Source organism: Periplaneta americana, chromosome 10 (genome assembly GCF_040183065.1).
Source record: "Periplaneta americana isolate PAMFEO1 chromosome 10, P.americana_PAMFEO1_priV1, whole genome shotgun sequence".
Lineage (NCBI taxonomy): Eukaryota > Metazoa > Arthropoda > Insecta > Blattodea > Blattidae > Periplaneta > Periplaneta americana.
The window spans coordinates 76278689-76349112 of NC_091126.1; the positions used below are offsets into that span (position 1 = coordinate 76278689).

The window sequence follows — 70424 nt, forward strand, 5'->3', positions numbered from 1 at the left end:
ATGTTTGTAGAGAACTTCAAACTTTTACTAATAAAGAACGGTACCGGTAAATAAGCAAATTTCTACAGAGCTGATAGATAGAAAATACTGGATTTTCTTGTGAAATTTTTATGTCCGTGTCTAATCTATCTAATCTGTCGAACAATTCTATAGAGACAATTCAAAATGTGTCAGATATTGGTTGGAGTAAGACTGAACCAATGCAAAAGTTTCCACATACTAATTTACTCCGATATCTTTTGCTATGAAAATGTTCTTTTTTCCTTTACTACTTAATAGAAAATTTTCAAATTCAGATATTAAGAAAAGATGAGAGAGAAGTGATATTCACAATTAATGAGAGCTATAAAACTGTTTATTATAACGATATATTCAGCATTGTCTTGTTCATTAAGTTTTATCTGAGTACAGTACTTTAAATCATTTAATATGCTATGTCTTTTGAAAAATGTAATGTGTATTTTTAAATATTGTAGAATAAAGTGCTTGCAAGCATTGTGCAGCATGGTATATGTTGCTTTTACTTTAGTATATGACTCCCACTGGTGAAAAGAGTTTGTAGAACCTTTCACTACAATATCGTCGGCTTAGAGTGTAAACCTGCTAACTAACAGAAAGGTAATTTTACAGGGGAAACAAAAAACTGATTAAAAACGAACTCTGAAACTTTAGGACCAAATTCAAAATACAGGTGGTACATCTTTTGATTCTGTTCATTAGTAGATAAAAAAAAAAAAAATGTTGCAATATAATGTATTTTTATTTACATTCGTTTTTGTAATTTAGCAGGTTTTTGCAGCTAGGAATTTTTTTTAAGTATGGAGTTAGCAGGTTTTTCAAGAAAATTATGCAAATTAATGAAAACTGTTGTTTTATTTACCAAAGTCTTTCTATTATTTCAAACGAATGTTTAACATATAATCAGATGTAAAAATAAATAATTTACATACATCTAACTTATCTTTGACATTCTTTCAATCTTCCTTTAAAAAAAGCTTCTATTCCAGACATAGGTAACAAAAAATCGAAAGGAAAATAAAACAGTAAGTAAACATTCTCTTTTATTCTTATGAATAAGGCTCGGATTTTGAGGACCTAAAAGTTAAAAAATGACAGTGAATATATATAATTAGTTGTGTGTTAGAATATGTAAGATAAGCGTTTGTTTACACTTCTTTGGAATTCAAAGAGTCTTTGCTCAACACATGGTATTTCAAATGAAAATAATTGTTTCTTGTGTAAACCGTGACACAGATTCCTTTTGTTTACGTTTATTGTCGATAAATTGTGAATGGATTTCGGAGTCAATGTTCACCAGGCATAATGAAGTACCTAGTGATAACAAGGATTCTACCTGAGATAGAGGGAATGTTTGCTTAGCTTGAACTATACTATGTTGCAATACTAACTGTTAAGTCTTCAAAATGCAAGCCCTACTTATGAAACACACTTTCTCAAGAATTAATTGAACATTTTTCTTCTTTCCTATTCTAATTCTTAAAATCTTCACAATGAAAAATATTAATTACCGGTACATAAAAATAAGAAAGTCAAACTCAAAAACATTTTCTATTGAATAATAGGTAAATTATCTAATTCGTTAACTCTAAATTCTTTTCAGTCTCCATTTAGTTAAATCATGAGGTAACTGGTCATAATACGGTACTGGCAGTAATCTTCTGGTAAAGTATTCTTTAAATATTGCAAGTCTTCAAACTTTCTCGCAGTGATCTTCTTTCTGCTTTGGTGCAGATTTTGTAAGTCTGTAAAGAGCAAGGTAACCACTGATGTCGATTTTCTTTGTGGTATTACTTTCCATTCATCTGGGAAACTCAATTTGAATAATATGTCACCATTTGGAGTGTAGTGAAGAGCTATTATGTCAGTAACATTAGGATTGCCTCTACCATGACCAGAGCAAATGCTCTTATAAAATTTAACCTCATCGAATTTTTTAAAGAATTCATGATTTCAACAGCCTATGTCACGTCATATGGACGGGGCTTTTTCTTGGCTGATCTGCAGATTTCTATGTAATCTGCTGATATGCTATTGTTTTTGTTTTTAAGAGCCCATACAACTGTGGAACGGATGCAGTCTGCTTCCATTTGGGTATGTTCAACCTAAAAGAACTTTTGTTCTATAACAATGTTGCCTTGGCAAATATGGTTACAATTGTTTTAAGATTTCTAAAACAATAGAAACCCCATTTTCGAGTCGCAGAAAACGTAAATATAATAAACTAATAACATTACTAATGAAATATGTAGCTGCAAACATCGTGCAAAATACTTGCTAAGTAGTGAAATGCACTGAAAAAATTATTAATCTCAGTACCTAGAACAGTGGTCATCAGCACTCGCTGAAATGTGCAATGGGTACGCGGTGCCGTCCCATGTGCACCGTCGTGCAACAGGGAGAGATAGAAAGCATACCCACTAGCAGCTACGAGAGCACTATAGTGCACTGCGTTTTCCACGGGTAAGAGACGCTAGCCCCAGCGTGCTCTGTGCTGACGACCCCTGACCTAGAAGATTAAAAATTTGAAATCGAAAACTAACTGAATTTCTAATTACTATGACACTAAAGAGTAATTGAACAATCATAATTATACACCCCTCTGCAATATTTCAGTCATTTAAAGCTTGAATAACAGCAATAAACACACAAAACTTGTTTGACTACACGAGAATACGAGAAAAGGTGGAACACACTATCCACACGGACAGTCGCTATGGAGTTAGCAGCAAGCTTTGAACGAAGTGGATTTGGCTGTTTTATTCATCACGTGTTTATCTATGCTTACGAGTTGAAATGTGCATAGCTATTTTACCTACGAGATTCGTCGTCTCTTCCCCTTTCGAATGGTACTAAAATCTAATTTTAGACAAAAAATGGATTTAGCAGGTTTACACCCTAAGCCGACGATATGTTCAAAAGTTTCAGTTCTGAAAACAATTTATCCATTAACATCATCTCCTTTTCTACACCACCTACCAGAATGGTTCGTGATTTTTTTTCTTTATAAGATTTATCTCAATCCTTCTCCTCAAACTGATTTTATATCCTTAACTGGTGACCAATTCACATCCCCGTGTCATTAGATTATGTAAACACCTTAGTCCAATTTATCAGGTTTATATGTTGCCAATGACCATTAAACAGGTATACAATGTATAAACATCTTCCCATGTCCAAAGCCATGTCACTTTAATGAAGGATCGGTGAAGTGGAAAAAAATTCTCTCTAGCACCGGGATTCGAACTCTAGTTTTCAGCTCTACGTGCTGATGCTCTATCCACTAAGCCACACCGGATTTCAATTCCGATAACAGATTGAATCCTCTCAGTTTAAGCTCCACCTCTTAGCAATTAAATAATTTCTTTAAAAAACATAATATCAATATAGCTTCAAGAACCGATAATAAACTACATAACAAGATTCCCAACAGAACAAACAGTAGTGAACCTTTCTTAAACAGTGGCATTTATCAATTAAATTGTAAGAATTGCCCCAAATTGTATATTGGCCAAACTCGCTGGAATTTTAAAATCAGATACAGAGAACATACAACAGATTTCAAACACAATAGAAACAAATCAAAATTTGCCAAACATCTCATCGAAGAAGGACACGAATTAACTAATATAACAGAAGCACTAAAAGTCATAAAGGTCATTAATAATAGCTCTTTAATTGATACAGCCGAGCAATATTACATTTCGAAAAGCTATAATAAGGGGAACTCTCTCATAAATGAACAAATAACTAACACTATCAATCCTTCATTTAATTTATTTAAATTAATCCCACACAAACAAACAAGGCCATCTTCTATACAGGTTCCCACACCCCTTACCCCACTTCCGGTACCGCCAGATGTCCATTAGTCTAAGATCAATGTGAGCACTTCCCGACTTTCAGTCTGAGCCAAACCATCGTCGAGAGCATATCATAACCAGCTGCTGTAGGTAAGTTACTTTCACATTTACCCATATTTAACAATCAAAAATAACAACTTACAACGTTCTAATATTTGTGTGTTCACAGTATGCCAGGCTAGTCTGAAAATCGGAAAGTGACAACGTGATATTGTAAGAAATTGCAAAAACTTAATACTGTAAGACGGCAGAAGAAAACAACATTATTGTATTTAAACACCTAACAACTGGAATCCATATTATGCAAGCATCTTACACGCTATGATGAACTTTTTAAGTGTTTTATTAAGTGTGTTTTATTAGATGACAGTGAATGACATCAAGCAATTTGTGAACACCACCCATTAACAAATTTATGGCTCACATTCTATTTCTTACTCTGATCAGATCTATCAAAACCTGGTATAAATTTGCAATTAGGTGATTAATATCTGAAGTCATTCAACATTATCTGACATTGCTAAAACTGTCAGCATTTATAACATTTATCAATCATGTAAACTATAATTCTTTATGAAGGGATGGTTTTAATTAACTGTTTTTAATTGTTTTACTTAATATTGTATGCTAAAATCATTTTAAGGGGACAATGGGTAATCAACAATTGATAAGAATATTGCAATAAGGTCACTTATGTAAACATATAACGGTAATGTCGATAGCATGTGTAACCATTATGGCATTGTCAAATATGTACTAAATCTCTTTAACATCTGAAGATGGCACACACATGTGCCGACAACGTTTATGTGATTAATAAATTGTAACATCATTACAAATAACAGATAAGCATTGACGGCCCATTCAACTTTATCCTACTGTATCTTGCTTATCGGACAAACTCTTAACAAAATGAAATCCACCTCTTAGTTTCCCTTTAGTGGCCAACCCTCATGCACTGTGTCACAGATGTGTGACAGTGGTACAATGTCCAACACAATAATGTGCAGAGGTGCACTCATTACGAGTGACTAAGTGGCCAGGACCCGACGGAATGAGCGCCGTCTTAAATCACTAAGTGATTATATATGCATATCATATTATAGCGATGTACCGAAGTACATATGATATTTCCATGCAGGAATCCTGCGTTATATGATGAAGAATCAGTGGAGTGGAGAAAAATTCTCTCCAGCACTGGGATTCGAACTCAGGTTTTTCAGCTCTACGTGCTGATGCTCTATCCACTAAGCCACACCGGATTCCAATTCCGATGCCGGATTGAATCCTCTCAGTTTAAGCTCCACCTCTTAGTTTCCCTTTAGTGGCCAACCCTCATCCACTGTGTCACAGATGTGTGACAGTGGCACAATGTTCAACACACTAAATGTGCAGAGGTGCACTCACTACAAGTGACTAAGTGGCCGGGATTCGACGGAATGAGTGCCGTCTTACATCACTAAGTGATTATACAGTATATGCATATCATATTATAGTGACGTACCGAAGTACATATAATATTTCCATGCAGGAATTATGCATTATCATAATGATGAAGGATCGGTGGAGCAGAGAAAATTCTCTCCAGCACCAGGATTCGAACCCAGGTTTTCAGCTCTACGTGCTATGGATTTTCAGGTGCAGTGATTGAAGCTCGGAATATGTGCTAACACTTAAAAATCAACCTTGAGTTCAAAGTGAAATGACATGCCGGACATAAACACTTTTTTTGACAAACTTAGAAGTGATGATGATTATTCAATCAGACAATCAGTCCTAGCTGAAGTAGGAACTGCCCTGGAAGTCCTCCATTTTCTGCAGCCTATCTGTGATTCCTATCCCAATCTAACAATCTCCTATTGAATTCTCCTAACTATTTCTGTTACTGTCGCCTCAGGGGAATGCAAAAATCATTAAAAACTATCTAAGACCACGACGAAACGGGAACAGTTAAATGGATTGGCAATGATTTCCACTGAAAGTGAAACGACCAAGAAACTATGAAAGGAGGATTTTGCTGCAAAAAAAGCAAAGAAAATTGTCTTTCTCTAAGGTATACTAGCTATAATATTTAATAGTAGGCCTAAATAAGACAGTGTAGCCTGGGTTTATTCCATATACCTGAAATTTAAGATTTACCATTGTTATAACTGGGGCCTGGATAGTTATGTACTAAAAATCAGTAAAATATGTACCCTACATACTGTTCTCCAACCAGGAGATTAACCGTGAAAGGAATGTGCTTACTATTGCGTCATCTATTGGAGCGAAGTAGATAGATAATATTACCGTTATGTCAGTTTAAAAAACATGCGCTGTCCTGCATATGTTATTTCCTGTATAGGGGGATTAAAAGACCAGGAAATTAAACCGTGATCTAATTTTGTAACTAGGGTAGTATAAATATGTGTATCAGTGTTATCGTTTGTGCTTTGAGAGTTAGCCAATGGAGATGCGTGTACCCACGTGTGTGACCTTATGACATCTTATGACATCAACATTCATTCATAGCATTACCCTGCTGCATCTCATTCCCCTGAGACTTTCTCGTGGTTGGAGAACAGTATATATGTATTTAAAAATCTTGAAATATGTAATAAAACCATTAAAATACCAAGAAATATGTAACATCATAATATCATAATTTCCCTACATTGTCTTGAAATATGTTGCTGATAGGCTACCTACAGAATCACGTCATGTCTTAACACATACCATATTATGGATCCAAAATTACAACTAGATACAATAATCTGGAGATGTATGTAAATAACTTAAACATTGAAAATTACATATTGCTGTTAATTTTCCACATTACGAACCCCATAACAATAAGGAACAAATATGTGTTTCAAATTGTCAAATAGAAGACTTCTCCTGTTATCGTGTAACATGGCTTTGTACTGTCTAAATGATCGTTCAAATTCACATTATGTAATGGGTGCATATTTAAACTTGCACAAAACTTCTGGTGTGTACCGTACTCAATTTCAAAGGCTTCAGTACTACTTTCATTTAGCACTCTGTTAATAGCACTGATAGCCTTGAATCCTGGGTTTTACTTCAAACTGGAAGAAAGCGTATCCTTCACTGCAGCTACAACCGGCCCTTGTAGACTTTCCAGAGACATGACTGCAGAATGAACAACATCAAGCCTGTCTGAGAGTATGGAAGAAGATGTCTCCAAAGATTTAATGGCAATGCATAAATGCGAAAAATTGCACTGGATGTAGGCAATATCATTTTTAAGCTTTGCATCACTAAATGATTGCTTTGCTGTTTCTACAGAAACTGCATCTTGGGAATAAAAATGCTGGAGAACTCGTTTCACAGAATCAAAATTCTTTGGGTAGTAGCCTACAGCAACAATCAGCTTCCCCACCTCGTTAAGATTGAATGAAGAAGGAGTGGAAGCTCAGAAAACAGTTCTTCGAATTTATCAACTCTGTTATAAGCCTATATTGTACGAAATGGAAATATAAAAATTGGAAATTTATCTTTTGAAGAGGTGGAGAAGTTCAAATATCTGGGAGCAACAGTAACAAATATAAATGATACTCAGGAGGAAATTAAACACAGAATAAATATGGGAAATGCCTGTTATTATTCGGTTGAGAAACTTTTATCATCCAGTCTGCTGCCGAAAAATCTGAAAGTTAGAATTTATAAAACAGTTATATTACCGGTTGTTCTGTATGGTTTTGAAACTTGGACTCTCACTTTGAGAGAGGAACAGAGACTACGGGTGTTTGAGAATAAGATTCTTAGGAAAATATTTGGGGCTAAGAGGGATGAAGTTACAGGAGAATGGAGAATGTTACACAACACAGAACTGCACGCATTGTATTCTTCACCTGACATAATTAGGAACATTAAATCCAGACGTTTGAGATGGGCAGGGCATGTAGCACATATGGGCGAATCCAGAAATGCATATAGAGTGTTAGTTGGGAGGGCGGAGGGAAAAAGACCTTTAGGGAGGCCGAGACATAGATGGGAAGATAATATTAAAATGTATTTGAGGGAGGTGAAATATGATGATAGAGAATGGATTCATTTTGCTCAGAATAGGTACCAATGGCGGGCTTATGTGAGGGCGGCAATGAACCTCCAGGTTCCTTAAAAGCCAGTAAGTAAGTAAGTATGTTGTAAGCCTTTAAAAATACTTTATTTGTATTCGAAATTAGTGTGTTATCTTTAGAAAATTTAGATGGAACCAGTTCTGTTATGCGATGGAATGCATGCACAAGACATGTGAGATGTAACATTTTAGGATATAAAACTTTCAAAGCTGTGGCAGCTTTGCACATATATGGTGCTGCATCCGTCACAAAAAGGAAGACATTACTGTGTTTCACCCCATCGGGCCACAGAAGTCCCATTGCATCCTTAAATAATTTAGCAATATTTTGATGTAATTTAACAATATTTTCTTTAAGTCCGTGATAAAATTATCTTATGACGGACTTAAAGAAAATATTGTTTAATTAACGAAGCTTATCGGAACAAAAATGGGTATAAAAATATTTTGATGATTGCATTTTGGTAACACCTCACAAGTTGTTAACACAAGCTTACTTGCTTCATTATCTTTCAACATGTCCACTATAACATTTCCAATATATCATTCCTATAGCCTACATCACTTGCCTCGTCAATTGAAATCCAAATGAAATCATCAGCACCAATTTCCAAATGAATAGAGTTGATTGTTTCCATATATAAGTCAGGTGCATAGTTCTTTCTGATTGTAGATTAATCTGGCGCAGTTTCACGTGTGTATTTCTAAGAAACTAGCACAGCACTGGATTTTTTAACTTCCAAATAGTGATATCAGCACAAACCATAGCACAGCACAGATCACTAGCAAACTGAGATTTCTGAGATTCTGGGCATTTCTGAGTTGAGCTTCAGTGAGTAACAACTGGTTTTGAGATATGGTTTCAAAGCACGGGCCCGATGATGTGACATGGATAAGTGTTCCAGGACTTGAAAACGTTCAGAACAGGGCACAGTCTTCTCACAAACAAGGCAAAAAAGTACCTTTCCATCTATGGATAAATTGTCAAATTCCTCTGTGTAATGCTTTAACTTTACACAGAGTGAGATTTTTCCTTCGGCATCTTTTAGTACAACATTTAACTTGAAATTAAAAAAGAATTAAATGCTGAGGTCACACAACACAAAGTTATTATTCAATCTACACACACCAGCTAACTGCGACTAATTGACGCTTCAATCGGTGACAAGGCATGGCTTGGACAAGCAGTGGCAAGGTGCGCATCACGTGACCGACGGACAGGCAGAGAGATTCAAGACAGAAAACCTTTTTGACCTTTTCGCAGAAGGTTATACACTTGTAGGATATACAGGCATTTTTAACGAATAAAATTGCAATTAGGCATGGAAATATTAATAAATATGTAAAAATATGTACTTAAGAACAAAATATGTAAGAATATGTACTTAAGAGTAAAATATGTAAAAATATGTACTTTCAAGTTTACGTTTTTAGGCTCTAATTGGCATGAAACTCCAACGTATCACAAATCTCGTATCTTAATGTTAATAGAAAAAAACATGTAATTACATAATTATCCGGGCCCTAGTTATAACATTAATGGGTGCTAAGGGGTCATGACACCGGAGTATCCAGCTGCATGGCCCTAAGTCGATTGTTACCCTTGATTCTATTGTTGTTGTTGTTGTTATTATTATTATTATTATTATTATTATTATTATTATTCTATCTGTTGGAACTCACATTTCTGCCTTATTTAGAGAGCCCTGTGCTTCGTTTCTGTCCCAGGCCTCGCAAATCATCGGGACGGCCCTGCCAAGAAGGCACCACTTATGAAGAAACTAGGCCAGGAGATAATGGGATAGGGTAGCCAGTTCCTTTCTCCCTCCATTACATACGTCGCCAACTAGCTATATATTGCTAGGGACCGGATTTTTATGTAATTACATATTATATTCCTTTCAACCTAACCATATATAAATAACAAATCTTTGCGAATCTTGTAAGTACCATTAATATATTAAAATTTAATACTACATATTTTTACATATTTGCCCCACATTACATATTATGGCTTATTACATAAATCTACATATTTAGGGGTTTTATTCATTTTTACTTCTCTAAAAGAGAAAAAAAAACTTCTGCTGGGGAAGTTTACAATTTGAAATACACAGATTTAAAAAGCCTTTTTACCTATGCAAGAAAGGACATATTTCGGGAAGAAACATAACATTCTTAGTTCCAGGAAGTAAAAGTGGCACTCACTACATACCGCCCACTATAAATATGAGTGAACAAAAGGCAACCTTTCTCATACAATTACCTTGTATTGTAAAAATCACTCAGAAAGTAGAGTTGCATTCATGGGGTGGAGTCGGACGAGAACGACATGATTTGTCTCGAACTATAATTGTTCCACACACGTCTTAACAAGTCGTTCCCATGAAATTTGCAACCTTAGCCACCCTCTTCCTAATCCTTCAAGGGAAAACCCATGTCAAGTCTGACATGAGCTGCAATAAAGTAGCCAACTTTTGAAAAGAAACTGGAGTAAAGGAACAAACTGGAAAGATGTTGAAAGATTAAAATAAATAGCTTTTCAGGTTATTGCTTGACCTCTTTACTTCAAATTTAGTAGATCTATATGGAAATGGGATTTTCCGAGCAATTAGGAAGTATGGTTCTCGGCTGGAATAACCCTACCCTTCTGAATGAGACAGGAATGTCACTTTTCAAAGAACAGTTTGTAAATGCCTATAGCTTGAGGTTTCAGTAGGTACTTAATGACAAGCACGTATGTAAATTCTGTGGTACACATTCCGACAAATACCACATTCTGAACTGTAGCAGATGCACCAAAACAGTGACGCAACTCAGTGCTGAAAACTGAATTATCATCTATGCACACTTATGTGCATTCTCTTTTTATTATAGTAGGTACTTTGTTTCTTATAGGGAGTAGCTAAAATGCTTGTGTCCCACATCTCCTCTTATTTTCTCCTAATCCCGTAAAGCGAAACACTGCTTGTAGTGTTGTTGTGTCATTAATTTCACTCAGTTCTCTACTTTTAGTACTTACAGTATAAAGTGCAAGTGAGTTTATCTACCGATTTTAACTAACTAAAATGGCCCCTGTATCTTCACCCCTAACGACAAAAATAAAATCATGGATTGCGATGGACGAAGCTTTCACTACAGATGGAAAAATATTAATGTGTCAAGTGCGCGGTAAAAAAGTCAGGTGCTCTATGAAATCACAACTGGAGAGTCTTACCTAACCTGTACCTGCCAGATACTGATATTAAATATTTTCATGATTCTACATATTTTGGTACATATTCAGCTTATTTTTCTTACATAAATATTGTAACTTTTATACAAAACAGTAATGTAACTTTATTGTTTCAACAATAATCACTTTCTATAATTTACTTTAAACGTTCCTGTCAACAATGGGATTTCCACTCCTCACAGCAACTCAGTATTCGTTATTGCACTCCACAGACGACAATGACAATTCACTTGGATTATTGAAAACAACAATGTACTGCTAATCTCAACTAATGTTCACAAAGCACTATTTACAAAACAAAACTGTCAGTTCTCAGTTCACAGTTCGTTGCCTTGGCTAGTTCGTCTAGCTCATTCACTCAAGTTCACAGTATATCGAACCCAAGTCTTCCAGAGACAATCCACTGAACTTCGAACTCAGGTCCCCCAACTGCAGTCCACTGCACAACGAACCAAAGACTCCGGATTCGCCGCACTCTCCAGGACGCTCCCCCAGTTGCGGACACACACAAGTCGAACTCCGGTCTCGAAGCTGGCTTCACTGCTACACAAGACTGACTGGCTAGCTGTCCAAAAACTGCAACTACTGCAACAACTGCTTTCAGCTCACTTGCGTCTCTTATTTATAACTAAACCATAGTTTCCAGAAAGTACGATTTCTACAGATGCCGAGAAGATGGCGCCTTTCTAGACTTCTCTGGATTTCGCCCCTCAGTTGCAGCTGCTTACTTCCACCTCTCTGCCGCGGCCCAGCATGCCGCCGTTCCCCTTACATCGTGCCACACCATAGCGACCAGTGTTTCGTCTCCCTTCCGCGCCGCACCCTCAGCACTCCACGGAGCTTGCTTCTGCCGGACGCGCACTAAGTTCCCTGAAGCGCCGAGAATATTCGGCCTGCCGTCACAATATGTATATATTTCACACCTTGATATTACATAAAAATCCGGTCCCTACATATTACCCTAGTCAGAATTCAGATGCATACAAACAATTGTTCTTCCTCTGACATATGAAATGAGATGTACTGCCTGATAATAGACGTACATATCAGCCAGAACCTCAGAGGATATCCATACATGAGTAATGATTAATAAAATGTATTTCGAATTAACCTCTAATTGGATTTTGCTTATTATATATATATATATATATATATATATATATATATATATATATATATAATTTCACACCTAGTCAATAGGAATTATATAGAAATGCGGAATGATGTCAGGAGAATGGGGTGTATCTTGATACTTCCACTCCAAACTGCGCGTTTGCCCACTACAATGGAATGGTACAGAGTTAGCATGTTACAGATATTATACAAAACCTTTACAGAATAGTTCAATCCAAGTAGTTCTGCATAGCATAACTTATAGATGCTTCTTAAATAATGAAACTATTTGTCAAAGCTAAGAATTGAGAATTTTTAGAGAATACAATATTATCGACTTATTATATGAAGGAGTAACTGTTAAACTTGTTCAGTCCTAAGAAATAGTGGTCAGCATGTCTGACTATGAAACTAGCAGGCCTGGGTTCAAATCCTGGTTTGGATAATTTGTCGAAGCAAATGCTGGGAAATTTTTTAAGTTGGACCTTGGGAGTTCATTTCACCAACGTGAATCAGGAGAAGGCCAGATTCTATATTATTTTCATAGAATAGTACCAAATTTTCTTTGTTTTCCCCATTTCCAGGTATAAACTGCTCAACTTCCATCAATAATTGAAAGATTCTATTTCAGGTGTGGAAACTAACAATTTATTGACAATCCTACCTGTCATTTAAAAAATCAGATTCTGTACCTCTGCTCCACTCAATCAAACTGCTCTGCTGAATTGCCTTGAGAGTCGTGTATCTTTTAGTATCCATCAAGAGACTGATTCAATTCACACAGAGAACTAAGAAATGTGATGGGAAATTTTCTAAGCAGAAGCCAGAAATGTGTGGAAAAATCTTGTTGCCAGCCAGATGGGAGCGCACGTTCTGCGGCCTTAGAACTCCATGCCATGTTCACGTTTCGCAGATAATCTGTTCACTTCATTTAAAAGTTTAACATCATTCAATATCGTACATGTATTTTTCATAAAATTAGATCACTCAATCATTTCCATTGTTCTTTCAGGAATAAACAAGACTTTATCCATGAAAACAGTGAAATAGTCATGAAACTCAGTGTCTAGTGAGATGAGAGATCATGGTGGCGAGAAAATTATAGAAATTCAAACCACACACACACACACACACACACACATGCACGCACGCACACACACACATATTTACAGTTATTTGTGGATTATACTGAGAGACAAAATGCAAAGTATCCTGAATATAACATTCTGCAACACATCGAAGGTTAGCAATTAGTAGACGGTAAAATCATGTTGGAAGGACCTTCTCTGAACACGAGCCATGACAAGTACGTGTTCACCTGCAACCAGAAAGACATGGCACAGACAGAAGGAGAATCAAATTGCTCGTTTGGGGAATATATTATTTTATTCACTGCATGTATGAATCACCAATACAGTATCATACCATGAAAAGAAATGTAAATACACAGTTAAACACAGTTTCTTGAGGTAAACGTCATAATCACTCTTCAACTCATTTCAAGTCTTCTTCGTGTTAAGAGAAATGCCAGCACGAGATAGCAGATAGCTGTAAATAAAATTTTTAAAAGTACAATTAAACATCTTGATTACACAACTTTTAACACGATATCACTTCGGAATATGTATTATATGTCTTTCTCGTGTTAAATTCTATCATACCTGGTTAACACGTTTCGGTCTGTTATCGACCTTCTTCAGTAGTTCTTCAGCCTGAAATGAAAATTATATTTTATTGAAGGAGAGAAAGAGATTTGCTGCCACTTATTTTTACTAAAGCCAGAAAAATAGCATTCTACAGCGACTTTGAAGGCCTTCTGAGCAAGCAACAAGTTATACTAAATATGTTTAGATTAGTGTAAAACTGACCTATGTCTCGTATAGCGGTCAGGACATAAGTAACATTCACCCATTCTATTTGTCAACTTGTCTTGTGAAGTAGGCTCTTAGAACTTATTAGCTGTTAATTACAGTACCATATCATAATTTAGTTAACAAACATAGTATTCCATCAAAATATGTGAATGATTCAATTATCACTTTGATGAATGTCACAGCTGTATAGAACGAATTACTAAAATCTAAGCTCCATTGTAAAGCATTTCTGAATCCATTCAGCTTGAATCAAAATTCATGGTACTGTAATTATTAAACCATTAATTTACTAGCTCACTATCTTACTGAACTACAGTATAAATTTACTATTATAAGATAGATTCTGAACGAAAATTGTTACATTTGTTAGTTTTTCATTACCAAACACACAAGCAAGTATGACTATGTATATGATGTTTGTATTTTCCAAAAACAGAGTCACTCGTAGCACAGTGAGTAAAGCTACAGCTACAGCTACAGCTACAGCTACAGCTACAGCTAATCCAGTCACAGTGAAAGCATCAGCAACAAAACTTCTAACAAAGCAGGCAAAACCAAGATCCTCATCTAAGTAAAGAAGGTAATATTTCTTAAATAAACTTATCTATATTTATGAGATCACATGTTACAGTACTTTTAAACCTACATGAAACAGAAGTATCCATGAGGTGGTACCGAAAAGTTACTGAACTTATGCCTGCTTGCATTAATCTTGGTTACAACTTAACCACTGTAAAATTGGTAATTCACCATTATTAAGTAGAATTTCTATTTCATGAAGCTGGGTTAAGATTTTTTTAACATTTAACCTGTATAAAAAGTTCACAGGTCATGAATGGTTGTTTAAGAAGCTAACAATGTTATTGCAACAAAATATGGTCATAACATCCGATCACTTACATTACATGCAACCAGACTGCGTGATCCATATACCAAGGTCTCCTAGGTACATGCATTGTTGATTGCATTCGTGTGTATTCAAAACCCGTGATCAGAATAATCGTCAAAATGGCTCTGACACCTCATCTTATGTATTTGTAGTACCTGGGAAACGAAGGTAGAAGAGTAAGAGACAGCAGGGGTCATCCCTTTCAAGATTTATATGATTCTGCATTAAAAAAAAAAAAATTTCTATTGCAGGAAGATGCATCGACTTCACTGTTAGAATTAATAGCTGAAAGACTTGAGTTCCCTATTCAGAGAAACAGACCTATTTTGCCTAGAAATTGTGCTCTAACCACTCAGCAGTTTTTTGCAATATGATCTTCCTTCCAGCTGACCAGCACGTTAATAATGTTGACAAAGCTACTGTATGTCGCATAATACACCAAGTGACAGAGGCTATTACATCATTAGTACCAAGATTTATCAAACGTCCTCTCGCATGGGGAGAGCAAAAGGAAGTCATTAAGTTTTTTTTAGGAGTATTAGGTGCTCTTGTGTGCATACATATAAGAATTCAGTCTTCTGGAGGGCAAAATTGAAAATTGTAGAGAAATAGAGAAGTAAATAATTGATTAAATGGCGATCTTACTCGTGTTAATTGTGTAAGCATGCGGGCTTACAGCTGTTTCGGTGCTTCTTCACACCATCCTCAGAGCCTACTAGATCTCGGCGTCATCTCTAACTTCGCTGCCTGTTGTGTGGGTGCGTTCGATTGTTGAAAAGTGTTGAAATGTGTCAAATAGTGTGTGTGTTCTGAAATTGATCTGTGTATTGAGAATTTGATTAGGGTGTGTTTTAGTGTGTCTATATATTTCATATTGTTCTAGTGTGTTGAGTTCTTGGTTTTTGGGTTGTATGTGTAGGATTTCCATGTCTGTATTTATGTTATTGTATATTTGATTAGCATTAGTTATGTGTTCGGCATATGTAAATGTATTGTGTCCTCTGGTTATTGCTTTAATGTGTTCTTTGTATCGAGTTTTGAATGATCTGCCTGTCTGTCCAGTGTAGAAACTGTCGCAACTATTGCATGTGAGTTTGTATATGCCTGTGTGGTTGTATTTATTTGTTTGTGTTGTTTGTGTGTTGAGATGTCTTTGTAGTGTGTTTTCTGTTCTGTATGCTATGTTGTATTTCTGTTTTCTGAATGAGGATGCGATCTTGTGTGTGTGTGTTTTTTTTTCGTATGTTAGTGTGATGTATTTCTTGTGTTGTTGTGTTTGTGTTGTGTTTTGTGTATTTTTGTGTTTGTTGAGTTTTTGTTTTGTCTTCCTTATGATGTTGTCTATTATGTTTGGGTTGTAACCATTTTCTTGTGCTATGTATTTGATTGTGTTCACTTCTTCTTTGTAGTGTTGTTGGCTCATGGGTATGTTGAGTAATCTGTGTACCATTGTCCTGAATGCAGCATGTTTGTGTTGTGTGGGGTGATTAAATGTGTTGTGTATGTGTGTGGCGGTGGTGGTTGGTTTTCTGTATATTTTGAAGGTGTGTTTGTTGTCAACTTTTGTTATGGTGATGTCTAGGAAATTTATGGAGTTATTGTTTTCGAGTGCCAGTGTGTATTGGAGTTTTGGGTGTATTTTGTTTACGTATTGGTGTAGTTTGTGTATTTGTCGTTTGTTTCCTTTGTATAGTATGAGTATGTCATCTACGTATCTGTGCCAGTATATTATGATGTCTGCATATTTGTTGTGTTCATTGTTGAGTATGTATGTTTGTTCTATGTTGTGTAAAAATATCTCTGCTAGTATGCTAGATATGGGTGATCCCATTGGCAATCCTTCTGTGTGTAGTACAAGGCGCATCAAGAAAGTAAGATTTCCTATTTTTTTAAAAAAAAAGAACACACGCTTTCAGGACAACATTTATTGGCAACAGGTACAGCAATGTTTCAGCTATTTTTCAACATAGCCACCATCAGAATTGAGACACTTGTCGTATCGTGGGATCAACTTTTGTATCCCTCTGTCGTAGAACTCTGCCACCTGTGAATGGAACCAGCGTGTGACAGATGTCTTCAGCTCTTCGTCGTTGCCAAAACACTCACTGGAGGACAGGAATTTCTTGAGATGCAAGAAAACGTGAAAATCGCTGGTAGCAAGATTAGGACTGTAGGGTGGATGATGAAACAACTCCCAGCCAAATTCCGTCAAAACAGCTGCTGTGCGCCGAGCCATATGTGGACGAGCATTGTCATGGAGGAGCACAACACCTGCAGTAAGCATTCCACGCCTCTTGTTTTGAATGGCACGTCACAATTTTCGCAATGTTTCACAGTAACGGTCAGCATTCACTGTTTCACCTCTTGGAAGGAAGTCAATGAGCAGAATGCCCTTCCTGTCCCAGAACACCATGCACATCACTTTCCGTACCGACAGCGTCTGTTTGAATTTCGTCCTGACCGGAGATCCACTATGCCACCAATGCATTGACTGCTGCTTGGTTTCCGGGGTGAAGTGCGAAATCCAAGCCTCATTGCCCGTGACGATCCTGTCGAGGAACTCGTCGCCGTCATCATGATACCATTGCAGGAATGTCAGTGCTGCTCCTAAACTTTGCATTCTGTGTTCGGGTGTCAGGTTTTTCGGCACCCACCTGGCACACACTTTTTTGAACAGCAGGTGCTTAGTGACAATCTCATGCAACAAGGATCGCGATATCTGCGGAAAATGGCTGCTCAGCTCCGTAATCATGAAGCGACGGTTCTCCATGATGCACTGCCACATGATCATCATTGATGAGGGACGGTCGCCCACTGCGCTCTTCATCATGGACACTTTGACGACCTTCGGAAAACTGCCTACACCAGCGACACACCATCTGCTTACTCATGATGTTCGGCCCATAGACCTGACAGAGCTGCCGATGAATTTCAATTGGCGCAATGCTTTGTGCATTAAAGAACTTTATCGCCGACCGAACTTCGCAGGCGGCGGGAGAAGGAATAAGAGCTTCCATTTCGGACCACTGCTGCCACGCTACTGGCACCAGGCGGGACCTGTCCAGCTGGCATATGATTGATACATCATAGATCTGTTACGCATGCGCAATTGACATGGCTAATTACGTTTATTTTCAAGGGGAAAAAATCGGGAAACTTACTTTCTGGATGCGCCTCGTATTTGTTGTTGTGTGTGACATAATTTTGCTTCGCTATGTTTATTTTTATGTGTATTTTTCTCTCTACGTACAAACGATTTGTGACTGTAATCTGTTAATCAGGCTTAACTTACAGCAGTACTATATTCCATGAATCGCATCTGAAGACACGTCTGGAAATGATGGAAGTAACAAATTGATATCTTCTAGGCCAGGTATGTCAAATGTGGGCGTTTCTAGCCTTTAAACGAGGTGTAGCAGTGAATCTCTTATAAACATATACCTGCATGTGATTATGTAAGTGGAAGATCTCTTAGACTCCTTGTCAGAGGGTACAATCTACTTCTGCTTGACATCCCTGTTTTATGTAATGAGAGTTACCCATGTAAGTCCTACCTCCTTACATCTTTCCAGAATCTGGGCATACGAGCAGAGCACTGCTTACAAAACTATTCAGAACTCTGTTAAAAGATAATATGGTGTCTGGAAACAATGATTTCCTCTTATCTGTGGGCATTCGATGTCATTTACAAAACATGGCAAATATAATGGTACAACTGTTGAGTTATACAACATTGCCATTGCAACTAGAGAACCTATCTCCCGAAGACCCTGAAGTCAGTCATATTCTGCAGTTAATTCGCCAGCGAGATGAAATTCCCTTGTGAGTCAAAGACAACCAACAGATCTCTGCTGTGCATCTACACTAGAGAGATGATGATAATATTGGACAGACTACTGTAAGGGCTATAATCAACAGACATTTTATGTAAAGGCTGGTCAATTGTCTTTATTCAAGCTATTTCAAATAACATGGGTCTTATTCTGTTAGATTGAAAAAAATTCGTTCCAGTATTGGGATTCAAATGTGGAACCTCCTAGCTCTGCTCTGTATTTAATGAGGACAGCGAAACCTCAAATATGAATATATATGTGTATGAGTCTTATTCATTTGTATTTTAAAATTGTAATATTTCTAGTACTACCTTCTTCTTATGTTTCATTAACTGTAATTTTTTACTCTTTATTTGCTTCGGAATATGTATGATAATACTTTCTTGTGTTAAATTCTAACGTACCTTGTTTACATGTTTCGACCTATTTATGGGTCATCCTCAGAACTGGTCGTTGGTGGTCTTGACGCCTCTTGTTCTGTTTTCTGTGAGGGTGTGTTCGTGTGGTATAGTGTAGCGTCAAAGAGTGTGTGTGTTCTGAAATTGAGTTGTGTGTTGAGAATTTCGTTGGGGTGTGTTTTCGTGTGTCTGTATATTTCGTATTGTTCTAGTGTGTTTAGTTTCTGGCTTTTTGGTTGGATGTGTAGTATTTCCATTTCTGTGTTGATGTCTCTGTGGGTGTAGTTAGCATTTGTGATGTGTGCTGCATATGTGGAGGTGTTTTGTAATTTTGTTATGGCTGTGATATGTTCTTTGTAATGTGTTCGAAATGATCTGCCTGTCTGTCCTATGTAGAAGTTGTCGCAGGTGTTACATTTGAGTTTGTATATGCCTGTGTGGTTGTATTTGTTTGTTTGTGTTGTTTGTGTGTTGAGATGTTTTTGTAGAGTGTTATTTGTTCTGTATGCTATGTTGTAATTTAATTTCTTGAATGAGGTTGCAATTTTGTGTGTGTTTTTGTTTTCGTATGTTAGTGTGATGTATTTTTTGTGTTCTTGTGTTTATGTTGTATTCATATGTTTTTTGTGATTATGTTTTGTCTTATGTATTATGTTGTCTATTATGTTAGGGTTGTATCCGTTTTCTTGTGCTATGTATTTGATTGTGTTTAGCTCTTCGTTGTAATCCTGTTGGTTTATTGGTATGTTGAGTAATCTGTGTACCATTGTTCGGAATGCAGCTTGTTTGTGTTGTGTGGGGTGGTTGGATGTGTTGTGTGTGCGTGTTGTTGTTGGTTTTCTGTATACTTTGAATGTGTGTTTGTTGTCTACTTTTGTTATTGTGATGTCTAGAAAATTTATGGATTTGTTGTTTTCAATTTCTAATGTGTAGTGTAGCTTTGGGTATATTTTGTTTATGTGTTGATGTAGATTTTGGATCTGTCTTTTGTTTCCTTTGTATAGTATTAGTATGTCATCTACGTACCTGTGCCAATATATGATGTTGTCTGCGTGTTTGTTGTTGTCTTTGTTTAGTATGTATGTCTGTTCTCTGTGGAGTAAGAATATTTCTGCTAGTATGCTGGAAATGGGTGATGCATTAATAACTTTTCAGCTGGATTTTTTTGTGCAGAACTTCACACTGTCTCTCTACAGCAGGAAACCTCCCTCTTTCACCTTGTTTCATAGTCTCCAAATGATGCTGCAAGAAATAACAGTATTATTGTTGGGAAGAAACTGTACTATCATTCCTATGAAAACTTTATTAGTAATGAAAATTTGAATGAAATGTCAATTAATGTTATTTTAATATGTGGTATCTGTGTAATAGAATAAGAATGAAATAATAAGAGGTGTTAAAAAACTAGAAACCCTGAAGATATGTAATTTCAGGTATGGAATGTATAAAATATTACCAAAGGCCAAACATAAAGGTTAAATTCAAATATAAAATAAAACTAATACAACTCAAAATTATTCATACCTTCCTTACAAGTTGCTCAGGCGTTACTGACTCAGAGCTCACATTGTGACCATCATGCTCATCAATTGCAGGGGTACAGAGTTCTCCCTAAAATACAAATGTTTAATTTAATTCCATGAATAAAAACCAAGAGACTGTGGGGGGGGGGGGAAGGCAGTTTTGACCAAAAATATCAGTTACGCGGTAATGTTCCTTAAGAGACGATATTATACTTATATATCGCGGAAATTCTACTTAGCACAGATATGTTTTGGAATTGAGAGCAGTTTCTTCACTGCACATTTAGGAATTTTCGAATATTCCTGAAGAAGACTACACCTGAATACAGTAGAAGTTTACTAAATTTCTATTTTAAAGTCAGATGAGGTCAGATCTATCATAATCTCATATTTCACACAGATTTTATGAAATGCTAAAAGGGTTTCTTATCTAATTGTCTTGTACAATGGAGGGTGAAGAGTAACGAATGATTTATAATCCCCAACTCTAGTAACACAATATTTGAAGTAAGTGCAGAGTTACCCTTTATGTTTTATTTAATAGTAAACACATCTAATGTTTGAAATCATATCATTTAAGCATTTTCTCTTATAGTATAGCCCTACGAATGAGCAGGAAACCAATATACTAGAACTACCTTGTGATTTTGAGTTTCAGGGATGTGGTAACAGTAAATCGATGGCCCAGAACCAGACTCTTCCAAGTCCATTTTACTATTTTTTTTTTTTTTCAGGAGAGCTATTTTAAGCTCCTGACATTCAAAGCTTCATGTAACAATTTGGAATAGCTCCATAGCGACCTTATGGACAGGAACATTTACAATTTTGTTCGATTCATATATGCAGAGAAGAACTGGACCACAATGAAGCGCAGATTTCTTTCTTATAAAAAGTTGGACTTAGAATAGTCTGGTTCTCAGCCATCAAAATATCTATCATATCACTTTAACTACTAGTGAACTTAGCAGTACGGTATTTGTAACAGTTCAGTCACTTGTTTTCAGTTGCATATGGGTCAACAATGTGTTGTAGGTCATTAATGAACATGTGTACTTACATATGGAATGTGGTTTGAATGAAGGCCAAATTACATCCATTTTGTACATGCATTCTGTTTCTTCATCATGGAAATGGAAACAGATGGGGCACTACCATTCCTGGATGTTCGTATATACCGGAAGAGTGATGGCACTTTAGGACACAGAGTATTCAGGAAACCTACACACAGGGATTTATATTTAAATGTGCTTAGTCGCCACCATCCTTCTCAGAAGAAATCCATTCTCTCCAGTCTTCTACACTGAGCAATAGTTATTTCAGACAGCAACCTACCAGCGGAAATAGATCACCTCGTAGAACCCTGTTACAAAATGATTACCACCAGAGGGACATTAACAAGCCCTGAAACAGGCCATGGCAAAATGCTGCACAACAGAACCGGATAAACAAGAATCAACAAAGAAAGCCTTCATTCTGTACTGCGAGGACATCTCTTATAAAATCAGCAGGATTCTTCAGAAACATGATATCAAAACTATCCACAAACCACTCAACACTATTAAGAGCCAGCTACGCCCAGTAAAAGAAAACCAGAGCTTCAGAACACCTGGAATCTACAAGATCCCATATGAATGCGAACAAACGTACATAGGGCAGACTGGTGGCACTACAGACAACAGACAGAAAGAACACAAGAGACACACCTCAAATTACATTACCCTGAAAAATCCGCCATGGCTCAACACAACATAGAAAATGAGCAAAGGATCCTGATCGACGAGACTGAGATCGTCAAGAAATCCAATCACTATTGGGAACAAGTAATCCTGGAGGCCATTGAAATTAAATTAGAAATGAACAACTTCAATAGGGATGGTGGCCTGCAACTCAGCAAGGCATGGACCCCGGCCTTGAACAAACTGAAGCCCTCACGAGATCCTACACCGAGTACCGAGGATCTGCACCTAGTTCAGCCGGCTGATCCAAGCTTGCCATCCGCCAACATCACAAGACGAACCCCGGTAGGGGCGGAGCTTATGAACACACAGAATTCCCGGTCCCAGATTGGTTCACCACTAGCCAATCCTGCATCATTTGACCGAACCATTTTATATATATAACGACATTCAGACAACGGCATCATCAATTCCCTGAAGATGGCTACAGAGTCAACCAGTCGAAAGCTTTGAGTATTTCACAACTTCAACTCGCTTGGGTGATAGGCTGTGAAACCATCATTATTATTTATATTTCCTCAGTTTTGATCGAACTTGCACGTGGAGGGAAAGGAATGGAAATACGTGTTCCAAGAAAGCCAATTGAGTGAGAAGGAAGAAATGAATGCATTCTTGACTGCACTTTGAAAGCTAGACTCTGATGTCAATTGTTCCATTAAGGATGCAAATAATGTGGAAATAGAAGAAGAAATATTACGTAAATAAAAGGAAACATAGGTATCTGAATGAAAAATTAAATTTTAAATACTCGTAGTCACGAGGACCTTTCAGGCGTGAGGCCCTAGGCCTCATCATCATGCATATAGGCTATTTCGAAGCTAAACAGTAATGTTCATTTAAAAACAGTGACGATATTATGAAGTTAGTTAAACTGAAATTGACTGGTATGACAAATAATAATGAACCAGGTGAAATTTGTTCGTATATTTTACGTATTTGTTGATGCATGCTTTAATAATTATTAACAATATTCTGAAAAATAATTTAATGTGGCTGTATAATTATTTCTACACTGTAATGCTATAAGCATGTCACTAAAATGTGCTTCGAGGTTCGCCCTTCACCCAGTACATAGCTGCTATGAAATTACCTCATTATTTAATAGAAATAGGTAGGAAGTTAAAAGATGTTCCAAAACATGTATAGACTGATGCAATTGTGGATCAACACATTATTCACATTTGAGGACTGTACATGAATTGCTTTAGTTTTCATCACTTCAATTTAGAACATAAACGGTACTGTAACTGCTAATTAGAAATCGCATCACAGGACTTAAATGATAAACTTTGCTCATACAGACCTTTTCAAAGACCGACTCACAATTGTGACAACAGAGACCAATAATTTCAAAAGTTCGCTTCTGTCTTCTTTGCCCTTAGTCTTGAAAAGCACTTTCTGATGTTAAGAATAAACTACTTCAGAAGAAGTTAGAGTATACACTCTATCATCAACCATTCTACAGCCAACACTTTCGATTGGAAAGTCAGCAACTGCCATGAAAACTGCAATGAATGCAAAAGCAAGAGTTATAAAAAATGTAAATTGAAGGTTGAAAATGTTTGCGTGTGCTTCTGTACAGGGGCAGCGGTATTTCTCTAAGTTAGAGCCCAGTTTAGGTGTGTGTGTGTCTGTGTATTACCTGATGGAAGACCTAAAGATAGGTGGATTGATGCAGTTACTATTGACTCCAGACTCTTCTTCGAAAGCACGGCATGGAGAAGGATGGCGATGGATAGGGAAAAATGGAGGGAGAAGCTAGAGGAGGCTAGGGCCCAACATTGGGCTGTTAGTCCATATCAGTAGTAGTAGTAGTAGTAGTAGTAGTAGTGTCTGTGTATTAATCGAAAAAATGTCATATAAACATGCGTCCTATTCTCAATATTTTCTAGTCCTTAATTTTCGATTAATACACACACACACCTAAACTGGGCTCTAACCTTAGAGGAAATGTCGCTGCCCCTGTACAGAAGCATGCCCCATTAACACATTGATTATTGTACAAAATGCACTTCAAAAGCAAAATGTATAAACAATGAGGAGTGCTTCAAATGAGTCGCCATCTTGTACTCTTCTTGGCATGCTTCATGCTTTAACCACTGGGTGGCTCCCGACTCGGCATAGCAAGGACGCAACATTGCAAACAAAATTGATTAGGTGTGTAGTATTATGTGAGAGGTTAGGTTAGATTAGATTAGGTATGTAATAGGTGAGAGGTTAGGTTAGATTAGGTGTGTACTATTATGACAGAGGTTAAATTAGGTTATGTTAGGTTAGATTAGGTAGTAGTATTATGTCAGAAGTTAGGTTCATATCACATCCATGCACACCATTCTCCACAGTTGGTGATACTGAAAATCCTGTCATACAGCTCTCCCAGTAATCACATCCAATTCCATTACTCCATTCTACAAATCCTAGTGTTTTCCAAGGTATTTTAGGAATATTTTCTACTGGCGCATACATATTCAACCTTCAATATAATAATACAATACAAATGGCTTTTCAGAAACCTGCAGGTTCATTGCCACCCTCACATAAGCCCGCCATAGGTTCCTATCCTGTGCAAGATTAATCCAGTCTCTATCATCATATCCCACCTCCCTCAAATCCATTTTAATATTATCCTCCCATCTACGTCTCAGCCTCCCCAAAGGTATTTTTCTCTCCGGTCTCCCAACTAACACTCTATATGCATTTCTAGACTTGCCCATATGTGCTACATGCCGTGCATATCTCAAACATCTGCATTTAATGTTCCTAATTATGTTAGGTGAAGAATACAATGCGTGCTGTTCTGTGTTGTGCAACTTTCTCCATTCTCCTGTAACTTCCTTCACCCCCTTAGCCCCAAACATTTTCCTAAGAACCTTATTCTCAAACACTCTTAATCTCTGTTCCTCTCTGAAAGTGAGAGTCCAAGCTTCACAACCATATAGAACAACCGGTAATACAACTGTTTTATAAATTCTAACTTTCAGATTTTTTGACAGCAGACTAGATGACAAAAGCTTCTCAACCAAATGATAACAGGCATTTCCCATACTTATTCTGCGTTTAATTTCCTCCCTAGTGTCATTTATATTTGTTACTGTTGCTCCAAGCTTATTTGAAATTTTTGCACCTCTTCAAAGGATAAATCTCCAACTTTTATATTTGCATTTCGTACAATATTCTGGTCACGAGACATAATCATATACTTTGTCTTTTCGGGATTTACCTCCAAGCCTATTGCTTTACTTACTTCAAGTAAAATTTCCGTGTTTTCCCCAATCATTTGTGGATTTTCTCCTAACATACTCACGTCATCCGCATAGACAAGAAGCTGATGTAATCAGTTCAATTGCAAACCCATATTCAATCTTCACCAAATTTAATAACAATATGCACAAAATCTTCGATCCCGACACACACAAGACATGGGAGAAAAAAAATGTAATAAAATTATTGAAAATAACCTCCGAATTTTAAACCGCAAGTCTAAAGACAAAATGTGATAACTGTGATAGCTTTAAACCCAACTGATCTGCGTCAAAAAACCTTTGTTTCTTATATAGCCTACCTGACCAATGATTTTGTCAGACATTTTCACACGAAATCATCGTGTAACCAGTGGCACCACCATTATGTTGCACTACGTGGGAAAGCAGTCCTTTCTTCGGCCCACTATAAATCTAATTGTGTAGCTATCTGTCCAAAAAGCATATACACCAGGCATGCCAAGAGCCTGAACAAACCAAGCATATGAAGTAAACGAACACTAGGTTTTAATTTCACTCGATTTTTGTGCTATACCCTTCATTAAGTCTATAAAAGTTAAGTTTAAGTTGCACCATAAGTGACCAGAAACAAGGAAAGGTTCATCTTAAAACATCATCTTTGCTTTCAACAAACAAAAAATTTAATTCAATCAAGAATTATTGAATAAAATAGTAAGAACATTAATTTGAGTGCTTTTACATAACCTAAGCATTCTTATTTAAGTTAAGTTTCAATTTTTGTTAATGTTATTAACAGTACAGTTGTGTCCAGATCTAAATTAGAATTTGAGAAAGATGTACAACAACAAAGTTGTTCCCAAAATAGGCTACAATGTGAAGGACTGAATAAAGTACAATACCGGTATTTTTTTTACACACAACCTCCAGTAACATGACAGTTTATGTAATGAAAAGAAGTAATACTTTCCAAATGACACGAAATTTTAAGAATATGCAAAATCACTTCATTTTACCACTCATTTCACAGTTTTAATTTGCAGCCATAACATAGTCTGGAGTAGAATAAATGAGAAAGTGGAGGCAGAATATAAAAGGTAAAGGCAAGTATCTAAGGAAGAGATTAGTGAAGTAGTTTGTGTGGAGTGTAGCATTGTATGATGCAGAAACATGGACATTATGACGAAGTGAAGAGAAGCAAATAGAAGCATTTGAAATGTGGATATGGAGAAGGATGGAGCATGTGAAATGGACAGACAGAGTAAGAAACAAAGCTGTGATGGAAATAGTGAATGAAGAATGATGCTGAAACTGATCACAAAGAGTAAAAGGAATTGGCTGGGTCACTGGTTGAGAAGAAACTGACTACTGAAGGATGCACTGGAAGGAATGGTGAACAGGAGAAGAGTTTGGGACAGAAGAAGATAACAGATGATAGACGACATTAAGATATATGGATCATATGTGGTGACATAGAGGAAGGGGACTGCAGTGAAAGACCTGCCCTTGGGCAGAACACAATGAATGAAGGGAAGTATATGATGAATACAAGTAAAAAAAAAAACAATCTATGGAAAAGATGAGAGAAAAGCAAAAACTGGCTAAATTGAGTGACAAAGGAGAGAGTTTCAAGACACAGTGCACTAAAAAAAAAAAAAAAAAAAAAAAAAAAGGATGGCACTTCAGAATCGAACATCTTCAGTAGGCTTTGTATACGAAAATTCTTGTTCACTTGGTAAAGCTACTGCTCGTGCCTAACAGCCATTACCAAAATCACCACGGAAAAGAAAGTGTGTAATAAGAAAATAAATTATATTGTACAAAATGGAGACCTGAAAAAAATAGTTACCAATCCACTGGCACTGAATTCAGACATTAAAAAGAGTTACAGAATTTTGTGATATTAGTCGACAGGCATCTGGAATGAAGGACGTGGTGGCTGTCAAAGATGATGGTTTTAAGTGATAACTTCAAGCTCGGCATATTTTTCCATCAATCTGAGAATCTCATTCAATGTTTGGTCTATAGAATGAAGATATTAAGATAGAAAAGCAAATTCTGTGAACTGGGACATCTTAATGTTAAGTTGGCCAATAAAGTGTCTTACAATGTGTGCCTAAGCTGTTGCCATGACAATTTTATTGCTGCTGTGAATTCTTTAAATGATAGATTTTCATCACTCTCCAAGTCTATACTGAAAATTTCTGTGCCAACCAACTTCGGAAGGATGTTGGTTTAATAAATGAAGGAGTGAGAATGATATTATAGTCCTAAGCCACACACGCAAAATTTTACAGGAGAGTATGTTAAAGGTTTAGAGTCCAATGCTACAAGGTATGGTATCAGAATTTCTTCGGCGTATACTTACACCATTTGTTGAGTAACTTTTATAATATTTTGATAGTAGCTTCTCCATATGTGTAAGAAATGAATTCGCACAAAATGAAAATTTAAATGTGTAACTGAATGTTTATAATTCTGCCAGAGAAATATAGGTTAAACACTAAGTGCAATATAACAATTTTTACAGCTTTAGATTTCAGTTTTATATGAGGATGACAGATTGTATTGTGAGTGACCGTAACATGAGTGACCAACAGGCAACTGTAGTCAAACTAGCACTAAGGTAGTTCCGGTGAAAATTGTTGAATTTGTAAGGGATTTTTTTTTTTTTTTTTTTTTTTTTTTTAGAGAGATGATATGTTTGTTTCATTAAAGATGTTAACTGCATTATAATTTTAGTTGTTATTTCGTTTGGTAATTCGGTAAAAAACGTTGGTCACTATTTATTTAAGTAGGCCTAGGTGGTTGAATGAGGATTGAGAGACTTCTCTTCCTGCACCTTCAGCGGTCTTACATGTCGTACCAACATAACTTACGAGACATTATGAACGATTCACGCTAGTTTGCAATATTTCAGTGGGATGTTTGAGTGGGTATTTAAAAATATATTCATAGCTATCGAAATGGCTGCCGCAGGTGGTTGTCCTAATCTTACTAAGCTGAACATTGTTAATACTGAAAATGAAGTGCAACTGTGATGCTGGGGAAAAGATTTGCTTCCCGAAAATATGGAGTGTCCACTTTGTGCGGAATTGCTATATCCTCTCTTTCGCAGGAAGGTCAAATACAGTTCATTTATTTGTAAAAAAAAAAAAAATATGCCGGGCATAAGGTTTATGGAACATTTAAGTTGTCTGCTGCAAATAACACATTTTTCTGTCATTCGAGATTGTCGACCAAGAGAGTTCTTCTTATAATGTACGGTTGGTTTTGCAATTACGTTTTTCTACTACCAAACAATAAGGGAGTGCAATAAGACGAATATAGCAGATGTAGCAGAGTCAATGATCCCGGATTGGTTTTCATACCTGAGGGAAGTGTGTAGAGGTAAGAAAATGGAGTGTTATGACAGCTTAGGTTAGCTTAGACTTTTATTATCCCTTACATAATTAGCTGTAACAGGTCAGGTTAGGTTAGGTTAGGTTAGTTTAGGATTTTAGTGACAGGTTAAATTAGTTTAGGATTTTAGTGACAGGTTAGGTTACTTTAGGATTTTAGTGACAGGTTAGGTTAGTTTAGAATTTTGGTGACATGTTAGGTTAGTTTAGATTAGGATGTTAGTGACAGGTTAGGTTAGTTTAGGATTTCAGTGATAGGTTAGGTTAGTTTAAGACTTTAGTGAGAGGATAAGTTAGTTTAGTTTGGTTTAGCATTTTAGTTACCGGTACAGGTTAGGTTAGGATAGTTTAGGATTTTAGTGACAGGTTAGGTTAGTTTACGCTTTTAGTTACAGATTATGTGAGGTTAGTTTAGGATTTTAGTGACAGATTAGGTTAGGTTATTTAAGTGTTTTAGTAATAGGTTAGGTTACTTTAGGATTTTAGTGACAGGTTAGGTTAGTTTAGTATTTAAGTGATAGGTTAGGTTAGGTTTAGGATTTTATTGACAGGTTAGGTTAGTATCTTAGTGAAAGGTTAGGTTACTTTAGGATTTTAGTGACAGGTTAAATTTGATTTTTTAGGATTTTAGTGACAGGTTAGGTTAGAATTTTAGTGACAGATTAGATTAGGTTAGATTAGTTTAGGATTTTAGAGACAGGTTACGCTAGATTAGATTTTAGTGACAGATTAGGTTAGTTTAGGATTTTAATGACAGATTAGGTTAGGTTAGTACAGGATTTTAGTGACAGGTTAGGTTAGGTTAGTTTGGAATTTTAGGGACAGGTTAGGTTAGTTTAAGATTTTAGTGACAGATTAGGTTAGTTTAGGATTTTGGTGACACTTTGGGTTAATTTAGGATTTTAGTGACAGATTACGTTTAGCTTTTATTGTCCTTTGCATATAGGAAACTGTGACTGGACAGGTTAGAATAGTTTAGGCTTTTGATATACCTTGTGTAGGTAAATCTGTGGCAGGTTAGATTGGTTTTGTTCAGGATTTTAGTGACAGATTAGGTTAGGCTAGTTTAGGCGTTTATTGTGCTTTGCATATACGGAACTATGACAGGTTAGGTTAGGATGGTTTAGGCTTTTGTTATGCCTTGTATAGGCGAGTTTGTGACAGATTACGTTAGTTTAAGCTTTTATTATGCTTTGCACATACGAAACTGTAACAGGACAGGTTCGGATAGTTTAGGTTTTTGATATACCTTGTGTAGGCAAATCTGTGGCAGGTTAGGTTGATTTTGTTTAGGATTTTAGCCACAGATTAGGTTAGAGTAGTTTGAGCGTTTATTATACTTTGTATATGCGAAACTTGACAGTTTAGGCTCTTGTTATGCCTTATATTGGAAAATCTGTGATAGGTTAGATTAGTTCAGGCTTTTAGTGGCATGTTTGATTAGGGTAGTTTAGGCTTTTATTATGACTTGCATAAAGGAAACTGTGACAGGTTAGGTTAGGGTAGTTTAGGCTGTTGTTATGCCTCTTGTAGGCGAATCTGTGATTAGGTTAGGTTAGTTTATGTTTTTAATATGCGTTGCATAGACGAATGTGACAGGTTAGGTTAGGTTTTTTAGGCTTTTTTTTTTTGCTGTAAGTTTTATTTTTCTTTCAGAATGTCTGGATCGGTGTTATAACAACGAACCTAAGATTGGAGGGCAGAATCATATAGTGGAAATTGATGAATCCAAGATTGGGTGTAGGAAATTTCAGGCCGGTAGTGTTGTTGAGCGTTTTGTGTTTTGGGTATAATAGATCGTGAGACAAAGGAAGTGGAATTGGAGATTTGTCCCAGTAATAAGAGGGACAAAGATAGTTTGCTTCGTCTTATTCGGAAACATGTCGCCGCCCAAACCACAATAATGACGGACTGCTGGAGAAGATATGAAGGCCAATCACAGCCTTAACTTTGTTGATCCGGAGAACGGTGCATGCACGAACTTAATCGAGAATGCTTGGAGCGATCTTAGGGGACGTCTGACGTGCGCAAGGAAGACCTCAGTGTTCACCTTTGTAAATACTTAGGCTCAGTGGCGGTGCGTCAATAAGAGCACAAGAGCACGTGAACACCTTGTTTCCATTAATGCACGACTAGTTTTATTATTTAATACCGTATTGACGTACTGAGAATATATAATATCAGAATCGAGTATTTTAAACTTCCCGCATGCGCGGGAGAAAATTGTCTTTCGCTGGCCGCTTATGACTCGTGAAGAGCACAAAGCATTAAGTGAACAGTGAAGCTATCCTACCAAAGAGTTTGTAATACTTACTAGAGACACATACCCATAAGTGGCAGGCAAGAAAAATGTCACAAATTGAATCGGCTAGAATCCGCCATTAAAGGGAGTGTTTGCGGCGCGAAATTCGAAAACAGTACCATAATACATTGATGTAGCCTGGTGATAGACACTGTTTTAAACATCTTTTACAAAGGATGAGTGGTGATGAAATAAACATGAATGGCAGAGGAGCGCTATATTTATTAAAGTATTATAATGGTTCATCTTTGGCGATATTCTAAAAAATAAATTAAATCACCCATATACACTCGGGATAAGTATGTGAAATAGTGAATAATGGCAATGTCAGCATTAATTTTCAGTATTACTAGTATTGTTTTAAGGACATAATAATGGATATTTACTGTAATATTTCAAGTGATCTATATTTCAGTCCTTTCATGCAAAGGAAGAGGAAGGTATATGGTGCTTAGAAAATATTTAGTGGTGAAATATGAGATCATAAAAATTCTGGAAACAGATTTAAAATATAATGAGAATAAATTTTATCATAAAACAATCTATTCATTGTGTAGTTGATGACCACCAAGTTAGAGGTCAGTACAGACTTTTTAATACAATTAGTAGCGGTAATAGTAGGCCTAGTAGTAATGGTAATAATAGACCTAGTAGTACCGGTAGTGGTAATAGTAGGCCTAGTATTAGTGGTAATAGTAGGCCTAGTTTTTGTGGTAATGGTAGGCCTAGTAGTAGTGGTAATAATAGGCTTAGCAGTAGTGGTAATAGTAGGCCTAGTACTAGTGGTAATAGTAGGCCTAGTAGTGGTAATAATAGGCCTAGGAGTAGTGGTAATAGTAGGCCTAGTAGTAGTGGTAATAGTAGGCCTAGTAGTAATGGTAATAGTAGATGCAGTAGTAGTAGGTCTAGTTTTTGTGACAATAGTAGGCCTAGTAGTGGTAATAGTAGACCTAGTAGTAGTGGTAATAGTAGGCCTAGTATTAGTGGTAATAGTAGGCCTAGTTTTTGTGGTAATGGTAGGCCTAGTAGTAGTGGTAATAATAGGCCTAGTAGTAGTGGTAATAGTAGGCCTAGTACTAGTGGTAATAGTAGGCCTAGTAGTGGTAATAATAGGCCTAGGAGTAGTGGTAATAGTAGGCCTAGTAGTAGTAGTCATAGTAGACCTAGTAGTAGTGGTAATAATAGGCCTAACTAGGCCATCAGCTATATTTTCACTAATTTCTTTGCATTTAATACAACCAAAAACTAGAAGTACATACTGTACAATACGGAAATTACATTATTAATTCATTTATTGTGAAACAAAACAGTTTTAGACATAGTCTGAGGATTTTCTTATGCACTCTGCTATTATAATCCACTGTAATATGATGGCACCTAACCGTTACAGACATTGTTAAATTAACCTTGTAAACCTGATTAATTTGTTTCTGGAAAAACTTTATCCAAGAAATATTCCGACATTCTGTAAACACATTCAAAGGAGGAACTGCATTTGGAACATTCTTTCAAATATTAAGATATGCATGCTTTCCTGAGCATCCTACAATAGTAACTATGTTCGAAGAATTATTTGCGGCGCAGTATTTCACCATTTTCTTATTATTTCCCTTCAAGTGTACTTATATTTATTCGTACTCCTCAATAAGCATGAACTGCTCGCACTCCCGGCGAAGCATCAACTCCCTTTAATGGCGGCCGAACAGCGGTTCAATTTTGTACGCGAAACTAGCGCCGTTGGTGTCTCTAGTAATATATTACAAACTCTTTGTATCCTACATATGTCAGGTGCATCGATGCTATCGTTCACGTGATATATCTCGAGGATGAAATTTAATAGTCTGTATTCTAGTCTGTAGGTGTCAGCATATCACTGTCGGAACGTTTATGTTGTTGTGTGTACAGTGCTGCTACGAGAGTGTAGTTTGTGAATTACTATACTTCAGTGTCAGCAGCATAATAGCATAGTTTGGCTTTCAAACACGTGCTGGCTGAATGTTGTGGTGGTATGAATTTCAGTATCTGAATGGTAGTGTATAATATTTAAGAATAATATTTACTGGCATGTAGGCTATTTATAGTAATCAATCTATGGAATAGGATTACAGTACTGGTATAGGCTATAGTGTATCAGTGTGTTGTGAACCAAAATATATTACTGAACACACGCTTTTGTAAATAACGGCACTGTTGTATGTATTCATTTTTAACAAACGTAAACAATAAACTCTGTTCAAGTAATTTGGAACAGTAAAGAACTGGGTAAACTGGCTTACCAGGAAAAATTAGAAATAAAAAGACTGTTTCATTATTATTATTATTATTATTATTATTATTATTATTATTATTATTATATGTTCTTTTGAATTTATATACGGTTTTTTTCGATAGTGAAATATTTGAATAATGACATTTTATATTAGGCTAAACGTACGATTTCAAATTCTCTTCGATTTTGGAACACAAAATTGTGAACACATATATTTTATCACGAGCCGCCACTGCTTAGGCTATGGCGGATGGATTGTTCGCGGCTGCTGCGAGATCCTTTCAAGCTGTGATTGAAGATGTTACCGCAGTCTACTATATACAGTCACGAAGCTTGAGTTTTGTGGGTGCTAGAAACAATAGACTGTGACGGTTCTATTTTGCATTGCCTGTAATGAGGCGATATTAGCGATCCTAGGGTGAACAACTACCTAATGTTTGCATATTTACTACGTATTGAGCTTCGCGACTGTATATACTAGACTGTGATGTTACGTCACTCTATCCCGGCGGTGTGCGTTTTGATGAAGGTGGTAGCCATTGAGTGTAGCCGTCGTGAAGAGATTGTGATTTTTTGTTTTCTACGTTGGCAGTAGAAGTGCGTCGGTGTCTGTCATAATGGCGGGATTTGAATGTAAGTTTCGTCGTGATATTTTTGTGTTTATTCTAGTATTATGTGCTCTAGTTGAGTATTTTTCAGTGAGTAGTATTGAATTAAAAACAGTTCTGCGTTCTTCGCATCATGTGTTTCATATGACTACAATCGTTTCATTGACTAGAAAGCAGAACGTTTGCACTCGCATTACGTTGCACATGTCATTTCACAGGTAATTTGCCACCAACGAGTTAGAAGTTCTTATTTCTAGCTCGTTTGCCACATACCGGTACCTGTACAATTCAACGAGTTAGAAAGAGAAGAATATAGCGTGGCCATGTTGTCCTGTACAGCGCTCTTTGCGGTGCCACCGCGAAACACGGCAGATATGAACTAAGCGCCCACCGTTGTAAAAATTCGTCTGCTTACAATATTGTGTATACGGAGGTAAGAACTAAGAAAAAACATGTCTGTTGTGTGTGCTGCATATAACTGCAATATCAAAAGGAAAAAGACAACTGATATATCATATTTGATTTAAATTTTATGAAGTTAAGTCCATAGCTTTGTTAATTAGCAGCATTTTTTTTTTTCATGCATAAACGTGTAACAACGCCCGGCATACCATGCGGTGTGTATATTAATTTTCTTTTCTTGCAGATTCCCTTTGAAAAAAAAAAAAAAGGAACTGTTGAAACAGTGGATAATAAATATGAAACGAGACAAATAGTGTCTCTCCGAGCTGTTAATTTCTAGAAGTTCTTTCAGTACTCTATCAAAACACTTGTTTATGATTTATGATGCAGTTTCACACAACCTATTGTTCAAGTCCCTAAATTATTTACTGTAGTTTTGGGGAACTGCATTTTCTTGAAAAAAAAAAAAATGAGGTTAACACTGTCTTCATTATATCATAAGCTTTACGTTTCGTAGGTGAGGATCTGGAGTTCATGTTGTTCTGTAAATGTGCAGGAAAACCAGCAATTTTTTGTACTGCCTTGTCAACAACTGCCTCTTACTCCTTGTCACGTACATATGTGGAGAGCAGAGGAAGCTGTGTTTCGTGGGATGCCTTGTCGTGTTTTTTACCCACTGATTTAACAAATCTTTGTTTTCTAAAGGAAAAGTGTAGGTTTCTCTGTTGTATGTACCTAATGAGTAAGTAGTTGCAGTGTATTATTTTTATTATTATATTTGTAATTATTGAGAAGTGTTTTTCTCTTACATTTAATATGTAATTAATATATTTTCTGAAGAAAAATCTTTAAGTGTTGTGTGCTTTCTTAATGAACAAAATTATGTAATATCCTTTATTTCTGTTCCTTGTGTCCTTACTGCTTATAGAAGAAGACGATGAGCTGTAGCTTGTAAAAAGTAGGCCTATTTCAAAGACAAACTATTAATCAAATAAATGGTTCGCTAGTAATAAAGTTAAACTAAATACGGATAAAACCGCTACAATTACGTTTCAAACCCAGTAATAGCAATAAAATATTAAAATTGTATTTCGACACTCGCATCCAAAATAACGCAAGACTCTGTGGTAGGCCGTATTGTTTGTTAGTATTTTGACTGGAAGGACATGAAAGAACATAATTGAGCACCTACATGCAATAATGAGGTAAGTATGAATATATTTCGTAACTACTTACCCCATTATTGCACGTGGATGCTCAATTACACACTAATAATAATCTGTGGTGCCACAGCTCTTGAAAGGCTCAGACAGACAAGACGGCTGTTGGCCTCACGTTCACATTTCGATAATTATACTCTACTGTAAAAAAAAAAAAAAAAAAAAAAAAAAAACTGAACGCGTGTTTGGTCATGTTTTACCAAAGTTACAAGCTTGGAGCTAAAGGTTGTTTACTACAGTTAGGGCCTACTTTCATTCTATATATTATGGTATAATATATAGTTTTGCAACGTGTAGAGACTGGGAAAAGAATTTAATAAAATCATCCGAATCATACTCGTTCATTTTATAGGCAATTTTGAAGGTCGCATTTAAAAGAACCTAGGGATATTAACATTTTCTTCACTATATTTGCTAGGACTTCTTGTCATACGTACATGAAAATTTTGCTTCGGTTATTCTTTTAAGCTTTCCTTCTAGGAATAGCTCAAGTGTTTTGAATTTAGCGTACATAAGGTCTTTATTTTAGATTAAGTTACTATAACATATTTGACGAAATACTAGGTTTTTCCACATCAGTTGATATATGCAAACGAAATTTTGACAGCTGGCGATTGCAATGTTACTTATCGCCACGCCCACTTTGTTTTGGGCGCATGAGTTAATGGCGGACGGTCGTTCAATTTTCTTCAAACATGGCGGCGCAATGGCCACTCAAAATCGTTCTCTTTCTAAATCGTTGGTACAATTAGTTTAGTTGAAACAATTACCAGCATAATGCTTAAATTTTAAAATGCATCTCCACAATAAATCGCTTAGAAATTCGGCCATTTTCTATTAAAAATCGGCGGAAGTCGATCAACTCTCGTTTCTCCAAGTAAATTATTTTACGATGTTGTATCAACATCTTAGGTTATTTAGCGTCTGAATGAGATGGTGATAATGCCGGTGAAATGAGTCCGGGGTACAGCATCGAAAGTTACCCCGGAAAAACCTCAACCAGGTAACTTGCCCCGACCGGGATTCGAACCCGGGCCACCTAGTTTCGCGGCCACACGCGCTAACCGTTACTCCACAGGCGGTCAATATAGCGGACCTCACCGAGAAAAAGTGACAGGTTAGGAAAAGGTTAGATTTGATTTTTTCAGGCTTTTGTTATGGCTACCAAAATAACAAATTGGCAAGGCATACCAAAAACGGTCAAACCTAACCTATCACTGATTCTCGATGATGTCATTACTGTCCTTCATAATGACTAACGTTTTTAACCGAATTATCTACATCCTTATAGTTTCAGTAGACGAACCCTAAGCTCAAATGACATTAAAACCATATACGTAACTTACTATACTATAACTTAAAACATGCATTAAACAACACACGCACTTATTTTACCTTTCGATCTCCATATCTATACCGTAAAAATTAGTCTAAAAAAACTACATAAATAGCTTTTACTGTCAGTACAACACCACATCTTAAAATCACCCGCAGTACCAAGAGGCAGACGCATTTCTCTACATTAACACATTTGTTTTTCAACGGATTCATGGTGACCAACATATAAATGAACAGAACACTTCCCTACTATGTCCCTTTTTTGTTTGGGTCAACAAAGACGTTTAAGGAGAAGACAGTCATCTCTTAGCTATATCGCAGGACAACTACTACAGCGCACCCAGTGGCTATACCTGGTGCGGAGAATATAACAGCTAGGCGCGTGTATATTGTAAATACAGTATTATGTACTTCTCCAGAGGATTCTCAATTACTTTTTCGCTCCAGTCTCTCTATGGCTCCAGGTTAATTCATGAGATATGTCTAGAAAAGCTTGTGCACTTTTTGAGTGCAGAAATTATGAAACTGAATTTTTTTTTTCTCCCCGAGAGAGAAAAATCTGTAAGTATTGCATTTGCTTCTAGAGTTAGTTGTGGATTTATTATAATGAAGAAAAGTTATAAATTATAAATTCAAGAATTTAGTAGATTAATTTTATGGCAGTTTATACAGTCATATTAGAGGAGAAAAATTCGCTCCGGCGTCGGGGATCGGACTCGGGTCCTTGGTTCTATGTACCAAGCCCTCTAACCATTGAGGTACGCCGAAGTCCAATCCACAGCACCGGATCGAATCCCTCTCATCCAGTATTTTTCCCTTTGTGACTGACTCCAAGTTCGACATGTATGTTGACATTTATATTAAGTCAACTGCCATTATACAAGGAGCGCACTGAATTGAGTGACTTGGTGGCCGGGATTCCACAGTAATATGCAATGTTGGGCGAAGAATTTACGTAAAGATTAATGTTTGGTCCGAGAGAATGTATCTGTTATGGTAACAATTGATATATTCTGTAGGATCAAAAATTAATCTGTGTAGTTTATCAATTGTTTTGTAAGAAAAGTTATTATAATATATTTATTTTAATTTCTGGCATTTTTAGACTGAAATCTGTCAGTTCCATCCCAAATTCTGCCAAGTAATTACACTTCACAATCAAGACCAACAAGCAGAACCAATCCACCTAAAAGGAAGAAAGAAGACAGTGTTATGACATCAGGATTGCAACAGACAACGTTGTAGATAAATAATTGTATTTATCAATGTGTTGTTAAAGTGTTTTTTATTGTAACAAAATTAACTGAAAGATAGAAACATGTTTCCAAGAACCCCAAAATAAGGAAAATAAAGTTTGTGTGGGCATTGAAGTCGTTTTATTCTTGTCTTAATAAAATAATATAGAGTATTACATCACAGTCTACTATATATATAGTCGCGAAGCTCAATATGTAGTAAAAATGCAAACATGGGTAGTTGCCCACCACTAGGATCGCTACTATCGCCTCATCATCGCAGATCTCTCTCCTAGCAGACGACAAAATATGTTACACTTTCGTTGTCGTGTTCTTTTGGAAAAATTAACACCTTCCTTCCATTATTGAAATATTAAATGCATAAAGTTAATTTATTATTTTAATTAAGTATATTAAATTCCACCATAAACTCGAAGATACCTGCAAGAAATAAGTTAATATAATTTTTTTGTGCAAAACGAACTGAAATTTACTATAATAGCTTCACTCATTCAAGATTATAGCGATAATTAACTTTGAAACCAATAAATATTAATTTGCATTTCCCTTTACAACAATAATAATGGAAATATGAATTAATGGAGTAACTTACGTGTACCGGTACTTGTAGTGTAGCTTACGTAGTTAACAAAGTGGGATGAGGTTAAGCAATAATCACACCAGAATTGGAAATAAAACGTGATCAATAAATTTTATTGTAACATACTTTTTCTACGTCTCTAGTAAAGCAACAAATAAAAATAACAACAAAATTAACAGCTATAATTAAAAACAGGTCTTTTGAAAAAAAAGTAGGCCTAAGCAATAATAATCCCACCAGAATTGAAAATAAAACGTGATCAATAAATTTCATTAAAACAAACTTAATTTTTCTACGTCTTTAGTAAAATAACACATAAAAATAATAACAAAATTAATAGCTACAATTAAAAATATATCCTCTGAAAAAAAAAGTACACCTAACCTTTATTTCTCTGGAAATTTAGCAGCCTAAGTGACAGAACTTTAACCGGTATCTAATGTCCTTTCGGTTAGACTGAAATATTTCATTGTGAAATTTAAGGATATAATGTATTCTAACAGTCACAAAGAACTTCAAAATTAAGAGTTTTGTTTCTGCACAGCATTCTTGTGGAAACCCAGGAACCTTTCTGAATCTTTCGGAAATCAGAAAAAGGATAACTCTGGGCTCTTTCTCTTACTGTTGCTACAATTTATAGCACTACAAACGTCTCCTCCTTGTCCCATATTATTATTCAAATTATTATCTTTTAGCCATTTAACATTTTCATTACAACCAATAACGAACATTTCACAAGCATCAATGTGAAATACGCAACGAGCTAGCACTCGATAGAAATACGACACAGTCCAAAGTCGATCATGGACAGTCTATTGTTTCTAGTTGCTAACCGCTTGGAGCGCTTTATCACGAGAGTTGCAAAAAAACATCTCAAGCTTCGCGACTGTATATAGTAGACTGTGATTGCACTCTGCTTTCTGTGTATTTATCCCCGTATTCCAAAGGATACATTCTCGAACCTACTGTCAGATTTGAACATCATAGAGGTCTACCTGAGGAAGTGAAGAACGAGAAAAAAGGGCATTTATGAGCCTAGTTTGGATTAGTATAAAGCCAAATACAAGCTAACCGAGGTAGAGCTGTTTGGATTGATGGTGGAAGCACGCGGCATTATACCACGCTACTTTGCGGAAATTTGGAAAGTTCTGGGACTACACATTAACAAAATTAAAAACATTTTTATCCTAGCAATTGCAGGGTCCTTACATATATTAAAAAATCATTTATGTAATAATTTCTAGAGGTAACACTGAAATGTTATTTTGATCTCTAATTTCTTGTTAATATAGTCCTTTTTTTTTTTTCAATATTTTCATTGTATGCTTAAATTCTAAGTTATTGTATTTTTGTTTACCTTGTCTTTTTCGGCAACCTGTAAATTCAGGAGGTTGTTACCAACGAGCACAGGCTCGTTGGTTGTTACAGTGTATAATAAACCACTCGTATATATTCCGGGTTCTTCTACAGGTTCAGCCGCAAGGAGCGCTGCATGCAACTTGTCTCCTAGATCCGTCGATGAGTCAGGTCTTCGCATGCTGCCATATCTGCGCCAACTCTTAGATTTGTTTACATTGCACTATGGTTGGGTCGTAGAAGGAATTTGTGTTTAAATTTATATATTTCGTAAAATAAGTTTCCAAAACAGATATTTTGATAACTTTCGGAGAACGTTCTGCTCGACAACAGCAACTGAGGACCTCACTAAGAGCTGTTCGACAGCGACATCTAGCGACCTTGCTTGTCTCCAAGATCTCTAGATGTCGCCGACGATTAGCTGTTATCGACGGACCTTGGTATTAATATACAGGGAATGTTTGTATGAAGTAATCTCAGAAGCTACTTATCCGATTTGGATAATTATTTCACCATTTGAAAGTGTAGTTTCTGTAGATGGACGTAATGCTATATGCCATTACAGTAACTCCTGAGAGAATCGAGGACACAGGTAAGAATAAAATAGATTCTTACACACAGAAAACTTAATATTCTGTGGCAATGTTGTATTACTTGATAATTTAAACTTCATTTGGGCCACTTAAAATACCCTAATTTTATACAATTCAGTTTCATTTTTCCACTGAACATAATAGCATTTTTAAGAGTTTTGTTGTAAAGAAGAGAATTTTCCCTGGACAAAAAATTGAGCTCATATGGAGTAAAAATTAGAATTTTACCTTCGAGCTCATTGGATCTGAGTCATTTTACAGAGTATAACGAAATGGAATTTCTGCGCCCATAATTTACCCCTATTCATTTCCTGTTTTCTTAAAGGAATATTTATGTACCACATTCATTTAAATTTTTCTAAATTTACATGAACAATGATTCACAACCGAACGAGTTGGCTCGCACGGTAGCGTTTGAGACTTGCATTCGGGAGGTCCCGGGTTCAAACTCCATGGCCGACTAAACTGACTGGGGGTTTTCATGGATTCCAAATGCCAGATTGGAAATTTACATGCCATGACTCATCAACGCCTCAATCTATACCAATACCAAAACCATTAATCAAAATCTGTTATTAGTTACATGAGCACAAGTCATCTACAGCATACAACAGAAACAGGAACTCAACAAGAGTAAAAAGGCCTAATAGTATACCCACACATTCTAAACACGCGACATGACACAACAGATGTTAAAGCGTTTATAAATAAACTGAAGTAAGAAAAAAGATGCACAGCGAGGCCAACATAAAAAATTATCTTCGTATACAATCCACTCTATATTTACATTAATTTGCAGTGATTTATTATTGATGCATTCAAGACTGATTTAGAAAAATGTTAAACGAATTATCCTTGCACCAAAAACGGATGTTCCCTGAACCAAATGACCATATTTTAATTATTTGCATATAACAACAATTAAGAAACATATTAAAGAAATTATCCTTGCACAAAATGAGTGCTCTCTGGACCAAAAATTATCGTATTTTAATTATTTAAATAGAATTTAAATTAAGTAACATGTTAAACAATTTATCCTTCTAACAAACACGAATGTCCTCTGGATTAAATGTCCTATTTAAATTATGTAATTAGTTTACATTTATTTCTAACAAGTGTAGCGAAGCGCACGGGTATGGATAGTTAGGCTTATATATTTACTGTACTGTGATGAGAGCTGTAGATTAAGATTACGTGGAGACTTGAAACTCGTAGCAACACAGTAAAAGGACACCAGATAAATATTGTTTGTTCAGGAAATGTATACTATGACCCATGCGAAGGAAAATGCCGGAACGAAGGCAAAGATCAGATTCTTCATGCACTTCCGCCCTTAGGAGTAAGACAGTCGGTCCATTGCCTTATTCCTAATAAGTAGTTATCACCATCTCATTGCCACGGTGAAATGATTCGGCCTCGAAATATTGACGGAAGTGCTAAACTCACGTTTCTGGTTTACCGTCCGGTCACATATCTGTCTATAGTGTACAGTCGCATTGCTCGACAAAGCACGAAGACAGAATCCTGACAAAACTAGAATATTTAAAAAGAAAAGAAAGCAACGAACGAAAAAGCGAACCAATAAACAGTGGAACAAACAAACAAAGAAAAATAAAATGAAAGAAAGTGAGAAAGAGAAAATAAAAAGAATTCCCAAGTATTGCAGAACCGCTACTTGAGGCTGATCACTGGAGCCTCATGGTATGTCCGTAACAATGTGTTGCATGCTGACTTGCAGTGCCTTTGTGCCATGGCACTACCAGAATACAGAAGGAAAAGGAGAATTCATATTTTCCGCTCAAAACCTGAGAGAAAGAAGTTACGCTTACACAAACTCTACCGTCAATATGATCTTTGCAGCGAAACACGTTGTAACCGGTGTTTGGAGGATGGATCTGTGCCAGGCACTATATCCCATAAGAAATATAATGGGATGCGCGTGCAATTTTCATGTTCGCTCGTCTTTTTCAGCATCTAAAGCATGATCTAAAATGTGCCAGGCACAAATTGCCGCTGGCTTTTGAAATGCTTGTAAAAATGTATACATCCCCATTTACTACGCCAATCTTTTACTACCTCTCGCTCTGTCTGTCCTTCCAATTTGTCGGAACAAGTTTCTTAGAGCGAAGACTACAACAATAAGATAATAAAATCTCTCCCGGTTTCTTGAAAACTTGGCTTGAGAAAGTTTTGACTTTATTATTTCTACCAACAGTACCAATTGTAGTGTGAACGTGTTAAGTCGTGAGGTTGTCATCGTAATAGTGGTCGTGTTATCGTGTTGTGTACTGTGAAAAAATGAATTCGGTTGGCGCTTTATTGAAATCTCCGTTTTTAACATTAACATATGAAAACAAACTTCGTGTTAAAGAATTAGGCAGACCTACACCGCACTTAAATATTCATCAAAAGCAGCAAAGTGATAAAGTTAACAGATCTCGCAAATTCAACGCAGATATTTATTTAAAAAACAACTGGTTGTGTGGGTGTGATGTGAAAAATGCGTTCTTATGTTTCCCGTGTGTTCTGTTCGGAGGTGAACTTAGCTGGTCAAAAGCGGGTGTTACAGATTTAGTACATTTATGGGATAAAATAAAAACACATCATAAGTCAAAGGTTAATATGAATAACGTCTTCAGTTTGTCTATGCTGAGTAAAGCGAACACTGAAAATCAGTTAAATTCACACTACAGACCCGCGATTGCAAAACACAATGAGCAAGTTGATAAAAACAGATATGTGTTAAATTTAATAATAAAGTGCATACAATTTTGTGGGGCACTAGATTTAGCACTAAGAGGGCACGATGAATCTGAGGAGTTTAGTTTGCAAACTAGACAACTTCAACAAAAAAATGATGGATTTATTTTCAAGTCAGAAGAATCGGCGAATGGGTTTTATCTATCGCGCATATTAACCTGGTCAACAAAAGTGCTCAAGTGCTCCAGTTGTATAAATTTTGGTGAGTGACTATTATTATTATTATTATTATTATTATTATTATTATTATTATTATTATTATTATTATTAGAGACGAGAATTTCATGCACTATAAAATCCCAAAATATGCATGCATTCATGCATTATCAAACAATGAAATATGCACGATCAAGCGAAAAATACATTAAAATATGCACTTTTATTTTTGTTTTGAATGTCTTATTTCACTTAACTTTTTTGCACAGTTAAAAACCTAACAACATTTTTAAATTGGTTTCTGTGAGGTTCCTGCACTTGTCAGTCAATATGTTTTTGTAGGCAGAGAATGACTTCTCCATATTGCAAGAAGTTACGGATTTAAACTTGAATGAACATATTTGTGACAGTGTCAGGTCAAATTCTTCATTCAAGTTTTCGCCACAACTAACCTTCTTCACTGAACAAAAGAATTCGCAGTCCGGGTTAGCATTTATGACTCTGTCCAATTTGTTTTTCGCCGCTACATCCACTTTCCCACGGGCATAATTGAGGGATCTATGAAATTCTTTGAAGATTCTTTCTTTTGTTGCATTCTTGCAATATGTGAAACAGATGCGACATGCTGGTCGACTAGAAATTATTTAGTACATTTCATCTGAAATTGTAATAGACCTTACGGTTGCCTAGATACGATTTAAAAACGGACATCGTAATTTAATAATTATTTTAAACAAGTTTTGTAATTTTTTTACAAAGAACAATTGTCATATAAAATATTCGGAAACAGAACAGCATTGCTTAACTCTTTACTCCAAAAGTCGCAAAATACGACATCCTCATCTTAACTAATAAAATATTTTCCTTTACAGTAATCCACTGTGCAAAGAGTACACTTTTGGAATCTTTAAATTGGAAACATATTAGAACCACATTAACCCGCGCAAACAGAATAAACAAGCACATTAACAACTTACGATATTCACGCACTGTAAACACAGTTTAACGATGATTCCAATTTTAGAAGAATCTAAATTGCTACTAGTACTAGAAAAGGAAGAGAATTTACAACCTCCCTGAAAGAGGATGCTTTTAACCTAAATTATTTGTCGGCAATTTCCTTGAACCCTCTATATTTCCTTTCTACTTACTATTCTCAAAATATCCAACGTAATAAATTTATGACACGCAGTGTATAGAGGGTCGTCGGTAAAGTGTTGTAAAAGTGGACTTCCGTCCAGGGAAAGGTCCTCTAACACCTTATTGTGAAAATCTTAACATTTAATTTAATTTTTCTGTTATTTAGTTTTTTCTTTTTCTTCTTCAATCCTGATTCCTGAAGCTAAAATATGGGACATAAAATCGAGAAACTGAGGTGTCCACACAAAACCATTAAAACATGCATTTAAACTGAATGTAATGTATATTATATGCATTATTAAGCTAAAAGTTACCTACATATGCATTATGCATGTTTTTATCCCTAAAAAGTCGAAAACATGCAAATATGCACGGGAAAAGTACACATATTTGGAACCGGAAAGTAATGAAATGGGTAAGTACTAAGTTTGAGCTATGTCCTATGTTCCTATAAAACATGCATTTGCTTGGAATTCTCGTCTCTAATTATTATTATTATTATTATTATTATTATTATTATTATTATTATTATTATTATTATTATTATATTATTGCTTATTTCTTGTCTTTGGTTTAGACCATAGGCGGATCCAGGGAGGAAATAGATTTGTCTAGGGTATCCTGGATCTACCACTGATTTTGGCACTAGGCATTAAATATGTATGAGCCGACAAGTCAGTGACGTGTGTATTCCAGACGTAAATGAGGGGGCCAGAGACAAAGGAGTACAAGTGACATTTCTAAGAACATGAGTTAAGTGCATCCAGAGCAAGCTAAAACATTAAAATTTTAGTGGCAAAGGGATACATCTTTTAACCACACCACACACTAAAATTGAAATGAAAGATTTCACGGAATTTACGGAATCTTAAGTACAAGGTAGGCCAGTCAAACGGAAAGATTTCAAGGCGCAGAAAAAGAATGAAAAGTTACTATTTTGTTTAACGAGCAGAAATGACAAGTACATGAATAACCATTAGGTATACAACAAGAAAAAAAAATGTTTCTTAAAAATTACGTCAGCTATCAGCATATTGACAGGTATCGCAGTGACATCTTCTCGTATACGTTGTTTAGGGCTGGAATTGTTCTGAGTGGATTGCCCCCAAACACCTTCGTTTTGAGTTGTCCCCATAGGAAGAAATCACATACCGTTAAAACAGGTGACCTAGGCGGTCAAGCGTTATCCGCTTTCCGAGAAATGACGCGGCCCGGGAACAAAACATTCACAGCATCCATCAAAATTCTTGCCTTGTGGCTTGTTGCTCCGTCCTGTTGAAAGAGTGTGTTTTCATTCAGTGGAAAATGGGCGAGTTGTGGTGTAAAAAAGTCCTGTATCATTTCAACATATTGCACTGAATTAACAGTCACTGAATTTCTGGCCTCATTCTCAAAAAAAGAATGGGCCGATTATTCCAGTTGATGAAACCGCGCACCATACCGTTACCTTTTGGGCATGGAGAGGTTTCTCATGACCATTGAAATCAATTAATTGCAGTTTACAGTAACAATGAGCACCATTTAACAAAACATGGTAGAGAGAAACAACTTGGTTACTAGGGAACGCAGAGATAGTGACGTTACCGCCTAAGGAGTCATAAATTGTAAAGTAAGTAGGTGGAGAAGAGATTGTTATATTCATTCTCACCCTCTCTATATGAACAGTATACCCCATCAAATCTTTCCGTTTGACTGGCCCACCTTATATTTTCAACCACATTTTCTCACAACTAACTTATGGGGGGACTCCACTGAAAATCGTGAAAATTTTCAGAAATATTTTTATTGGTTATTTCACTTCTCTGGAATGTTTATTTTCATATCCCAAATGGATTTAGTTCAATTTCGATTACAATATGTTTAAAAATATTTTTGTTTTTTAATTTAGGCTGTAAGGGGGTATGGCATTTAAAGAGATTTCAAAATTATTATTTCATAAAAATTTCTTTTACAAATTTCTGATTAAAAATCTAGTAAATTTTTATTGTAAAGTTGACTCTAGAAAGTTACTAGATGAATGTAGCAGAGGAGAATTTTAATTTACATACATATTCATTTTACTTTCTAATCCATTTTTTCGTAAGTTTATTTTTCTTGATTCAACACTAACTTTTTCATGCGAAATATTGATCAATCTGGATAAAATTTTTACTGCAAGTATTTATCAGATAGCTGCATATTTCTACGCGTTTTGTAAGAAATGCTGCTGGTTTATGTTTATTAATATTTTTTACTGATTATTATGGAACAACATTTTTAAAATTAAAAAAAAAATCAAAAATCAAAGTGAATAAATGAGATATTCCATAAAATAAAGGCACAGAAATACTTCTCTATATCTTGTGAACGTAACCAAAAGCACGAAGCTTAAAAACTGAGTTGTTCTACTAAAACTTGGGTTTGAAAAATTTCCAGAAGGAATAGAAAAAAATATAAAAACAAAAGTAAAAAACATTTGGAAGTTCATAAGTCGTATTTTGTTAGTCCTTCAGATAGTAAACGTGCTCTGAAAATTTAGTTGATACAATGGTTAGGAAAAAAGTTGTCACTTTTAGTGGAGTGTCACCTTAATGTTACTTACCAAAGACACTATTTCATATTCATTTAAATTATCACAAAGGAATAGCAAGACGCTACGCTTCATGTCCGTTGCGAATTCATTCATTTCGCTTGATTCAAAGCAGACATGAATGTAACGCCGAAAATAATTATTAGTTTCCCAACAACTTCTAACATACCGATATATGCGCGTAATCTCGTTGCACTGGAGTCAGAATATGCATCCATACCTGCCATCGGAATAAATTAAAAAATGAAGTGCACAGCATTCCAGAATGATTAGGCTTATTTATTTAACGATTCATCAAGCACTAGTACCAGTTTTATTGAATTAAGAGAAACGTTGATTGATAACTTTGTATTTAGTAATTAATCGTTAATTTCTGCAATATACTCAACCTAACCAATCATGATGGTCGATATTAACTACTTTTCTTCTCGAGATACCTCTCCCTTCCAGATTTTGGCAATCATAATTTTATCAACTGCTGTTCTGTAGAGGATTTCATGAACCATGATGCAAGGTTCAACCATGATATTCGTCTTCTGCCGACGCCTGTTCTCCCTTCAACTTCTACATGAAAAATACTTTAAAGCAGCTGATATCTTTCTCCGATTCTCATATTGCCAAGATACTGAAGTTATTGCATTGGACTCAGCCATTGAGCCATGATTATCCTACTAGGGAAATCCATTTTGAATTTTAATGCAGTGGTTTCCCAACACCTTTTGCGTCCTTATGCCGTTGACTTCCCTAGTTCATCCGCCTTCGAGGACAATTCCATGTCCTGAGGACAAGAGACTGCCCTATCCTCCTTACAAATGTACTTATACCGGTGGTTACAATTACCTGATATCTACAACGCGACTGGAGTGTCGAGATATATGAAGCGCAGAGTTACATGACATTCAACCTGTATGGTTTTTTCTATGTGTTATAAGACTATAACGATCTACGTAAGTAATAAACATTCTCCCAACACTTAGTTCATCCAAGTTCCCGCATTGAAACGTTCTACTTTAGGCACTTCAAGAAATGGAACTAAACTCTGCATGAAATATGTCTGAGTTCCAATTCAAGAAATTCCTGGCGATTTTTAAGTATTAAAATCCATTCATTTTTCCTTTTGTCGAGACATTGTATTCTGAAAGCCTACTCTTCACACAATTTATTTATGCCTTAGATCCGTTAATTTGGTTACGTTCAAGCATTCTAATCGCTCAGTACTGAAATTACAGTAAAGGCCAAATTACACGGAAATATTGTTGGAATAAGATATCAATACATTTCGGAATATATATAGGATGTTTCCGGGCTGGGGCTACAAACTTTCAGGGATGATGAGGAAGGGCACATGTATCAATTCGAGATAAGGAACCCTGGTCCGGAATTGACAGAGTCGAAGGTTATAAACAAAAATAGTTGTGTGGAAATGAAATTGTAATTTCACACCAAGTGCCATCCTTCCCTTAACCTTTGGAACAGTCGTGGAAAGATGGTACGGGCTGAACATCTCCTGCGTGTGTACTTGGCCCGATACAATCTGTGAGCTTGTCTACTTTTCCAATTGGCTCATCCGTATTCGAAAATCAGGTCTGCCTATTCCGCTCTCGTGTACTCCATTTCACTATGACTGATAGACTGGAAACTGCAACTTGGACACATACACTGCTGTCTACAGACGTGCATATCAGGAGCGATCACGTCCGTTACAAATTACTCTATCTGCATTGCTTTACTGTAGTTTCTTGTCCCCACCAGTCATACAGCGCACTGAAGGAATACTGCAAGTAGACAACGTCAGATGAATACAGTATGTATAAGATGTACAGATAAATACAAATAAATGAAGTGTACATAGGAATAAAATTATTTCATTTCCACACAACTATTTTTGCTTGTAAATCTCGACTCGCTATTTCCGGACCAGGGTTCCTTACCTCAAATTAATACATGTGCCCTTCCCCATCATCCCTGAAAGTTTGTAACATTAGCCTGGGAACATCCTGTGTGTATATGCTTTCACATGTTAACTAGGTTACCTTCTTGACGATTTTCAGCCTGTGGGCTATCATCAGAACTGGGTGGTCTTCGCGCATCCCGATTGCGTTTCCTGTGGGAATGTATTTGTGCAGTGTAATGTGGAGTGAAAACGTGTGTGTTCTAAAATTGAGTTGTGTTGAGGATTTGATGCTGGTGTGTTTTTGTGTGCCTTGTATTTCGTATTGTTCTAGTGTTTAGTTTCTGTTTCGTCGGATGGAGCTGTATAATTTCCATGTCTGTTTGTTGCTGTAGATGTGGTTGGCGTTTATGATGTGTTCTGTGTACGTGGAAGTGTTTTATGATTTGGTTATGGCTGTAATGTGTTCTTTGTAACGTGATTGAAATGATCTGCTTGTCATATGTAGAAGTTGTTGCAGGTATTGCATTTGAGTTTGTATATACCTGTGTGATTGTATTTGTCTGTTGAGATTTTTACAGTGTGTTTTGTGTTCTGTGCGGAATGTTATAATTTAATTTCTTGAATAAATTTGCAATCTTATGCTTTTGTTTTCGTATGTTAGTGTCATTTTTTGTTATTTGTGTTGTGTTTCTATGTTCTTCGTAATTATGTTTCGTCTATCTCGTATATTATGTTAGGGTTGTATCAGTCTTCTTGCGCTATGTATTTGATTGTGTTTAACTCTTCTTTGTAGTCTTGTTGGCTCATTGGTATGTTGAGTAGTCTGTGTAGGCCTACTATTGCTCAGAATGCAGCTTGTGTTGTGTTGGGTGATTGGATGTGGGTTTTCTGTAGATTTTGAATGTGTTGAATTCTGTTATTGTAATGTCTAGGACATTTATGGATTTGCTACTTTCAGTTTCTAATGTGTTTCTGTACCTACTTCTATAAAAGATTACCTTACATATTGTAAATTCTATCTTCACTTTTGCACGTCGGAAAAGATAAAATTACTCAGACTGTCCGTCCAAGTGGTTATGTCGCAGGATCGTAGAAAGGGAAGTCACGAGACTTAATTATTTAACGGGGTCCTTGTATTTAAGTTAATTTAAACAGTTTTATAATATTACGTAGACGTCCAATTCCCAGCAGAAAAGAGCTGAGACAGCACACCCATTAGTCTTCACATAGGGGCCAGCAGAAACAAGTAGGGTAAACATGTGACGTAAGCAAACAGACGCAGAGTATCTGTGCGAAAATATGATTCAATATTGAAAGCGTTCTTCACTGTCTTCGTTGTGTGGAGGACGGTTGGAACTTCATTAGAAGGGGTGGGAGTGAAGTACATTAAAAACTCTGGTACAATAAAAATTGAAGTAAAAATATAATGTCCCTGTATTTTAGGCAACCGAAGATTAAACTTTTTTTTGAATAAATTCATCATTTAAAGAATGTTATGAAGTAGGTACTTAACTATCAGTTGAAAATTCTAAATCACCTGTATTATTCAAAATATATAATGCTTATGTTTTGCTTAGCCTAAATTACTTTTGCTAATTTTACTCCTTTGTATTAAAATCTTAGCTTTTGGAAATTCTCACCCATCTTGTGTAAGAACTCATGTTCAAATAATTCCATTCTTATGATGAAAATCTTCGATGCAGGATTAATTTACCAAATAATGACATTCACTTAAATGCAGTTTAATGAGAGCGTAAAGACCAATGTGTATTGAACTGCATTTTCCCTTTAAAAGTCAATTAGAAACATTTTATTAGAGTTAAATAAGCTTTGTGAAATCGACCCTTACTGTTTAGATTTAGGGATTCTGGGAAATTTAAAGACTTCTCTCAAAACACAAAAATGCAAATAAGATTAACAAAGCATGAACCGATTAATTTTATTAAAAATTACGATGTTTACACGTCACAGGAAAACTTAGGACAGTTTTCCTGCAGTTCACAATGCATTGCCAAACTGAAAAAAACTCATTTCCTCGTATTCCAATCTTGGTTCCACAAGAGTTGTTCCACATTCTTGTGTCAACGCACATGGCGATATGAGCTGCCAACCTTCTGATGTGCCTGGCTGTCGAGGAACCAGGAACTTCGTATCTTTCCTGAAATATTACCATCATTAGTGATGTTACATTCCTTCAGATTACAACAGTTTTTGACAACAGTTCAATATAGAAAAAGTTTTCCCCGTTTTCTCTAAAATTTAAGGCTATGTATCAAATTTCAGGACATAATATGAAGAGTATATAATGAAAAAATTATGTAGTTGCACTAGCCATTATAAATTATTTTCACAACTATCGCCTGGCTTAACAGCCCCAATCTGAAGAACATTTTGTCAACCTTTTTAGTAATCTGCGAAGTTTGACCAAATCACACTTCTTAACTGATGCAATAAACAAGGTGGGGGTTTTAGTATCGTGTTTAACTTTGTGCAATATTTCGACTCTTACATTAAATGCTTTACATTATAGTCAATCTCTGCGTAAACTGAACCTACGAGCGACACGCCCGAGAACGTAGTTTGCAGTGTTGCTGTTTCTATGATCTATTTACGCACAGGGCTGATTAAAAATTTCAACAGAAAAGTATTAAAAGTTTGGAAGCCAAGTGAAAAGTTATACGATTTCCTGTATAACAGAAGTAAATGAATCTTTCAGTTAACACAAATGAGTGCAACTAGCGATGTTAGGAAAATACACCCCTTAAAACGTTCAATTATAATAAGCCTATTTAATGTATTTACATCCCACAAACTCCTGTACACTATACCAAATAGTTTCCTCAAAACTGTCAAATTAAAGAAAAGGGGGAGAGAGACCCAATCGAGTCTCATACCAGAACAACGTCGCGAATGAATACCTATTAGAGCTCCTATCTTGGTGTAGAGAATGGCTCACAGGAAAGCGATTTCCTGGTAGCTATTACGTTAAGTGTAGGGGTTACACTTCGGACAGGAGTTCTACAAATAATTTTGAAACAAACGTCAATATACTGCTCACAAAGTGAATAATACTGCAACTTATTAAAAATAAGAGTGAAACAAATCAAACAATTCCGACTTTTGAATATTCAAGCCATAAACATCCAGAAGTAAACAAGTCCCTAGTATGTGACCAAGGTGTAGTCAAAATTAGCACTTAGGACAGCAAAAATCAACTTCAAAACTCTAGAGACTTCTCTTCATGCATAGTAACTACAGATCATTTAAAAAGTAGTTCGAGCAATGCCAGTATCCACTTTCGTGCACTGAACGTAAAGTCAATGGTGCAAAATGAATTAAAAAAAATAGAGTTAACTAAATTTTTAGAGACAAAAAAATAAATAAATTGCTAGAAGATTTATAAAATTCCACCAAAAATCCGAGTGAAGCAATAGCACATCCACAATGTCGTGTAAATAAACTTTTTGTCTAGAATTTCAACTGCAGTTACCAATTCATTTTGTTCACTATAAAAACTACATTTTTTTATTTCCTTGATAAAATTACAATTTCCCAGAAGTAGGTCACTAAATCTGAATTTCATTCCATAAAAAAAAGCATTTCGTATGACCGAACACCTACAATATTATTTCAATGAAAGTAATTTAAATTTTACTCTTACAATTTCAAGAACCACCATTATCAATTTTTCAACACGACCTGAAATTCGAAAAATTTCTTGTAGAAAATTTAGTCTTATTTATCAGACCGTAACTATAAGTTATTATACAGGGTGTATCAAAGGCCAAGGTCAATCGTTAAGATAATAGAGTACTTTATTTGCTGCAAAAAAAAAAAAAAAAAAACGTTAATATCATTTTGCCGAATTTGTCCCAGTTTTCGATTTGCAGAATGATAACGTTCCTTTGATTTGTTCTCTGTGGACCCACTGGAGTTCTATTTAGCTGAGTATGCACTGTTGTGATTAGCATTTTTACAGCGTAATTCAGCTTAAACTTGTGATTAGGGATGGTCCAGTTTCTTTGCCAGCACGTCCTCCAGACCCGACGTCACTGGATTTTTAAATATGGACTTTATGAAGGAACGTGTCTATAGTTGAGCTAGCAAGTGAAGATCTAGTCAAGGTTCACGTAGCTGCAGGGGAGATACGACAGCAGGATTGTGGAACTTTCAATGCGAGATTTTACCTGTGTACATTGGAGAGGGAGACTTTTGAACACCTGCTGCAATAGGCTTTAGTGATATACCGGAACAGGTTATGCTTATTCAAGTACTTAGCATGATTAATTAGTGAAAAATACCATTGTGCAACTCGGAAACTAGGAATTCGAAAACAGTTATAGAGATATTTTGCAACAAATCAGGTCCTCTATCATCTCAACGATAGTCCTTACCCTTTGACACACCCTCTTTTTCACTATTTTTAGTTTGAATAGGCCTATAATGTCCTAAAAATAATTTTAATACTTCAAAATAAATTAGGCCAAGCATAAAATAAAATTATCAATAATGCTAAACAATATAAAAATTCCTCTAAAAATGGGAATTATAAACGCTTACTAACGAATTATCCAATTGGTGTTTAAACCATTTAGTAATGCATCTATACACTTCATGATCCACAGCATCCCTCAGCACAACGTATCAATCTCCACAAAGCACCTGAAATAATATCGAAATAAGGTATAAATTTGCAATAGAAATTCGCTATGGATAGATCGATCCTGTTTCGCCAAGAAAATGTGCCTCAGAACACTAATTTAGAGAGAATTCTTTTTTTATTTATACATAAAGAACCACTTGAAATACCTTACAAAAATAGCACTTAACGAAATTCACGCAAAATTATTTACAATGAATTGGGACAAATTTTTCCTAGACAATTTATGGACGCATTCACATCTATGTCTAAAGTGAAACGACAACTCCAAATTTTGTACCACATTTACAGTCTTAAATAAGTTTTATTCAGTTACATCCTGAGCAGAAATACACATGAACAGGTTAGTAATACCAAACATTGCCAATTCGGTAGATTTCAGTTTTATAAATTTCTTTCACAAAAAATGCACAAACCATTACGTACTATACACCGATCTCAGTAATTCCGGCACATTTCCTTGTTGCCACCCCTTCGACACATTGAGTCACAGGATCATGAAGGGGAAGTTAATAATGGTCCGCCACTACTGTTCAATAGTTTGTTTTATAAATTTGGAAGAAATTGGCTTTGGTGGCTCGCGTAGCATCTCCTCACATGTGGACATGCATCTGCACGCCTTTCTGACTACCTACAGGGACTTTCCAACTAAGACGTAAAAAAAAAAGACTCTTAACAAGGCGCGAACACGCGCATCTCTAGATCGGAAGATAACTCCGCTCACCTTTTCGGCAGCCAATCAAGCCGTCGAGATCCACAGCCATCAACATTATCTACAAAATCGTAAACAATGTGCATCTCCATCAAAACATCACTTCAACGTCTCAAATTGCATTTATGTATCAATTCTCAAGTACTTCATTAACTTTCATTATAAAAAATTATATTTATTCGTTAATTCTTAATTGCATTATATATATTATAATTGAATTGCATTGGATTATATTTAAGTATCAATTCTCCATTACTTCAATTGAAATGCATTTATTAAGTATCTCCATATTAGCGTTAAGACTTCATTATATTTACTCATATTTAACATTTAATAAAATTGTGCTCCATTATGTTTACGATCACAACTTTGGCCGTTTCTCTCTAGAATACAAGGGGACGAATCCATTGCATGCGTCAATTCTGCTGTATGGATACCTTCTGTGACTTCATGAAATTCATATTCAAATCTCAATATTCTCGACATTCTGAATAATTCATGTGAATATTATCCAGGCTATTTGACTTTGTGAAGAGAAGATAATTTTGTGTTCAGAAGGTACCCAGCTACTCTAAGTGAACTAGTTGGGTCAGAGTTTTATGCCACACCCAGCACTCGAAATCGAATGAAGAGTTTCAGCACTTAAACTCTACCCTGACGCATGCCGATAGATTCAGTGAAGAGGTCTTATTCATAGTTTAATAATTCAATTATTAATCGTGATTAAGTGCGTTATTTCATTTCAGAGTTATCTGTGCGTTTTATCATACATATTACTCATTTTACAATGTTCTACCCAATTACACTTCCACTGTATACCACTAATATAGGCGTTTGATTTTAAAATACATTTAAATTGATAATTCACAAAATTTGGAAGAATTATTACAGACCTCTTCACTATACTGCATCTATCCGCACTATCCGCCTCTGGCTTAACCACATGGTTGCCAAGTCTCATACAGCCTGTCGATACACTGCGCTACCAATGCAACCCAGCACATTGGCACGTCTTACAATTAACATCCTGAAACAGAGGGTGCCTAACAACCTGACCAACAACGACGCGCGGAAAGAGGAAAACCACAACACAAACAAAACAATGCAGGACTACGTCCTTAATTATGCAGTGACATCTCTAATCAGGCCAGTCAACTTGACGCTTAAGAACTAAAAACCCTACAGCGCAATTACAACCATCTTGCAGGGATGGTTCGCGAATTTTTCTGAATGGTTCAGCCAGTGACCCTTACTGATCATAAAGCAGCAAAAAGTGACAAAATGTGCAATCCTACTATTCGTGGAGATCTCGCAGGGGACACTTTCAATTGAGCCGCAGTTGAAACTGGTGGTGATTGAAGTCCATTTGAGGTCTTCGTGCCGAAACCTTTAAATAAGTCCATAGACATTTACCCATACAATTATCAATGTCGTAAACCGCTTCCTAATGGAGGAGATAACTAATTTAATACTTCATATTACCGGACTTCTAAACATACAGCTACAATAAGTTCCGTGTCAGTGAATATTTATTTTTTTTAAGATATTTGCGATTTATCCATGCAATTTTTTTTTACTATATTGAATCCTAGACCTAGAATCTTAAAATTTATTAAAAAAATTAGTAAAATACCCTCATCCAAACTATTGAAAATTTTAAAAATATTTATTAGCCACTTCGTTATTAGTGAACACTAAGCTATTAGTTGTGATTTATAATATTGTAATTTTATTATGTGTTGAATCCTCCCCTGAGCACGAAATCCCTTAGGGGAATGCTAGAATTTTTGCATATTAATAAAATGGTTTAAAATTGAAGCTTAAAAATAAATTAATAGAACATCAAGCAAACTATTATACCCTAAGAGCAATAATTTTATAACTGCAATTAAATTTGAAGTTTTCTGTACAGCTGTCAAAAAAAAAAAGTGGCCGTACTCGTGAACAGCGAATATTTTCAAAGTCCGCTTCGGGTCGCGGGGATGTTACACGATGCATGTGCTTGTACAAGCAGTTCCGGAACTATGAAAGTGTTCCATATCTGCTCCTCGCAGACCAGCGGTAGAGTGCTTGTTTAATGATTCAAAGGTTCTGGGTTCGGGCCTTCAAGTTTTCATTTTATTTTTTAATCGTTCTTTAGCGATGTAAATGATATTCAAATTATCATTTATATCCAGTTATCGTTCTTGATGGATATCACATTATTTATATTTTATTATCGTTCTTTAGAGATATGAATAAAATTCAAGTCATCATTTGTATTCTGTTATCGTTTTATAACGATATGAATAATAATTATTACTATTGTAGTTACAGTATCTCCAATGGGGGTTAGCCCTATTTTACATATGTATGTTAGGGCTATAGTTTTATACACAAAAAAGATAAGCATAAAGAGAAATGGAAAAGAAAATTAAATTAGCTTACGCGATGTAAACAAAACAAACAATCCGTAAATTAGGCATTGCGATTGCAAAACAAATATCAGTTATCAATTTGAAACTTACAAAAACATTAACAACGCACATACGTAACACTTCTATAACACAAATATGCAGCTTTCCGTACCATACATCATAAATTAATACACAATAGTCATACAAACACAATCAAACTATAATTACGACATTGCGACGACATCAAGCATCCCATAACTGACTCTCATACATAACAAATCAAGGATCCGTTGCAACACATACACTTCAACATAGTAACCACACTTTTAAAAGTTACAAATTTGGCTCCAAGAAGAATAAATAGGACACTGTTACTAATTACTATTCTTCTACAATTTCTTAAATACAACTGTAATAAATCTGTGAAATTCCGATATGAATAATATTCACGTTTTTTATATTGTTATCGTTCTTTAGCGATATGAATAATATTCAAGTTATCATCTATATTGTTTTCCTTCATTAGCATTATAAATAATATTAAAGTTATTTATATTGTTATTGTTCTTTCGCAATATAAATAATCTATTTTATGTAAGTAATTATTATAACACAAATAAACATTTTTCTTTGTAAAATAGGTTATTTTATTTAGATAATTAAATACGTATTATATAATATCTTATATTAATTAAATAAACCATATTTATCATTTATATTGTGTTATCGTCCTTTAGTGATACTGTATAAATAATATTCAAGTTATTTATATTGTAATCATTCTTTAGCGATATAAATAACATAAATTTAATATTAGGTTTGGAAAAATCCAGTTGCATAATACTGCTATTAATTTTTCTTTTTGTATTATTACATTATACTATCTTGAACCACAATAAAATGAAAAGGAGGAACGAGGATTGAACCTGAGACGTTGACATCTAAATTCCGACGTTCGTCCGCTGAGCTACGAGGGCAAAAGTGTGGAAACATTTTCGGAAAAATTGGAAGATTTTCTGATGATTTTTAGAAGCTAGTCCAGGATGCGGGGGGCAAAGGCTAATTGAGATTTCCCGATCTCTGATAGGGTCAAACATCCTGATAGAATTAATATTTAACCCTTGCCGTGACTTTCGGTGAAGTCCGGAGGGCCCAATTAGTCAAATCCACTCTCCTCATCTCCACGCTTGGGCCCCCTGGAATTTAATAAGATGCGAAAGAGATAGTGGTGTGCGGAAAGCAACGGGATGTTACCGCATTTAGGCCTATCCTTCCCAAGAAAAACTGCAAACATGAACAAAGGAAGCTTTTAATAGAAGAAGGATCTTCTGCGGACCTCTGGAAAAAGAACTAAGGAAGAGACTAGTGAAGTGCTTTGTGTGGAGTGTGGCATTGTATGGGGAAGGAACATGGACATTACGACGAAATGAAGAGAAACGAATTGAAGCATTTGAAATGTGAATGTGGAGAAGAACGGTGCGTGTGAAGTGGACAGATAGAATAAGAAATAAAATTGTGTTTGAAAAAGTGAGTGAAGAAAGAATGATGCTGAAACTGATTAGAAAGATAAAAAGTAATTGGTTGGGTCTCTGGTTGAAAAGAATAATAGACGACATTAGGATATGTGGATCATATGCGGAGACTAAGAGGAAGGCAGAAAATAGGAAAGATTGGAGATTGCTGGGTTTCCAATGAAAGACCTGCCCATGGACAGAACACTTATGTATGTATGTATGTTCAGAATGCCTGGAATATCGTGTCTAAAAACATTCGCTATTTGCAAAGACTAGTCAATTCCATGCCCACTCGATCCGGGGTGCGCGAGAGGAGGTGCTACAATTTGGAGGAGCTGTGCGATACCGACCGATGAAGTAGAAGCAGGTGACGAACAGTTAATAAGAGGTAAAATGACAAATAGAAACTCTAACAGAAATAAAGTAGATTCAATCAAAACTATAGATACTGAACGAAACTACCTACTAAGAGATAGGCATCAGCAAAGATTAAATTTTCCTAAAATCAGAAAAACTTATTATTAATTAAATAAGGTAAGAAGACAGGTTTTGAAAATAAGATAGAATTAGGTCAAGGGTTTTTTTTTAAATAATGAAAAAAAAAATTGAAAATAGAGAACTAAGGTAGTTATTAAGGTATTCCGATAGTTATATTAATTAGTAAAAGTTCAGAAGAAAATTTGACTTTATAAATTGGTTAACTAATATATTTTAATTTCAGTAAGAATGCAATTATAATACATTTATTAGATCATAATAGAAATCATAATAGAAATGAATCGATAATGAGTACTTGCGACATAATGATGAAACTAAATTGAGGTTGATTATGTAAGCAATTTGTCAAGCTTGTTTTTAAGCAGGCATGCGGTAGTCTTCGTAGAAGTTACGCAATCGTTTCTGCTGACATGAAAATATTGTAAGAAAGAAAGATTAACCTACATATGGAATGTACCGATTCAGCTATTTCAGGTTCATGACTTACAGTATGTCGACATCTGATCATCTAATTGGAATAATAAATTATTATGTAAAATAAGACCTAAATATTACAATTAGATTTTTGAAAAGGAGCAAATAATTAAGGTTTAAAGTCTTAAGGGTTATCACGATTGGTTTAAACATGCACTAAAACAGGACGTAAGTGCAGGTTTGAACCAATAAATTATTGAGATGTGCGATAGATTAATTAGTTTAGGAAATTGTATATTTATTATGTAGAACTACATTTGTATATAGATCTTTTGTTAAATTATTAAGTTTTGTACTTTTGTGAACAATATCAATAAATCTATCTATCTATCTATCTATCTATCTATCTATCTATCTATCTATCTATCTATCTATCTATCTATCTATCTATCTATCTATCTATCTATCTATCTATCTATCTATCTATCTATCTATCTATCTATCTATCTATCTATCTATCTATCTATCTATCTATCTATCTATCTATCTATCTATCTATCTATCTATCTATCTATCTATCTATCTATCTATCTATCTATCTATCTATCTATCTATCTATCTATCTATCTATCTATCTATCTATCTATCTATCTATCTATCTATCTATCTATCTATCTATCTATCTATCTATCTATCTATCTATCTATCTATCTATCTATCTATCTATCTATCTATCTATCTATCTATCTATCTATCTATCTATCTATCTATCTATCTATCTATCTATCTATCTATCTATCTATCTATCTATCTATCTATCTATCTATCTATCTATCTATCTATCTATCTATCTATCTATCTATCTATCTATCTATCTATCTATCTATCTATCTATCTATCTATCTATCTATCTATCTATCTATCTATCTATCTATCTATCTATCTATCTATCTATCTATCTATCTATCTATCTATCTATCTATCTATCTATCTATCTATCTATCTATCTATCTATCTATCTATCTATCTATCTATCTATCTATCTATCTATCTATCTATCTATCTATCTATCTATCTATCTATCTATCTATCTATCTATCTATCTATCTATCTATCTATCTATCTATCTATCTATCTATCTATCTATCTATCTATCTATCTATCTATCTATCTATCTATCTATCTATCTATCTATCTATCTATCTATCTATCTATCTATCTATCTATCTATCTATCTATCTATCTATCTATCTATCTATCTATCTATCTATCTATCTATCTATCTATCTATCTATCTATCTATCTATCTATCTATCTATCTATCTATCTATCTATCTATCTATCTATCTATCTATCTATCTATCTATCTATCTATCTATCTATCTATCTATCTATCTATCTATCTATCTATCTATCTATCTATCTATCTATCTATCTATCTATCTATCTATCTATCTATCTATCTATCTATCTATCTATCTATCTATCTATCTATCTATCTATCTATCTATCTATCTATCTATCTATCTATCTATCTATCTATCTATCTATCTATCTATCTATCTATCTATCTATCTATCTATCTATCTATCTATCTATCTATCTATCTATCTATCTATCTATCTATCTATCTATCTATCTATCTATCTATCTATCTATCTATCTATCTATCTATCTATCTATCTATCTATCTATCTATCTATCTATCTATCTATCTATCTATCTATCTATCTATCTATCTATCTATCTATCTATCTATCTATCTATCTATCTATCTATCTATCTATCTATCTATCTATCTATCTATCTATCTATCTATCTATCTATCTATCTATCTATCTATCTATCTATCTATCTATCTATCTATCTATCTATCTATCTATCTATCTATCTATCTATCTATCTATCTATCTATCTATCTATCTATCTATCTATCTATCTATCTATCTATCTATCTATCTATCTATCTATCTATCTATCTATCTATCTATCTATCTATCTATCTATCTATCTATCTATCTATCTATCTATCTATCTATCTATCTATCTATCTATCTATCTATCTATCTATCTATCTATCTATCTATCTATCTATCTATCTATCTATCTATCTATCTATCTATCTATCTATCTATCTATCTATCTATCTATCTATCTATCTATCTATCTATCTATCTATCTATCTATCTATCTATCTATCTATCTATCTATCTATCTATCTATCTATCTATCTATCTATCTATCTATCTATCTATCTATCTATCTATCTATCTATCTATCTATCTATCTATCTATCTATCTATCTATCTATCTATCTATCTATCTATCTATCTATCTATCTATCTATCTATCTATCTATCTATCTATCTATCTATCTATCTATCTATCTATCTATCTATCTATCTATCTATCTATCTATCTATCTATCTATCTATCTATCTATCTATCTATCTATCTATCTATCTATCTATCTATCTATCTATCTATCTATCTATCTATCTATCTATCTATCTATCTATCTATCTATCTATCTATCTATCTATCTATCTATCTATCTATCTATCTATCTATCTATCTATCTATCTATCTATCTATCTATCTATCTATCTATCTATCTATCTATCTATCTATCTATCTATCTATCTATCTATCTATCTATCTATCTATCTATCTATCTATCTATCTATCTATCTATCTATCTATCTATCTATCTATCTATCTATCTATCTATCTATCTATCTATCTATCTATCTATCTATCTATCTATCTATCTATCTATCTATCTATCTATCTATCTATCTATCTATCTATCTATCTATCTATCTATCTATCTATCTATCTATCTATCTATCTATCTATCTATCTATCTATCTATCTATCTATCTATCTATCTATCTATCTATCTATCTATCTATCTATCTATCTATCTATCTATCTATCTATCTATCTATCTATCTATCTATCTATCTATCTATCTATCTATCTATCTATCTATCTATCTATCTATCTATCTATCTATCTATCTATCTATCTATCTATCTATCTATCTATCTATCTATCTATCTATCTATCTATCTATCTATCTATCTATCTATCTATCTATCTATCTATCTATCTATCTATCTATCTATCTATCTATCTATCTATCTATCTATCTATCTATCTATCTATCTATCTATCTATCTATCTATCTACCTACCTACCTACCTACCTACCTACCTACCTACCTACCTACCTACCTACCTACCTATGTCCACTCGACTGCAAGATGATCGAGATAAGAGGAAGATAGACTAAATATTGAATTGTGGCCTTTTGTTTTGTTTTTTGAACGCTTAATTGTTTGAATTTTTTAAGGTCGACGCCAGTAAATTTGTTTTGTTTTTGCCACGAAAGATATTGTTATTGAGAATAAAATATTTTTTCTTTAAGAACATAAAAAGCACGTGGTTGTAGTCGAACGCAGGACCTCATGAATAAGAGGCCTGAACGCTACCATTAAGCTATCGATAACACACAATATTTCAATTATAACTGTAGATATCAGGCAACGTGGTCCAACAACATGTAACATCGCCTGTCTCCGAATTCTAGCGAAGATACCCGAAGGGAACTTTGTTTCAGGAGAGCGGCCACTTTTTCTTTTGACAGCTGTACATCTAAAGTTTTACGTTCTTGTATGACTCAAAAATGTCAAAGTTATGATTTTTTTCTTTTGTTCACAGATAAAGCGAATTGAATATAAAACAGCTTTACTGCATTCCTGAAATATTTGTTTTCAGAACTTGAAATTTTCTTTTCCACTTACACCAACTACGTATACAGACATTTTTAAAAGAGCAGTGTCCGAAAATATAGGACGGAGCTTACTTGGGGAATCAGTTTTCCTGTTCAGAGTTCAGGATCTGTAGTGCACATAACTTGAAGTTGTCAGGGTGTCAATTTCAGGATGTGTGGTGCATATTCTGAAATATGATACGGTCAAAGAACGGTAAATGAGATACTGGTAAATTTGTACAAAACGTTTGTCAATATGGCCAACAATCAACAAGAGGTTAGGTTTCGTTTTTTGGAGATTTTTGCTTAGCCTTGCATTATGCGTTCTTTGGTAGGCATACCAAAAACCTGTACAACACAAACCTAACCTGTCACTGATCTACAATATTCGCCATATTGACCAACTTTTTCTACCGTTATGTTTGCAATTTTATATAATGAATTCATGAGTGTCAAGCGATAACTTACCTCAATCATCCTGTGTTCAATCAACAGGTCCGATAGTAACTTCAGGGGCATGCTGAATATATATGCCGTCAGAATTGCCAATATAAATTTCGAGTAATAGTCGAGAACGCGTATATTGTTCTAACATTTCAATCTACAGTAAATTTTATTCCAAACGAGTTCGAGTTGATAATGCAAAGAAATATAATTTATCAACTTCACCTTTCACCTCATTTTACATAAAAATGAGATTAGCAATAAGTTTCCGTTTTTTTTAGCTTTCATCACTTCAGGAAAGTTTCAATCACTAATACTAACAAACTGCTTCTCATAGTGAGTAATTAAACACTTTTAAAGTGAACAGATTTTATTAATTTTTTCGCAATTATCGTTGGCCCTATTACCTAGGTCTATATTTTGTGTACCAGCTATGTTAGAGTCAATTAGACCAAAATTTAAGTACTAATTATTTCTTGAAACCTGATCCTATCAATTAATATTGAAATTAGTAATAAGCTTATCAAGTGCCAATCTAGGATGTATATACTGCCACAGTCTACTATATACAGTCGCCAAGCTCAATATGTAGTAAAAATTGAAACATGGGTAGTTCCCCACCACTAGGATCGCTACTATCGTCTCATCATCGCAGATCTCTCCCCTAGCAGACGACAAAATATGTTACACTTTCGTTGTCGCGTTCTTTTGGAAAAATTAACACCTTCCTTCCATTATTGAAATATTAAGTGCATAATGCTAATTTATTATTTTAATGAAGTATATTAAATTCCACCATAAACTCGAAGATACCGGCAAGAAATAAGTAATATAATATTTGTTTCTGCAAAACGAACTGAAACTTACTATAATAGCTTCACTCATTCAAGATTATAGCGATAATTAACTATGAAACCAATAAATATTAATTTGCATTTCCCTTTACAACAATAATAATGGAAATATTAATTAATGGAGTAACTTACGCGTACCGGTACTTTTAGTGTAGGCTTACGTAGTTAACAAAGTGGGATGAGGTTAAGCAATAATCACACCAGAATTGGAAATAAAACGTGATCAATAAATATTATTATAACATACTTTTTCTACGTCTCTAGTAGAGCAACAAATAAAAATAACAAAATTAACAACTATAATTAAAAACCATACTTTAAAAAAAAATAGGCCTAAGCAATAATAATCCCACCTGAATTGAAAATAAAACGTGATCAATAAATTTCATTAAAACAAACTTATTTTTTCTACGTCTTTAGTAAAATAACATAAAAATAATAAAATTAATAGCTACAATTAAAAACATATCCTCTGAAAAAAAAAAAAGTAGACCTAACCTTTATTTATCTGGAAATTTAGCAGCCTAAGTGACAGAACTTTAACCGGTATCTAATGTCCTTTCGGTTAGACTGAAACATTTCATTGTGAAATTTAAGGATATAATGTATTCTAACAGTCACAAAGAACTTCAAAATTAAGAGTTTTGTTTCTACACAGCATTCTTGTGGAAACCCAGGAACCTTTCTGAATCTTTCGGAAATCGGAAAAAGGATAACTCTGGCCTCTTTCTCTTACTGTTGCTACAATTTATAGCACTACAAACGTCTCCTCCTTGTCCCATATTATTATTCAAATTATTATCTTTTAGCCATTTAACATTTTCATTACAACCAATAACGAACATTTCACAAGCATCAATGTGAAATACGCAACGAGCTAGCACTATATAGAAATACTACACAGTCCAGTCGACCATGGACAATATTGTTTCTAGTTGCTAACCGCTTGGAGCGCTTTATCACGAGATTTGCAAAACACCTCAAGCTTCGCGACTGTATATAGTAGACTGTGATACTGCTAAGGAAGTTTGAGAATTCCTCAACGCCAATCTCTAACAAGTGAAAATAAACCAACCTATGATTTCGTAATTCATGAAACCGCCATTACTACAGCAAAATTTTGAATTTATTTTACTACAGAGTTCCACATATACCTGTATTTATACTTTGTATGTATGTATGTATGTATGTATTTATTCACACTGCAATGGGTATATACCCGGTGGCAGTGGTAACTAATTACACTCAATAATGACAATAATAAACTTATTAATTAAAAATACAATTAATGATAATACTAATAATTAATACTAATAATAATAATAATAACAACAACAACAACAGGGAATATACTAAATTAAATGAAACGATCACTTAAAATAACATTTGAAATTCTAATTTGTATCTTAAAACTAAGATTGAATTAAAACGCACGAGTATATGTTCATATCTGCACAAGTACCTTTCAACATTACACTCATTTCGCTGTCAACTCACTCACTGCACTGGAACTACGGCACATTTCACTGATTCTATCCTGATTTCACTAACACTTCAAAAACATTTCACTGTTCAAATACTTTGCACTGCCACTATAACCTATACAGCTTCACTGACAGGAACACGTTTCACTTACACAGCACACTTCACTGACACGACATACTTCTTCACTGATACAACACACTTCACTGACACAACATAATTCTTCACTGATACAACACTTCAATAACAACATATCATTTACACCCTTTAAGTACTGTGTATAATTACCGTCTATTAGTAAGGTCCTTAAGCCTATTTTTAAATACATTTTTGGTTGTTGGTAAAGCCTTTAGTAAGTCTGCAGGTAAAGCATTCCAGTCCCTGATAGTACGATTGAGAAAAGAAAACTTTCCATTGTCCGTCCTCTGCCTTCTTTCCCTCAATTTATATGAGTGGTCGTTCCTTGAAGAGTAATTTGGCGGCTGCAACCTATTTTTTATTTCTTTCCAGGCAGGCTCACCTCTGTATGTTTTGAACAGTGCGCATAATCGAATTCGCGTTCTCCTGTCCGTGAGTGTGTCCCATTGTAATGGTGATTTTTTCCGACAACACTTAAGAGCCCGTTTTTGAATCTTTTCCAGTGTCTTAATATGTTCTAATCTGTAAGGATCCCAACATGCAGCACCATATTCCATTACTGGACGTACTAGTGATTTATATGCAATCTCTTTGGATTTATCAGAACCTTTTCTTAGTACCCTCATCACAAAGTGTAACGCTCTCCATGCTTTTCCCGCTGTGTCTGTAACGTGTTCCCCCCAGCCGAGATCGCTGCTAAATGTTATTCCGAGGTATTTACATTTGTTAACTTCCGGAATGGTTTCACCCCCTAACGTATACGATGCGACTATTTTATTTCTTTTCCTTGTAAAGCTGATGGCTTTGCTCTTTAGAGAATTTATTTTCATTTTGTTGGCTATTGCCCAATAATTTATTCTATTGAGGTCATTCTGGAGAAGAATAGTATCTTCATGACTTTTTATTTCCCTGTATAACATACAATCATCCGCGAATAAGCGAACCCTAGATAAGATATTAACTGGCAGATCATTTACAAAAGCCAAGAATAGAAGAGGCCCCAAGACACTCCCCTGCGGGACCCCGGAAGTAATTTCAATTGGGTTCGATAATTCCTCCCCTACCCGTACTCTCTGAGTGCGACAAGTTAAAAATTCCTTGATCCACTGGAGCACTCTGAAGTCAATCCCCGTTGATTGTAGTTTAACCAACAATATATCGTGTGGGACTACATCGAATGCGCGTGAAAAGTCAATAATCACTGCATCTACTTGGCTATTGGAATCTATTCCGTCTTCTAAATCCTATGATATGAAAGCCAAAATTCGAGAAATTAACAATGAATAGAACAATTTTTAATTAATCACATTCAATGTCTGATACTTCATCTGTTCAAAGTGTGCGCCAGCGATTGTTAAGTGGGTTAAATGCATTGTATAATTTGAGAGCAAACCAACCATCCACCTTAGACCATGGAACTACAGATTAGGAGGAAACAAAGTACTACAATTACAAGAAACAAAACACCAAAGACAATAAGAAATCATTAGTCCCTCTAACAAAGTGCACTTTGATGAAGTATAAACACCGAATGTGATTCAGAGTTTAGCCACTGAGCAATTACAGTGTACAGAAAATTTACACATCGACATTTTATGAGCACTCAAATGTAGTCAGTAGAAAATTTTGAAAATAAACACTAGACATCTAAAGAATATCAAATTCCTACTGCGCGAGTTTCATAACTGAAGTTCCAGTCGCAGCTCTGATTATATATTCATCTAATGAAAACTTTATAGCACACATGAAATTAACTTCGCAATTTCGCGTTTTAGAAAGAAACTAACGGCGTAATATTAAAATTTAGTTAATATTTCAAGAGACGATATTTGAGACTAGTGTTTAAATTTACAGTGGTTCTGGAAAGTTCATATACCGGTATACATTTTCTTGTCAAGTTCATATATATTCTTGTTACATGAGAATTAACTTTCAACTTCACTCATCAAGAAGAATTCTAGAAAACCATTTTTAAAATCATATCTGAGAGTACCTTCTAGTGCAATGTATTGTCAAATATACGAACTTTAAGTACTAAAAATCTAAAAGGACTAGAAATACTAACTTTCTTAATTATTAAACCGTATGAATATCAATACATCCAAAGTAGAAAATAAAATCTAAAGAACGTATGTTTACCAAATGTATCCTATCACGCTAAAATTTTGCATCTTCTGTAGCCATCACACAAATTCATATTTTACTTTAAAAAAAAAAAAAGCACAAATATCCGAACAGCAAATATATCCCGCTCCAAAGTCTGTAGATCACCGAATAGCTATTTTGTTTCTTCATATCTGCTGAACTGAACACCACGAGTTCGAAACCTAAAGTGAACGATCATTACCGAAGGCAGTGTCCACCTGGATAACTTCCCGATCCCGATGTTCAATTTGTATAATGTCACGTGATTTCCAACCAATCCTCTCGCTCGTTGTATTCATATAAAATATATTACTTGTCTTATTTAATGTTTAATCATGAATTAAACTTATTAATTATTTCAAATTACAAATAATAAATATTTGATATACAGATTTATGTTAATCTTCATAAATTAACCAAATATAGAACCAACTTCCTCGACAGTAACGCCCTCAGATATTACTGTGTGTTAAGGTTGTACTACACATTTTTCTAAATATGAATTCTTGACGTATTGCCGCTGTTCATGAATTCTTAAACGCTTGCAGTTATTTTTATTGTAGTCAATAATTTTCTAGAAACATTTCACTATTTGTTTATTTATCGTACCTTTCCTTATTAAATCCACATGAAGGAAATACAATAATGCCTCTAATTATGTCACAGACAAATATCAACAACATAAGAACTACATTTTTCATAATCTCTTTTTAAAAACAATAACATTTATTTTATCACTATTATTATTATTATTATTATTATTATTATTATTATCATCATCATCATCTTTCGTAGGACATCTTTCTACGCCCATTTTCAAGATTCTATAGCCTTTCCCCTTTCTCCTATATTCTCTCATATGGCATCTTCCAATCCCATTCCTCTTATTGTTCTAATTATTCCTTGTGTCCGTGTCAATTTTGGTCTTCCCCTCTTCCTTTTTCCCATCGGAATTAATTCATACATTTTCTTCAGCAATCTATTTTCTGTCATCCCCTTCATATGACCAACCACCGTAATTGTTTTGTTTTAATAATTATAGTCTGCAAGCGATGCTTGCACTTTCATTTTTTCTCTTATAATAATATTACTAATTTTGTCCTTCCTTGATACTCTTGCAGATCTCCGCCAGAAATCCATCTCTGTAGAATGTAATTTTTTGACTGTCCTTGAGTATAAAATAATGTAGGCCTATTTACTTTATATAACCTATGCAATTCTTTACATAGGCTATATAAACCATGTTTTAAAATTTGGCGTCTACCAAATGCGCTTTATAACCCAACAGCATTTTTCATAATGTAATCGTGGTTGAAGCCTATATAATTATGAAACATATCGATATCCTAAATTATTGTGATGCGACGAATAATAATAATAATAATAATAATAATAATAATAATAATAATAATAATAATAATAATAATAATAATAGTAATGGTTTATAAATTTTAGTTACCCCATTTTATATGGAATAAAAGAATGTTAGTCCAGCAAAATTTTTGCGTGATTTAACTCAAGATACCTTCGACTAGCGTTCCGGAATGAACCATGGTTCGAGTCCTAATGTGCAAAGAAATTTTCTCATATCAATGTATGAGACCGGTGTCCACCCAGCATCATGGTGAATACGATAGGTACGCGGTCCAGTTACGAAACCAGCTATAACGGCTGGGCAGACCATAGTGCTGTCAACACGTTATCCCGTACTCGATGGATATTTATTTACATCTACTGAGTCATGTGAACGTGAGACCAGTCG

The 70424-nt window shown here is 35.1% G+C and overlaps 1 long non-coding RNA gene across 2 annotated transcripts; it reads right to left on the minus strand.

Annotated features, from left to right (window-relative positions):
- Positions 1-12419: 12419 nt before the first annotated feature.
- On the minus strand, positions 12420-37542 carry LOC138707802 (uncharacterized). 2 transcript variants are annotated; one of them, XR_011334366.1, is made up of 7 exons: positions 37379-37542; positions 23867-24068; positions 20829-20915; positions 19311-20546; positions 15085-15228; positions 13972-14022; positions 12420-13858 (listed from the first exon to the last, which is right to left on the minus strand). It is a non-coding gene; the product is annotated as an uncharacterized lncRNA (long non-coding RNA). The 2 variants fall into 2 exon arrangements; XR_011334365.1 differs by having other exon boundaries at positions 20331-20546; positions 37379-37532.
- Between the last annotated feature and the right edge of the window lie 32882 nt (positions 37543-70424).